We start from the raw sequence: 72,089 nt of genomic DNA on the forward strand, positions 1-72,089 counted from the left end.
AGGTGAATTTAGAAGTTCAACGCATATTCTGCCCAAGTCCTCCTCTCTGCATGGATATTGGGAGGCCAATGTTCAGCAACAGTAAACTATCAAATTAGTGAAACACTCTCCTCCTCTTCGTGGTTTTCTTTTTTTGAACAGCATAGTCTTTCAAGCAAATGCATTGGCAAATGGAAAATCCCAGTGAAGACCCTGTGCAGAGCATGATGGAGGAGAGTGGGCATGTGTGAAATTTGTATGAAATCTCCAAGCAAATGCAAACACCAATGTAAATCTCTGTGCATGGTGGAGGAGAACGAGCGTTAAAACCAAAGCAAAGGGCATCGAATTCCAAGCAAATGCAAAGAAATCGCCATTAAAACCCAGGGAGAGAGCTTCAAAGCACAGTCCCAGGCAAAACGTTTTATCCCACATTCACTGTGGAGGGTAACTTTGTGGTATTTAAATGCAAAACCTTACAGTAGTATAATGTCTAAGCCATAAAGGCTTTTGACACATGGTGCCCGATGGCGCCCAAGGCAGGCCCACGCGTGGGCATGCTTCCCAAGGCGATGGAGGAGTTGACTGGATGAAGACCAAGTGGACCCCACGTAGGCACGCTTCCTGAGGCAAAAAAGGCGAAATTTTGCAGAGGAAGGCCAGGTTAACGAGCGAGCAGGTTCGAGAGAGATCGACGGTTCGCGCTATTTCGCGAAGGGAAGATGCACGTAGTTTAAACCCCGCGAAATAGCGAAAGTGAACGAGAGGCGTCCACGTGTCGTGATAGGTGGTATTCCAGCAGGCGGTTCCCGGTGAGGTGGCACACAGGTGTCAGTCCAGTGGCGATGACATGGCGGCCAAGTGGCAGTGACGAAGCAAATGATGTGGCAGTGATGAGGTGTCATCCCAGGTGGCATCCGGTCAACCCCATCGACCAATCAGATCCCGCCACGTGGCAAGGCGTCAGAGCACAAATGGAGGCAAAAAATCAAATTTAAAATGATTAAATGATATAGGTTAAACTATAGAGAAATTCGAAAAATTTAAATGATGGGTCCATGTTGAGGATTAATTCGCCCAGGGCTCAATTTTTTGCCAAAGTATAAAGTGTTATATGTTTTCGGAAAGCTCTCAGAGTGAGGAATCTGATTATGAGGTTAATTTTGACAAATGTGGGATATTTTAGAAGTAGTTTCCACGGGAAAAAAATTCAGTTAGAGAGGAGACACTTGGCAATTCAGTTGCAGATTTGATTTTCTTCTCTCCTCCTTTTTATTCCGAATTCTTCTTAGTTGTAGGGGTTCCAGAAATTTGGAGAATGGCTCCATTTTTTCATGGCTTCCAATTCTGAGTATTCTTCCAGATTGTATAGAGAAGGGTTATCCTTTCAGTAATGGAGTTCGATTATTTGCTATAGGTGTTCTTAGCTACAGGTTCTTGTGTATGTAAGGCATGCACAAATTCACACAGAAGTTGTCTCTGGATTTGTATTTTCATTATATTCATATCAGATCCTCAAGGAGGATGAGATTTGCTATCTCAAGGAGGTAATTGTGATTGTTTGTAGGGATTCTTCAAGGAAGAATTTAAATTCTGTAATAAATCATGAATAATGGAATATAGTGTCTGGATTTGATATTTTCTATGAGTGAGCTGAGTAATGCATTTATGAAAGGCATTAAATGCATGAATATTTAATAATGAAGATGGATTTGCAGTATAAGGTTTCATTTATAGTTTGATGTGTGACTATGTTGCCCTTGGATAAGGCACTGCTCTTGCAAGTTTGGGGATGTTTCTCAGATATACATTTTAAAAGACAAATCTATTTCCCTTTATGTTTAGGGGTGTGTTCTTCTCATTCCAAGCTCTGTTTTCATTTATGATTTATATAGATCTAGCCAATCTGTAGTGTGTTCCTAATTTGGTGAGCTTGTGGAATGGTTTGTCTGCTTATTGTTGATGCAGTCTTATGTTTGTGATTGTTGTATTTAATGCATCAAAAGGGTGTCCCCTCCTAGGTCTAGCAGAACCTAAAGTGCAGGAGGATCATTAGGATCCTATGTTATGTTGTCCAAGCCCTGAGGTGTTTCATTGATTGAGATTGGCTATCTCATAGATAGATTTGCAGGTGTCTTGGGTTATCACTTTTGGTGAACAACACAGTGTTAGGAAGATTAGTACCGGGGATTAAATCGGTAAGAGTGTCTACAACTGCCTGAATGATGTCCTGTTCCTTTTTCCAGTGAATGATCTCAAGGTTCTCTTGAGCAACCTTGATGCTCTGCATAAGCTCTGACTCACTTGTAGATTGGAGATCGATAGGACTAGAGAGATCAACCGGTGAGGGTTGACTTCCGGTTGCCTTCGGAGTCTCCATCTGAGAGATTTTTGCCGCTTCTCATTCCTTGGCTTCTTCAGCTTTCTTCTTCTCCGCTTCTCTTCTCTTCTCTTCTCTTCTTCCTTGTCTTCCTCTACCTTTTTCTTCTCCTATGCTCTCCTCTTCTGTTCTTCCTTTTCTTCTTCTTCCCTCTTCTTCTTCTCTTCTTTTTCCTTTTTCTTCTTCTCGTCCTCTTCCTTTTTCTTCTTCTCTTCCTCTTCCTTTTTCCTCTTTTCTTCTTCTTCCTTCTTCTTCTTTTCTTCCTTGTCCTCTTCTTATTTCTTCTTCCTTTCTTCTTCTTGCTTCTTCTTCTCTTCATCTTTTCTTTTCTCTTCTTCCTCTTTTCTCTTCTCTTCCTCTTTTTTCTATTTCTCATCTTCATCCCTCTTTTTCTTCTCTTCCTGTTCTTTTGCCACTTGCTGTGTGTCTGCAGCTTGTTCACCACCCTGATCATCCTGTTTCCCCTGTTCAGTACCCTCAGAAGGTATGTACTGAGTAACATCTTCTATATCCAGGGAATCGACATCTATGGTGTCGATTGGTTCCTCCACTAGGTTGCCTTCCTCATCAAAAACCTCATCCGATTTGGAAATAACCGGTTCCTTTTCCGCTTGGAGGTTGGCCATTCGATCTTTGTGAAAATTGATAGCATGGGCCATGTGTTGATGTGTATCCTTTTCTACATCATCAACTCTCCCTTCCAACAACTAGAGTCTTCTTCTCCTTGTGAAGAAGAGACCTTTATTTTGATCCAATACATCAAATAATTCTGAATTTGAGAGTTCAGGGAAGTACTGTGCAAAAACTTTCTCCCTAATCTCTTGTTACTTTTCAATGGCAATGTGCCATTTGTTATCCAATGCTTTAAATAATGAGTCCGGTGTCTGAGATTTAATCTCTGATGGTGACCGGTCATTTTTACATAAATAAAGAATGATTTCCTGCAGTACTTCATCTTTTTCTTCACTATTGAATTCATCATAATAATCTATTAAATCATGAAGTAACTTTCTCCTAATATTCTTTACTGTTCTTTGACAATGTGTCAAAGGTTTGTAAGAGGAGATTTCTATATTTACCGGTGTGGATGTTGCCGATTCATTCTTCTTCACCTTCTTGGTCTGTCTAGCCTTCTTTGGCTGTTCATCAGACTCGGTTTCTTCGGAGTCCGGTTCATTTGGCTTAGTATTCCTCTTTCTTTCGACGACTTTTGCCGGTGTTACCTCCGGTTTCTTCTTTGCCAGTGACCGCTTGGTCACTCTTGGAGTCTCAGTGGTAGCTGGTGCTGATGCTGCAGGCACTGCCTTAGCTTTCTTAGCTACCGGTTCTTTTCCCTTCTTCACCGATGGTTCTTCAACCGGTGCGATCCTCTCCAAGTTGGGTCTGGTTCGCTTAGCCTTTGGATCAAGAGGCGAGGCAATAAGGGTTGAAGCATACCCTTCCAGCATGTCAAACATGACCTCATAGCCCATAGGCTCCACTTCCTCCATTCTAGGCTCAACAGCCTCCATTAGACATTTGTCCACCTGAATAGTGAAACAGATGTCATCTTCATATTTCTTCACTATGTCTCCTGAGATTCGTACCCTCTGACTCATCTTTCTTTTGAGCTCATCAAAGTATTTGTTCAGTACCTCAGGGTAGTCGGTTCCAATGGCTTGCACACTTTCCTTTATCTGCTTGGTTACCGGTTGGTCAGGGGACCACTGGACATCTCCTACACCCAGAAAGTAGCCTTGAAAATAGAAAAACAACCCTACCAGTAGTTGTCCAAACTTAAATTTCAGTGAATTGTCCTTTCTGATTGCCTTAAGGTTTGACAGGAGTTGCCTCTGCATGCCGGTGCATAAGTCAAATGATTTATCCTCTATAATCATCCGGTAAGCAACATTTACCGCTGCAGCAGATACAAAATTAATCATGCTGGCTGAGAATGTTCTGTAGCCTATCACCATATAGGCATATTTTACTAGTTCATCCTTGATAGAATTAACTGTCATACCTCGTGAATCACTTGTCGAACCGGTGAGCTTGGTCATTTCTATTTTTCTTACCGTTCTCAGGGCTGGCACTTCCCCTATGTTGCAGAAACTGGTGACTGCATGAATTGCCTCAAGCGTGATATCATGCGTTCTCTCCAGGTACATCTTGTCACCATGGACTCTGCTCAAGATGATCCTGATGTGATTCTCTATGAAGTCTTCAAGGAAATATACAGCGTTGTGGAGTTTCTTCCTCTCTAAGATACTAAACTCCGGTTTTATCCTCTTGTCCTTTCCGCAAAATAGACCTAATTGAGTATGAATGGCTAAGGACCCTAGGTCTTCTATCTTGCAATCAATATAATCTAAAATTCCCTCTTCGACTATGACTCCAACTGGAACTTGTGACAAAGCATTATACTTGGACTTCCTCTGAATGAAACTTTCTGACTTAATGGATGTGCTTGAACTGGTATGAGATGCCAAAGCCATTGAAGAGTTATTTCAAGAACACGAAAAATACCTTTCTAACATGAAATTAGGGCTTCCTGATTCTGCTTCACTTTGTTCTCCATCGGATGCCAAATCACCGCTTTGTGTTCTCCACTACCACTTGCAAACTAGATTTGAATCTCTTTCAAGGTTATCCAATTTCTTGAAGTCAAAGCTCGAATCGCCTTCTTCTTTGCTTTGCACTTGAAAAATTTTCTTCGCTCGAAAACAGATAGTGAGAAATGATTTGAAAATTGCATTTATACATGTCTCTCACCTACCGTCATTAATGCTCCTCTATTAGGGCGTAAACCCTAATTTGCCTTTTTACCATTTTCGATCTTCTGCCAAGCGATAGGTATCGCATACCGGTTAAGGTATTTTACTGGTATCAACCAGGGGTTCGAAAGCATTTCGCCGTTTTCTCCCGCTAAGCCTTTGAGGCTTAGTTTGCCGGTTCCAATATTTCCACACTAGGTGCAGAAACCGGTTCCTCTTCCAATAATATTGGTTTCTTCCTCCATGTTTTCTTCATGTCTCCTTGAACTTTTTCAACATCTATTTCTCCTTCCTGAGTGACCGGTATATCATCAGATATACTTTTTCTGCTTCAGTAGAATCTTGCAATGTGACCCGATTTGTTGCAGTGATAGCAAACAAGTCCAGGTGCTCTCCAAGGTCCATTGTACATGTTTCCATTCTTCCTTCTGCATGTTGCAGCAGTGTGACCATGACCATGACAGATCATACAACTTTCTCTCCATCTGGTTGCTGCTTGATGACCACTGCTTCTTGACTGATGATTGAAGACATTAAACTGGTTGTGGTTCCGGTTCATACAAGATTCAGGACCAGTTCCTTGGGTCCTCTGAGGATATCTTCTAGTGTTATCCATTACAGACCTGCATTCAAATGCTCTATGCCCAAACTTGTTGCATGCATAACAATGACCATTGAACTTATTGGATCTAGGTACATGTTGATAAAATAAGGAAAATTATTGTAGGCTTTGCTCCTACATACATTGGCAGTGTGTCCTTCTTTAAGATAGTTAAAGCAAATAGGTTTGAATTTTTGCTTACCTTTTCCTTTGAGTGCCGGTTGCTTCTTTGATGCTTCAGCATTTGTTCCTGAGGATTCTCCTTCCTCATGTCCAGAAAAACCAAGACCATTGGTATTCTTTGCCGGTCTAGATGACTCAAGCTTTTGCTCTAGCCTGACTGTGCTTTTGCCAAACTTAGCAAGTATTTCCTTTGACTCAAAGAGTTCTTTGGAAATAGCAACGTTTGTCTCCATAAGAATTGCATTTTTAGAGATGGCAATGTTCAGTTCTCCTTGCATGTCTTCTTTTTCCATTCTACTCTCATGAAGGCGAGTAGTTAGTGCACTAATCTCATGTTTCAACTTGGAGATCTCATGATCACTGTCTTTTACCAGATCTTCAGCTTTTCTCCAGTTCTCAAGCTCTTGACTAAACCGAATAGTCAGTCCTTCCAACTCCTTTCTTAGATTGGAGTTTGAATCATTCAACTTATTCACTTCAGCAATCATAGCTTCCATGTTAGCTTCATCTTCAGAACTACTTTCAGATAGTTCCATCAGCCTCTTTGCATGTTCTCTTCTTTTTGCTTGAGATGCCTTGTATTTGACCATAAGATCATCATAGGCTTGCTCAGACTTAGTGAGCCATTTAGTAAGTTCCCTCAAGGTGTATTCCCCCATATCTCTTTCCAAGTGGTTAAACTTATAGAAAGGTTGGCTCTGATACCAATTGATGAATACTAAGAGGGGGGGTGAATTAGTATGCCAAAAATCTTTGCACCAAAACACTTACACAGTCTAAAGATAAACTGGTAAAGCAGTCTGACAGTCAAACCGGTTACCACACATGTAAACCAAAATGTGAATAAAGCATTCACCCACAAAAGCAATACAACCATAACACAAGATATTTGACGTGGAAACCCAACTGGGAAAAACCACGGTGAGATGGAACTCACAAGTCACTATCTGTAGAATACAAACTAGACTGGTTAAGGTCTGACTGGTTAAGGTCTTACAATGTTCTTCACCAGAACAGATCCTGTAAAGAATCTCAATCTCTGTTAGGAGATAAGTCTGATTAAAGACTACCTTGTTAGAGGATTTTAGATTCACATGTGTGAACCACCTTGTTAGAGGATTTTACAAAGGCTTTGAGGCCTACCTGGTTAGGGGCTACTGACTTGTTAAAGATGTGAGTAATCAACAAGTGTTTGATCTATCTAATAGCACAAACTGCTTGGTTAGATCCAATATTGCTCACAGCTAATGCATTCCAGCATTACTTCAGTCTTGTCTATCTCTCTCTCAGTTACAACTCGATCTTCTCAGATAAGATCGTTCTCAACTTTCACCTTAAACCCTACCTCAATATTAATCCTTTTCGCAACAACCTAAAACCCTAGACATGATGTCCCTTTTAAAGGAATCTGATTTCATGCCGGTCCAATAGGATTTCTTTATAATTTCCTAGGTTCAATGAACCTAGACATACTTAGTAACATGACACAGGAATCACCATTAATGTGTCGACACCGTCAAACAATCGGTGGATTGGTAACTCATCACAGAGTATTACCAGTTCATACAAAATACTGGTTGCCGGTTTGACAAAAATGAAGATTGGTAAGAATGTGTTGTGCCGCTTTGCTCCCTTGTACCATTTGTGATCTGCGAACTGCTTGGGGTCGACATGCCGCTTCAGACCGAGAAACACATTCTGCAAAATCACCACTAGTCTAGAGACTAGTATACAACATACCGGTTGGAACAAATACCGGTTGAACATAAACTCATACATATAAAGGGGTTCTCAATACAAGTGTGTGTCCATCAATGACAATCACAACATAAACCACAAAAATGCCAACATCTTGATGAGTATGAAAAAATCAATGACAACACAAAATCATATTTAAAACATATTCCCCTTTGTCATTGATGGAAACTTTGATTCTACTCACATCGTCTTGAAATCTGCATTTTCAACTCCTTCCTCAACCTCTGTTCAATTTTAAGTCCTCATTGACAAGACTACAACACCTTAGGTGCCTTGGTACTCGTGTTTGGGACCCAAAATAGGACCCCTCATTTCTTGCCTCATGTGTACGAAAAAAATTAGCTTCATGTCAGTCGGCTCAAAAAATTCAAACATTTGAAGGGGTCTACCTACAATTCAAGTGATCTCTTAATTATAAAATCAATTTAATTCCAAGTGAGCAAGCAATCAAGCATTCATCAAGCATTGAAGGAGAATTCAAGTTAAAGCACAACATTCATGACATGTTTGACGAAATGTCAATAATCTAGTGAAGTTTGATTTTGATACATTATTGTGACAGTCCATTTAATTTTACATTAGCTACCTATAACATGTATTTATGACTGCCAATGAGGCATTTTTTTGATTTAGATATGAAATAAGAGGAATTTGAGGTTGCATCATCATACGCCCATTTTCTGAGGACTCTTGTAAATTGTTTGACATAATGTTAGCAAGCTAAACATTCTGATTTTGAGTCTAATTTGGTGTTAGATCATTATAATTTGATTGTATATGCATTCTTGGCTATCATTCTTTCACTTGTAGTCAATTGTAGTTGTACATTTATGAGAAATATGTGATGGTTCACCTCTATACCAAATTGAAAACTTTTGAGACAACAGTCCGCATAACACGCAACAGTAGCAAACAACATAACACACAGATTTGAAACGAATATTCCTTGTTTTTCAATCATCATTGGACAAGGGATATTACACAATCATACTAAATAGATTTTAAACCCCATAATTTGTATAGAGAACAACAAATTTGGACTCAAGAGCTTCTAGAGTAATTTTTGAGGTTAAATGAATCTATGAACAATAGTTTAAACATGAATAGTATTTATTTACACTATGAATATTATTTGATGTTGTGATTAATTTCTTAGGCATGGACAATGTTTTAGGTGTGAATATTGTTTTCAAGTATGAATAGGTTTTTTTGGTAATGAAGAAATTTGATAGGGGCTATGAATAATGGTTTAAGCCTTGTGTAGTTTTTTCAAGTTTTTTTGCTTGCCTAAAGGAATAGTTTCATGAAAATAGACATTAGTTGGGAATACGATATCCAAATTTAAAAAAATAAATAAACATTGGTGTGTGCGGGAAAAGCGGGTCAATAGAACTTAAAATGTGAAAAATGAAGCCTACGGAGCCTTTCTCACACATCCACAAGATTTCTTGGTGCAAGCTATTAAGTCACGAAGGATGACTCAGCTTCCCAAGGTTGGTTCCATGGTTCTATATCTCACAAGGTCCCTCAAACCAATGTCTTTGAGGGAAAAAATGTGTGCAGAAAAAGCGGGTCAATAGAACTTAAAATGTGAAAAATGAAGCCTAAGGAGCCTTGCTCACACATCCACAGGACTTCTTGGTGCAAGATATGGAGTCACAAAGGGTGACTCAGCTTCCCAAGGTTGGTTCCATGGTTCTCTATTTCACAAGGTCCCTCAAACCAATGTCTTTGCTCTCAGATCGCTGAGCAAAGTGGTTTAGGGATGACAAATGCAAGAACGAGGGATGCTTTGATTGATTTTATTATGAAATGCATCCTGAGCTATGCATGATCTTACAAATGCAATAAACTAGATTATAAGATGATAAGATTAGTAGCAAGACTATCCTAGCATGATATATTAGTCTATGATTAAGCTAAATGATAAGGAAAATACTCTTAAACATGCATATTTAGATTAATTCCTATTTACAAGAGAGACTAAATGATGAGCATAAATGAGATATTAAAGCTTAGATGGATTTGAGTATAAGTATGATGCTAAAGACTTGGATCTCTAAAATGGAGGATGGAGAGCTCTATTTATAGCAAAAATAGGGCAATGGATGGCCAGGATTGAAAGAGTTAATCAAGGGTTGAGTTTGAAAGTTGCTCAATCCATGTTTGCAATTTGCACCAATGAAATGGTGACAATTGTCAACTTAAGGTTGGGTTGAGAAGAGAGGTAGGAAGCATTAAATTCTTGAGAAGACCTCATGGTTACTTTAGGGGGTAAGGGTTAAGGTTAGGTTAAGGTTAGATTAAGGTTATCCAATGGATAAAGATTTTACCCAAAGGATAAACTCTTGTGCAAAGGATTAAGTACCAACCATGGTCAAAGCAATAAATGCTTGATGAGACCCTTGGGTTACATGGAGGTTGAGTTTAGAGAAAGTCTTTAATCATGCTGGAGGGTTGAGTTAACCATTAATGGTTTGGAAGAGAAAGTTGTTGGAGACTTGAAGCCTTTAATGGTTATCAAAGACTTTGAGGGTTTGAGAAGTGACTTCCCCTTGCTTAGGGATGTGACAATATTTAGGAGATGGGTTAGGCTAATTTAGAAGTGATTAGAAGAATCTAGAATAGGGTTAGGAATAGGGTTTAGGAGGCAAGTGGGAGATGTAGGAAAATGCAAGTGGATGGAGAGATAATAGGATTAATTAAAATAAATTGTTTTATTTTAATTTGGTTGCAAGTGGAGGTTTTTAAATAAATTAGATTTATTTAATTGGGATTCCCTATTTAATTAAATGTAAATTTAATTAAAAGGTTTAGAAGAATAGATTTAATTAAATAAAATGATTTATTCAATTAAATGACGTAAAAGGGGTTAATTGAATTTAATTAAATAAATTGAGTAATTTACTTAATTAAATAGAGGAATGTGGATAATTTAAAAAAAATGGATTTAATTAAAATAGAGAAATGAACATAAAATATTCATTTAGGAATATAGCCATTTTTATACGTCTACATTTTGCCCCTCTTTGAAGTGACGTGTGTGCACATGTTAATTCAAAGAAAATGATGCGTCGCTAAAATTTGATTATGATCAGTGTTGTTTTTAGATTTTCATGTCATGCCCCAGATTTGATATGTGATGCCCTAGATTTGATGAACGATGTTTGATAATGCCCCCTCAGGAGATGAATCAAAATTTGGAAAATTTGATTTGATTTGATAATTGTGTTTGCATTATAAAATTTTGGCTATGTGGAATGCTAAAATTGATTCATCTCCCGATATTGATGTGTGCGAGGGTATGAGGAAGACCACGAGTGAATTACATGCTCAATCCCCTAACCCTAATTTATTTTACCCTATAAAAGGAGAAAAGTGCATTGTTTTTGTCTCATTTGTGCTTGTTGACCTTGGAGAGAGAGACTTTTGGAGAGAAGACAAAATGCCTATTCAATGTTCTATGCATCGATTTGAGCGCGTTTGGAGGTATCGGAGGCCTACTACATATGGACCACCGGTAAGTCAACCTGTTTGACCCCTTTTTGATTTTTGATTTTGTCATTTTTGGTCATGTTTGGAATTTTGGCATGCGGTTTTTTCATTTTAGTGCATAGGGGTCGTCGGTTAGCACATACGAAAAATTTCATAGCGCATAGGGTTTTAGATTTTGGGTAGCGTCCAAAAACTTAGGGTAGTGCATAGATTTTCTAGGTTAGCGCATAGCCATAGGTTAGCACATTAGGGACACAGGGTAGTGCAGAGGGTTAAATGGCTAGCGCATCGGGTAAACCTAGCGCATTGGGTGCACAAGGGGTCGCATGGGTAGGGGTAAGTAGCGCGTAGGTCTGACCTAGTGCATAGGGTTAGATAGGTAGCGCAGACACGGGCTAGGTTAGCGCATGGGATAGGTTTAGCGCTTAGGGTAGTTTAGACGACGCATGGGAAGAAACAGATAGTGCGTAGAGTCAATCTAGCGCGTGGAGAAAATAGGTTAGCGCATGAGTAAGATTTCAGCGCATAGCCAAATTTAGTTAGCACATGTGGTAGGTTTTGTGAGATAGGATGATTTGTGAATGAGGAAAATTTATAGAATAAGGTTAGTTTTGCTAGGATAGGTGTAAATTGTTCATTTTTTTGCCTGCTGTCATGGTTTTGATAGGTTGTCCAATATGAGTGCTGATATAACTTGGTTTGATTTGCGATTTTTCAAGTTATTTATAGATATTAATGTGGAATTGATATGAACTTGACTTGATTTGCATTGTTTCAAGTTGATATATGTGGAGCTTGAATTGTGTTACAAGCTGATATGATTGTGGAACTTGATTTGTTTGACAAGTTGATATGGGTTGGAAACTTGAGTTGTGTTACAAGTTGATGTGATGTGGAAACTTGTGTTGTGTTACAAGTTTGATATGATTTTTGAAAACGTTAGTTGTGTTACAAGTTGATATGGATGAATATGATGTAGAACTTGATTTAGATTTTCAAAATTTTCAAGTTTTTGATGTGATTTTGATTTTGATATCTATGTTTTGATGAGGAAACTGATATTGGACTTGTTTTCTTTTTCGACAGGAGTGATTGGGAGTGGTTCAGTCATGTGAGCGGTTCCCTAAACCATGGGCATTGATACCATGGTTGTCATAGGCTGATCTAGACATTATTGATAGATGCGGCCTGTCTTCCCTACTAGATATGCCTTGGTTTACTGTGAACCGGGGTTTACTTACATCGCTGGCAGACAGATGGCATAGTGACACGAATACCTTCCACTTTGCCGCAGGTGAGATGATGGTGACCCTAGAGGATTGTTACCAGATCTTGCATATACCTGTAGTAGGTGCAATATTACCTTATGAGCAGTCAAAGGAGGGTGGGACAGAGGCACTTTGTCGGATATTTCATGATGACACAGTTTGCGGATATGAGATCCCTTGGTAGGAGTTTTTGGATCTGGACTATGCATCTCTTCCATCAGTACTGGCAGGCTTTATGGGTGGTTTCCTATGTCCCGACCGTAGGTCAGAGGGACTATCTGTAGGATGGGGATTGGTGCTGGAGGAGATGGTGACATAGGGTCGCAGGTTCGCATGGGGATCGGCTATGATATCCCACTTGTACAGGGACTTGCATGAGGTAGTATACCTGGGTTACGTTAGTTTGTCAGGTGGCGTGACACTTCTATAGGTATGGTGTTGGGAGCACATTCCCGTAGCTAGGCCACTGGTGGATAGAGATAGGCCTGTTGGGTGTGCATACGCATATGGATACAGGGAGTTAGTTGTCCAACGGAAGCTGGGCAAACTTGAGGATTGGAGGGGGGTATTAGATGACATTGATACGATCGTCTGGCGGTCGTATATAGGTTGCGAGGTTTGTGTTGAGGATGGGCTGGAGATGCCATATGTCTTCGTGACTCGATATTTGATAGGGCAGACCCCATTTGTGATTGAGAGATTTTTGGTTACTAGAGTTTTGTGGCAGTATGGTCGGCAGCAGGGGATACCACAGGGGACCTGTTTGTATGCGCGCCGAAGGCAGGATATACTGGATTGGGGTCCGACTATTGATAGTGCGGTGACTGTAGAGGATTTTGTGCAGTTAGCAGGCCAGCTATGGGACTACGCCCCTGAGATACTAGATGCTGGTATGACAGATGAGTTTGCCCGATTGTTCAGAGCTTGTGCCGTGGCGAGGATATCAGATCCAGCGGAGATGCGGCCTGCTTTCGATGATGATGAGGATGAGGGAGGTGGAGATGGGGATGAGGGAGATGATGGAGGAGGTGGAGGAGGACGACGAGGGAGAGGAGATCATGGGAGGAGAGGAGACAGAGGTAGAGATGGTGGTGATAGAGGGGTGTGGGTGGAGAGAGCAGTTCGACAAGCTATGATGGATAGAGGGAGAGGAGGTTTGGCGATTGGAGTAGGGGCTGAGGGGAGAGTAGGAGAGGTGATAGAAGTGGTGGGAGGGACTGACGAGTTGAGACGACCAACTCAAAGGAGGAGGACTGATGTGCTACCTCCACCAGCGTCGAGGACAAGGGGAAGGACATGGAGTGCATCTTCCCAGGTACCCCTTCAGGTCTGAGTTCTGACTCATCAAGAGGATGCTCAGATTAGGACCCTACTGGTGATAGTGTTGTAGCTATAAGCACAATTATTGGCGCAGCAGTGTCATATTACACAGCTGACCACAGAGCGGAATACTGTTTTGGAGCAGTTAGGTCAAGCTGAGGAGCTGGCAGGGAGTTTGCAGAGAGTGGCAGCAGGTGGTTCGATGAGAGACACCTTGAGAGAGCTAGCTTTGAGAGCCAAAGAGGTGGAGTACTACCGGTGCCATTATGAGGATGCGGTGCCTAGGGAGCGCCGAGTGCAGAGTTTCACGCAATTGAGATCAAGTCGATCTCGAGAGACTGGTTCGTGGTCAGAGAGCAGAGGCATGACGTGGCCTCATAGATAGGATCCACTTGGAGATCTAGGGGCTGGGACATCTGCGGTGAGACCATCACCCTCAGGAGATAGTCACTCTTGAGAGATGCTATCTCCATTGTATTTTTGATCATTGTTTTTGTTATGGTGGGCACAAACATGACATATTTTGTACATTTTGATAATTTTTGTGATATATATATGACACCATTTTCTTTGATCCTTATGTGATGTATTATGGATAATGCTTTCTATATGATGTTAATGCTTCTATTGATGATGATGTAATGCTTAGATATATTGATTCAGATGTGATGAACATGATTTATGATGCTTGATTTATGAGATGTATCTTGAAAATGAGATGTATGATATGATAATGATGTGCAACTAATTGAAAAATGATATGCAACTAGTTGTAAAATGATATGCAACTAATTGTAAAATGATATGCAACTAATTGTTTTTAAGCATCCTCATTCTGTATTTGTCATCCCGATATAGCCACATGTTATTTGCTTTTGATATATATATCATCATTGAGCTTTGATTGATCTTGGGATATGTTGGAAATTTATACAAGCATAATGGTATAATTGAACCATGATGACCTGAGAAAAATTTACATGATGTTTGATTTTGCAAGATAGCACAAGTGTCAAGGTATAATTGAACCAAGACGACCTGAGTGCGGATTGCGTATAAATAGATAAGATTAAACCATTTGTATGTGCAAAGTGGAATCATGTCTTCAGTGATATTCGTGGAATCACGTCTCGAGACAAGTCTTCGTATAGTACAAGTGATCGCCTCATAGACAGAAGACTAAAAAGATATTGGAGTTTCCTGATGTTTCTCTATCTCGAAGCATTGTGGAGAAAATGTAGAGAATCCAATAGTTCAAAAAGTTTAAATGCAAGAATAGTCAAAACTTTATGCAATATGAAAACATTTGTTACTTCAGAAAAATCATCCATCATATTTATTTTGTGATTCTTTGTTTGATCGATCAATGTTTTTGCTTTGTGATTTGCATGAGCCTTTGGTTGTGGGATATGATGTTCTGAGTTTTGCAAGTATTTGTGATGTTTTGAACATGCTGCAAGTTTTAGATGGTTATTTCCCCTAGCTAAGTGTACCTCTTGATGCGGGTATGTACAGTGATTACCAAGCCATGGTGAGATGTGGTGAAAGGTTTGATGGATAAATCAGGATAGTGACTACGCTAAGTATGTCCTGAATGGATATTTGTGATAAAATATCAGGCGATGGCCGATAGTGCTTTACTGCGGAGATAAGGATATGGATATAGATAGAGGACCTGTTCTTTGACAATAGCGCCTGTTACCAGGTTTTCACCAGTTGCTTTTATTGTACCTTTTTATTTGCTTTTTCTTGATTTTTTTTGACTTTTTTTTGGCTTTTTCCGTGTATTAGACTACTCAAGGGTAGTATTTATTCAGATGGATGCTGTTCGTTGGTTTGTCGAGTACATCTCCTTCTAAAGTTGTTAGCTGATAAGCACCTGATCCATAGACTGATATGATGACATAGGGATCTAACCAGTTAGGTTCAAATTTCCCTTTCTTTTCTTGATCTTGCTGATTTCTAGGATTTTCCTTGAGTACTAGGTCACCAACTTAAAAAATCTGGGGAATGACTTTGTGGTTGTAGCTTCTACACATGCGTTACTGATATGCTTTGAGATGAGTATAAGCACGCTAGCATCTTTCATCTAATAGGTCAAGTTCTTGCAGTCGGTTAACTCGATACTCTTCATCTGGGATTAAGCCTTTTAGAGAGACTCTGAGAGATGGAATTTCTACCTCCAGGGGTAAAATAGCTTCTGATCCATATACTAATGAGTATGGTGTAGCTCCTGTAGGTGTGTGAATGCTAGTTCTGTATGCCCAAAGTGCTGGATTGAGTTGCACATGCCAATCTTTGCCTGCATTATTCACTATTTTCTTTAGGATTTTCAATATTGTCTTATTGGATGTTTCTGCCTAACCATTCCCCTGTGGGTAGTATGGTGTAGAGAAATGATGTTGGATTTTGAATTTTTCACATAGTTCTCAGATATCTTGGTTTTTGAAAGCTCATCCATTATCAGTGATGATGGAACTGGGAATACCATATCTGTAGATTAGATAATTAAGGACAAAAGAGGCAATCTGTTTCCCAGTCACTGTGGTCATGGGGACTGCTTCTATCCATTTGGTAAAGTATTCCATTGCAGTTATAATGAACTTGTGCCCATTTGAAGATGAAGGATGAATTTTGCCGACCAAGTCCAGTCCCCACTGATAAAAGGGCCATGATGTTGTGAATGGCTGCAGTTCCTGTGCTGGTGCATGTATAAGATTGCCATGGATCTGGCATTTAGGACACTTTTTTGCAAAGTGATAAGAATCTTTTTCCATTGTAGGCCAGTAGTACCCCATCCTTAGAAGATTTTTAGAAAGAGTAGTACCACTAGAATGTGTACCAAAGATACCTTCGTGAAGCTCGTGTAAAGCAAAGTCAGATTCATTATGATCAAGGCAACGGAGAAGAGTACAATCTAGACCTCGACGGTACAAAGTATCGGCAGTAAGGGTATAATGGGCGGCTTGTTATATAAAATTACACTTTTGGTTTTGGGACAAGTCAATGGGTAGGATATTGTTCTTAAGATACTCATATATCGTTCCATATAAGGGGGAGTCTGAACCAGTTAAGATGTAGATAACTTGGGATTCCGAGTGGTCATAGGCTGGGGAGAACAGTTGCTCTACCACAAACTCGTAACGACTCTATTGTTCTAGAATTTGTAGTAATGAAGCGATAGTAGCCATTGCATCGGCTGCTTTGTTGTTCAATCTTGGTATTTGCTCGAAGGTGATGTGTACAAAATATTGCTTGAAGTCATCCACCAATCGCTTATAGGGTAGCGGCTTGTCATCCTTTTTCTGATAGTCGTTGTTGATTTGATTGACGACTAATTGTGAGTATTCGTAGACCTTTAACTCTGTGATTTTCCATTCTATGGTCATTTTGATGCCTATAACCAATGCCTCATATTCAGCCACATTATTTGTGCATGGGAACATAAGTCTATATGATCTTGGTATAGTGTGTCCTTTAGGAGTGATGAATAGAATGCCAACACCTGAACCATGTTGTGTGTAGGATCCGTCAAAGTATAGGGTCCATTGTTTGGTAGAGATAGCAAGAACGTCCCTGTCTAGAAATTCAATCTCCATGGTTTGTTTTCCCGGTAGTTGTGCTTCTGCCAGTTGATCTGCAATTACTTGTCACTTGATAGCTCTTCGCTTTGTATAGTGGATATCAAATTCACTGAGAATCATGACCCATTTAGCCAATCAGCCTGTAAGAGCTGCTTTGCTGAGTAAATATTTGAGAGGATCAATTTTTGTAACTAGCTTAATTGTGTGAGCTAGCATGTAGTGTCAGAATTTTTGAGAGGCAAAGACCACAGCTAAACAGGCTTTCTCAATAAAGGTGTAATTGAGATCATATCCGTTCAATGTCCTGCTAATGTAGTATATTGCTCGTTCCTTGCCTTGTTGATCTTTTTGTGCTAATAGTGCCCCTAGTGATATATCTATTGTTGAAATGTAGAGAATAAGTGGCTTTCTTGCTATCGGTGGTACTAGAACTGGTGGGTTCATCAGATACTATTTGATTTGATAAAAAGATTCTGCACATTTGGCTTCCCATCTGAATGGTACATTTTTATGTAACAAATGACTGAATGATAGGCTTTTATCTGCTAACTGAGCGATGAATCACTTGATTGATTGGAGCCGTCCTTGTAGAGATCTGAGTTGGCTGATGTTCTTTGGCGGTGGCATCTCCATGATAGCTTGTACCTTTGCTGGATCCACTTCAATTCCTTTTTCTGAGACTATGTATCCTAGTAACTTGCCTGATGTAACCCCGAAGATACACTTCTTAGGGTTGAGCCTGACTTGGAATTTCTCCAATCGATCAAAAATCTTTTCTAAGATGCTTAGATGTTCCACTCTGGTGAAGGATTTAGCTAGTAAATCATCCACACAGTCTTCCATGAAGGTATGCATCTTATCATGAAAGATTGTTGTCATTGCTCGTTGATAAGTTGCCCCTACATTCTTTAAGCCAAAAGGCATGACATTCCAATAGTATGTTCCCCAAGGACAGGTGAATGCTATTCTATCTTGATCCTCCGGGGCTATCTTGATTTGATTATAGCCTGAAAAACCGTTCATTAGTGATAACATTGCATGGCCTGCTGTGAGGTCTACAATTATGTCGATACTGGGCAAAGGAAAGTCATCCTTCGGGTAGGCGTTGTTGACATCTCTAAAATCTTTGCATATTTTGATACTGCCATCTGGTTTTGAAACTGGTACAATGTTAGAAATCCATTTTGCATAGTCGATGGGTCAGATGAATCCGACATCTAATAGTTTCTTTAGTTCAGCCTTGACCATGAGTGCCACATGTGGATTCATCTTTCATAGTTTTTGCTTAACCGGTTTAGCTCCTGGAGTCATAGACAAGTGATGCATGATTAATTGTGGATCAATCCCAGGCATATCTACGTATGCCCAAGCAAAGTTGATTTGCTTTTCTTTAAAAAATTTGATAAATTCTGATCTTTCTGCTTCTGTCAGAGTTTCTACAAGGTGTATATTTTTAGCTACTTCCATAGTAACAATGTTGATTGATTGAGTGGGCTATATCAATATGGGTGATCACTCATGAAAATGTTTAGGAAGAGTGTCAATTCGCCCATCTTTAGGTGCCTTAAAAAGGTTTTCACCCTCATATGTGTCCTTTATTTTTACTTTTTTGTGATCTAGAGCTGCCATTGACTGGTTTTCAGCATCAGACCCTTTATTTGGTTTATTTTTGCAACTGAGAGACTTGGCACTCCCTTGGTTGCATACATCATTACTTTGTTTACCTGTAGAGCCTGTTTCCAGGTTAACAGTACATAGGTAGTGAATAATAGATTCATCATTTGGGAAAATTGGTATATCATGTATTTCAGGTTCGTCCCAGTCAATGAGGTCAGGAAAGACAAGTGGTAAGGAATTGTTTGGTGGATCATGTTTTGCTGCAGTAAGTGTTAGGATAGAGGTTTCATTGTGATTAGTTTGGGTGTTAAAGAAGTCCAGGATTCCGTCGAGGTCTTCGATGGTATCATCCTCTGTATAGACTTGTTCATAATGTTTCTGCTCACTTTCCTTAGCGTCATAGATATTCTGTGGTCCAAATTCAAGTAGTCTAATTTCTGTGCTATGTTCTTCTTGAGAAAGGGATATAGAACTAGTATCTTTAGTAACATTTTCAGTAGCATTGGAGCGGCTACCCCATTCATATTCATTGGAATTAGTCTTAGAGTTATCATCCCAGATCTTTTCAGTTCTATAAACAGGTATGTTGAATGGCAAAAATAGATATTTGATAATTGATACTATTCTGCTGGCTTTTTTTGATTCTGTGTCAGATCCTGCTTCTATTCTTTGCATTTGTTCGTAGACTGTTTCTTCCTAGGGAGGAATGATGTTGCCCTGAGGTGATTTTGCTTTGTTGGATATTTTTCCATGAATATGAGCTACTGCTATGGATGTTGCCTTCTTGTGAATGATGGGCTTCTCCTGATGTTGCTTCTTTTCTTGATGTTCACGTTCCTTACAGATAGTCTCTACTGACTCAAATAGTGCTTCTTGCCAGGATTCTTCTTTGTACTTCTTCTTTTCTTTTCACTGAGGTTTTTGATATTTGCGTGGTATTTTCTTTGGTAGTAGAGTGAATTTAAAGCCCATTCCTTTTTTGTCTTTACTAAATTATGAAGGAGGATCCAATGGTTCTGTGACACCTTCCCGACGCTTACCAATAGGTCCTTTGCCATTGTATCCCATTTGCTACATGATTAAGTAACCTTTTGCATATAGGTGTGTGGGTATAGCTATTTCCACAGTAGCTGCTCTATCTTCTTCTTCTTCTTCTTCTTCATCTTTGTATAACCAGCTAAGGATATCCTTTTCCTCGGATTCATGTGCTAGAGTGCCAAGTTGGATGAATGTGCCATCGAACTTGGTGATGAGTTGAGTTGCGTGATGTGTTGATGCTGTAGGTAATCCATGAGATCTAGGTGATGTGGGTAAGCTGGTCAAACACGTGGGTTCCAAAGAGTATTCTCCCATGCCTTGTTCTTTGATTTTCAATTTCTGTTTGAAATCTCCAGGTAGTGATTTAGACTTTTCTTGTTGAAGATATGATGTTGAGGGATTTTGTTTCTCTCTATTATGCGGAACCAAACTATCCTGGGCTGCCCCCATTGCATTACAATGTTGAAATGGATTGTGATCAGCAGATAGAAACCTCCTACCCATTATAGGGGAATTTGACACACTGGTGATATGTAGAAGGCACTGCTTGCATCTCATGTATCCAGGGTAGACCTAATAAGATATTGTAGGTGAGGTCTATGTCTAAGACTTGTCACATAGTATCTCTTTGTATTGGTCCGACTTGAATCGATAACACCACTGTTCCTTTAGAGGATATTTCTTCATCATCATATGCCTTTATAGTTATCTTCTTGTGTGGATCAATAGACTCCTCTGAGAAGCCTAATGCACGGGTAAGTTTTAAGGTACATATATTAAGCCCAACTCCTCCATCTATCAATACTTGTTTTACTCGGTGTTTATAGATGATTACTTCTATATGGAGAGGAGTGTTATGTGGATGACTTAGTGAGATATTATCATGCTTCGAAAAAGTGAGATTATGAGGCCCTGTCATATGAGCGACCATGGCTTGGAATTTGTTAGTATCTAGATCTTGAGGTACATTTGTTTCTAATAAGGCTTGCTCCAATATGTCTTTGTATTTTGGTGAAAGTTTTAGCAATTCCAGTATAGATATTTGAGAAGGAGTTTTGCACAGTTGGCTGACTAGATCATATTGAACTTTTGGGTATAGCGTTTGTTGTTGACGTATGTCCTTTCAAGACATATTTTTGAGTTCTGGTTGTTACGTTGACAGATTCATGATCACGTTGATCTCAGATTGTGATGACATTGACTTGATTGTCTGCAGCTGATATATGATTGATAGTGTTATTGTAGATGTGATTGATACGAGCTCCATGTGTATCGTTCGAGGTGGAAGCTCCATCCTTGTTGTAGTTTGGAAGAGGATTCTTAAAGGCTCCATGGTCACCATTTGTCTTGAGACCATCGATTGTTAAATCACCTCTATCAATCATGTCCTGAACAATGTTTTTCAGTCTCATACAATCATTTGTTTGATGACCTTTGTTTCGATGAAAATCACAAAAGTGTGAGTCATTCCACCAAGGTGGTTTGATTTGTGGTTCATAGTTGCTGATTGCTGGTAACAAGATAATTTTGTTTGCCAGGAGTTCTCTGAATGTTGACTCCAGTGATTGTCACAGAGGTGTGTAGACACATTTTTGGAAATTGTTGGTGCTACCTCATGAATTGTTATTGGGTCCTCGATTCGCGTGATTGTTTTGAGCATTGTTGGTGTTGTTTGTGTTGGGTTGACCTTGATTGGTATTCGGTGCATATGTGTTAGTGTCTACATTAGCACCATTGGGTTTCTTTGTAGCTTGAGGATTTCTCGATAAGGCAAGCACAAGTTGTTTAGATTTTGGATCATGTGGTTCATTGCCTCCTTCATTTCCATTGTTCTTATTTCGAGTCCAGAATCTAGATTTGTCTAAGTTGTTGTTGTTTTGGTTATTGTAGTTTGATGAACTTGTTCCTTCTTTGAAGAATTTGAGCATTCCTTTCTTGACACATGCTTCTTCTACTTGAATGCAGTTTTCAATCAATTTAGCAAAAGATGCTATGCATTGGAGTTTGAGCCTGTAACTCATCTCACCATTCAAGTTGTCAATGAAAATTTCCATTTTCTCCTTTTCAGGAATATCTTGAGGATATCATGAAACCATACGTTGCTAACGTTGAAGGAATACCATGAATGTTTCATTGTTTTTCCATTTGGTGTTACAGACGTCTAGTATGGTAATAGCATGTTGAATGTTATAAGAATATTGCGTTATGAATTTGTTGACTAGTTCATCAAATGATCTGACAGGAGGTGTGATTTTGGATAACCATTCCATTGTTTCTCCTCCTAAACTTCATGGGAATAACCTCATCAGATAGGTGATATCATGAGAAAATTCAAGACTCATGGTGCATAATTCTTGAACATGATCATGAGGATCGCTTTTCCCATCGTATTTGTCAAATTTTGGAACGTTTGAGTTTGGAGGAAAAGGGACCATGTGCAATCTTCTGTCAAAAGGATAAGGACAAATTTCATTTAGTGAATACTATACTATTGTCCCTTGTTGCATGTCTTGCATTTGTCTTTGTAACATTTGCATTTGTTGAGTAAGGGCAACCAAAGGCGCATTATTTTGCTGAGGGAAGACTTCTTCCCTTGCATTAATCTTGGGTTGAAATGGTGTGTTCAACGGTATATTTTGCTTGGGGATGCATTGCTTAGGGATGTTTTGCCCTAGTGTATGTTGTTCTGGTATGTTTTGTTCAGGAATATCTTGTTCAGGGTCGCATGCTTCCCCTTCTCATTGTCGTTCTTGATAGTCATAATGTTGAGATCTTGTTCTAAACATGTCTGTGTCAAAGTCTTTAGGAAGTTTAACCCTTTTTCTCATAAGCATGAGTAGGTATTTTTCCTTGTCATTTTCCATGAGTCTTTCTACAAGTTTTTGAAATGAAGCACTCTCTTGGCATTCTTGAAGAAGTTCTTCAGAAATTTCGGCGTCCTCTAGACTTGGATGCTCGAAAGGATTTGATAATCTCCGATTCATGCTAGATTTTAATTGTATTTTTCTTTGTTTGTTTTGTTGAGAGCGAGTAAAAATAGGCATCTAGTAGAATCTTTTTGTGATAAAGGGGATACAATCCTCTTCGATGTGTTGCTTAGGGGTTGGTGATTCAAATCGGGGTATGTTGTAAGTGATGCACTCGTCGGGAAAGAATGTAGGATTGATCTTTCCTCCACGGTTTATGATTTGACTGAATGCAGATTTTTGACAATATGCCCTAGTCTTCAAAGGCTCCTTGTCGAATTCGTTGGATTTGTTCTGGATATAAAGTTTGACGTGATGAAGAAATGTTTGATGAGGTTTGAAGAGTTGACGATTGATGTATAAAAAAATATTTCTTTTGACAAATTTGGAAAAACTTGGTTGTTGTTTCTTCAACGTGGTGTTACAATAAATATTCTTTCTTCTCAGAATATGAGGATTAGTCATGCATAAGTGATTAATGGTTTCCTTTGAGTTGTTTTGGATTCAGGTTATCTTGTTTTGAAGACTCAAGTTTTACTTTATCAAAGTGAAGGTTTAGATGCCCCCTCAAGACAAAGCGTGCCAAATGATATGGATAAAGTTTCCCGATATGGAAACTTGATTTGACAACTTGAGGCTTTGAACAAGTGTGTTTTGGATAAAATCCATGAGATAATAAAGGACCTATTCGTCACTCGTGATGATGTATCCCGATTTTGATAGGATAGATATGTTTATCGTGCAACCAGTTTTGGATTCTAGACAAATTTTGTTTGAATAGAAATTTGCCTTAGAAATAGCTTTTAATGTTCTGTTTCTGATACTCTGTTTTGACGAAAATGAAGCTGATGAAAGGAGGTTTTCAAAAATGTTTTAAATTTTTTTCAAATTTATCACTATTTTGCCCCCTATTTTTCCGGTTTTGATCATGCGCTAAAACAGAGACGGGATGCGCTACAGAAAGTTTTCAATGCACTAAGGAAAAGACCACATGCGCTAGGCTGCCCCCAGCTACGTGCTAACTGGTAAAGACTATTTAATTTTGTTTTCTATTTTGCTCAAAAAGTCATGCGCTAGTATGGGTCTGCTAAGTGCTAATTGATCAACTCCATGCGCTAGTTTTCGACTCCTACGTGCTAAGCTGATGCTTCCACATGCTAGACTGTTCTTAAAATGCGATAAGTTAGCACTGTGGATTTTGGATTCTTGGTAAAGTGTTACTGTTAAGACTTGACGTGCTAAAGTTCAGTTTCAATGTGCTAAAGGATAGCTCACATGCGCTAAGAGGTTGTTCTTACATGCTAGAATGCCCTGATGTATTGATTTCGTTGTTTTCTGTGGTTTTCGGATCTTTGTTTTGAATTTTTCAATTTTGATAGATGATTTTCCGAAGTAACAAATGAAAGAATGACACCAAAGAGACAAACATTTTGCTTAATCTAACAATAAGTGCGTGTTCTGCGAGGATATGTTAAAATCCCCAATGTTTTAATAGGTTTGGATACAAAAAATACACTTCAAGAAGACTCTTTATTCAAAGGTCATAAGTAATATCATAGCCCACTAGTCTCGATACTTCGTCAGCTTAAACAACCGTGTCACCCTCTAGAGGGCGCCCATTTTTTTGCCTTTTGCCAGAAATTAACTCAAAGTGAATTGCTTCACAATTGAGTAGTTATCTTGGGAGATATATGGTGAGCGATCTTGGGGGCAGATTCTTCCCCACCCTTGCACTATGATATTACAAATGTCTGGTTACTGACTCGGCTCAAGGTTTCTATTTCTAAGGTTCGTAATCAGGCTTCCTGTTCGGCCGTCAGTGATAAAATCCCTCAGGAGGCTTCCCAACCTTTAAAACAAAGGCTTTACGTATCTCAAGGATACTAGGGGAAGGCTAATTGCTGCGCACAACCATTGAAAAGGACTTTTGTCACTTTCCACTTTTGATTATAATGGGTTGGAACACTTGGCATCAAAGTCATTTCCCACTTAGGTCGCTCCCTTCACACTGGCCACGAATGGCTTTAAGAGTTTTTCAACCCCTCGGGAATGTAGGCCTGCTAAAGGATTTAAATGCTTTAAATGACTGAAAGCGTAAGAGTAGTCTGGCTTTTTGATCACCCAATTAAGGGGAGAGCACATACCTTCTACTTTTGAGACAAGGCAATCAAGTTGTTCTTTTTACCCTTTCAATTCAATGATTTTCTAAAATATATATGGAGATGTTGCTCCACAAAACATGGTGTTCTTTTTATTTCTTCAAAGCAGTGATTATCTAATCTTGAAAAGAACCCGGTCAACAAAGCAAAATTTCGATTGGGTCAACAAAAGAAAATCGAAAAAAAGGGGAAGAACTTCCCTCTTTGATTGTAAACAAAGCTTTTTAAGTGTGATTCTTTACTTTGCCCAAATTCAAAGATGGATCCTTTTATGCACCAAAGGATGGTGAGGCTCTTTTTAAAGCTATTTTTGCAAAAAAGAAAGGTTGTTTTGTTCTTTTTAAAGCCCCAATTAAGTATTTTCCTCCTAGAAAAGCAAGAAAAGTTTTTTGATTTGTGGTTCTTTTTAGGTACCCAAATGAAATATGAGTTCAGTTTTAATAAAATTAAAAGAAGTTCAAATTTTAAACTAACTTAACTAAGTTAGTAAAAGCTCTAACTATTGTAATGGTCCTAAAACTGAGCTCCTATATGCAATAAAATCGTTAGAACCCTACAAAATAGCAAGCAAAAAGGTTAGATAACTCGTGGATTTCAACAAGTCTAATTTTACCCTCGGTTACAGATCTTAGTTTTTATCTCTGTTTGTGATGCACTACAAAACAAACTGTATGTGCTACAATATAACAGTGATGTGCTACAAGATGAAAGTGATGCGCTATGCTGTTTCCAAGATGTGCTAGGATGGTTTCCAGATGCGCTACTCTATTTTTCTCCTGCGTCGAGACCTACAAAAAAATGTTAGTGGGGTAATGCGCTATAGTAAAGACTACACACGTTATCAAATACACCCCATGTGCTAAACAGAAAGCGGGATGCGCTAGACTGTTAACCAGATGCGCTAGGGAATGTTTCCCACACTTTGATTCTTGTTTCCCACGGACCTGCAAAAATGGTTAAATTCAAAAACCGATTTGATATATGGGGTCAGGCCCCACGGTGGGCGCCAGAAATGTGTGTGGGAAAAGCGGGTCAATAGAACTTAAAATGTAAAAAATGAAGCCTAAAGAGCCTTGCTCACACATCCACATGACTTCTTGGTGCAAACTATGGAGTCACGAAGGATGACTCAGCTTCCGAAGGTTGGTTCCATGGCTCTCTGTCTCACAAGGTCCCTCAAACCAATGTCATTTCTCTCAGACCACTAAGCAAAGTGTTTTAGGGATGACAAATGCAAGAACGAGGGATGCTTTGATTGATTTTATTATGAAATGCATCCTAAGCTATGCATGATCTTACAAATGCAATAAACTAGATTATAAGATGATAAGATTAGTAGCAAGACTATCCTAGCATGATATATTAGTCTATGATTAAGCTAAATGATAAGGAAAATACTCTTAAACATGCATATTTAGATTAATTCCTATTTAAAAGAGAGACTAAATGATGAGCATAAATGAGATATTAAAGCTTAAATGGATTTGAGTATAAGTATGATGCTAAAGACTTGGATCTCTAAAATGGAGGATGGAGAGCTCCATTTATAACAAAAATAGGGCAATGGATGGCCAGGATTGAAAGAGTTAATCAAGGGTTGAGTTTGAAAGTTGCTCAATCCATGTTTGCAATTTGCACCAATGAAATGGTGACAATTGTCAACAAAAGGTTGGGTTGAGAAGAGAGGTAGGAAGCATTAAATGCTTGAGAAGACCTCATGGTTACTTTAGGGGGTAAGGGTTAAGGTTAAGTTAAGGTTAGGTTAGGGTTATCCAATGGATAAAGGTTTTACCCAAAGGATAAACTCTTGTGCAAAGGATTAAGGACTAACCGTGGTCAAAGCAATAAATGCTTGATGAGACCCTTGGGTTACATGGAGGTTGAGTTTATAGAAAGTCTTTAATCATGCTGGAGGGTTGAGTTAACCATTAATGGTTTGGAAGAGAAAGTTGTTGGAGACTTGAAGCCTTTAATGGTTATCAAAGACTTTGATGGTTTGAGAAGTGACTTCCCCTTGCTTAGGGATGTGACAATATTTAGGAGATGGGTTAGGCTAATTTAGAAGTGATTAGAAGAATCTAGAATAGGGTTAGGAATAGGGTTTAAGAGGCAAGTGGGAGATGTAGGAAAATGCAAGTGGATGGAGAGATAATAGGATTAATTAAAATAAATTGTTTTATTTTAATTTGGTTGCAAGTGGAGGTTTTTAAATAAATTAGATTTATTTAATTGGGATTCCCTATTTAATTAAATGTAAATTTAATTAAAAGGTTTAGAAGAATAGATTTAATTAAATAAAATGATTTATTCAATTAAATGACCTAAAAGGGGTTAATTGAATTTCATTAAATAAATTGAGTAATTTACTTAATTAAATAGAGGAATGTGGATAATTTAATTAAATTGGATTTAATTAAAATAGAGAAATGAACATGAAATATTCATTTAGGAATATAGTCATTTGTATACGTCTACATTTGGAATGTTGATTCTATGATATAAAACATCTTTAAAACATGTACCCTGGCAATTGCAGCTACAACATGTGACAAAATTCCTCTATTATTTATCCTATGATAGATGTTCATACATTGTTCCAAAACTTCCAATTTCTGTGAGGTAGTCTGTCAAACAGTCAGCGTGCCATTTCAAAGCTCCCATTTTCACACAGGTCGGGGGATGTTGACAGAGCTTTACACCTGTGCCCAGGCCAATAGAGAATCAGAAACATCACTATCTGCAGGTGCAAAATAGATGGGTGACCGATACTAATGAATGAAAGAAGGGGAATGAAGCCTATTGGTCTTTAGCCCCTGGGAGCATGTCCTATTCCATGAGCCGACATTGCTCCCATTTTTGCAAAGGCTGGGGGATGTTGACAAAGCTTTACGCCTACCCTATTCCATGAGTCAACATTGCTCCCATTTTCATAAACCCTATTCCATGAGCCAATAATGCTTGGAGCTGGCATTAATCGGTCAAAATGGTTCACGTGCCTCATCCAAAACCTGGAGTATGCTTACTCTGAGCGGGAGTACGCTGTTGGGGTGGTAACGTGAGAATGGGAAGAGGTCGCAAAAGTGATTTGAAATATCTTGGTCTTTTTAATTTTAAGTAATTCCCGCAGTCATCAAAATTTCGACGAACGCGGGCACTTTTTGTAAAAAAGCACAAATTTCATTACCAATTCCTTCTCTGTTGAAAACAGATATTGAATGATCGCTAGAATTCCGATGAATGTGGGCAAGTTTTCAAAAAAAAAAAAAACAATTTTGTTCACAATATACCTTCTCCGTCAGAAACCTCCGTTAAAATTTTAGGCCAAATATATTAGTGTTATCCTCTTTCAACAAGATTTTAGTGTTCTCAAGATAGATATGGTGTTTGGTTGACCAAGAGTGCTTAGCCAAAGTAGACTTAAGAACACGCTCTTGCTTTATGTCAGCTTCATGTTCTTTGATTCAAATACATATCATTTCCACCACTTTGGCTTAAGAGGGAAAGAAAAAAGGGTTGAATCTTCAAAGTTTTCCATGAAAAGGTTGGCTATGATAGGTGAAAGGGGTGAGCCCATCGCCACCTCATCAACCTGTTCATAGATGACACCTTGGAAGGAAAAAAAAGTCGATCTTAAGCATAATTTCACCAAGGGACATTTTCATGGAGTCAAGTGTCTACAAGGTGACTTGTTCTTGTGGCACACCATATATAGGTTAAATGAGGTTCTCCTTCAATTCTAGAATCAAAGAATATGGAGCTAACATAAAGCACAAACATGTTCTTAAGTCTGCTTTGGCTGAGCACTCTTGGTTAACCAAACACCATATCTGTCTTGAGAACACTTAAATCTTGTTCAAAGAGGATAATTTCTTCAAGAGAAAACTAAAGGAAGCCATAGGAATAAGCAACCACCACTCTAACCTTAATCGTGATGAAGGGTGGAGTTTAAGTCTATCTTGGCAATCTTTTCTCTCTAGCATCAGGAACTTCAGTCAACCTCATTCTTGACCTTGCCTTGGTTACGCCTCCCTCTGCCCTACCCCTACACCCAAACCTCCTCCTCATCTCTGTGTCTACTTGGTTTCATGTAACCATTCCCCTATTCTTTCCCCTCTCTTTCTCTCCCTCGGTTTTTCGTTTTCTTCCCCTTGTGTTTTTTTCTCTCCTTTTTGTTTCCTTTTTAGGGTTCTTGGGCGGGTCTTTATTTTACTTATTTATTTGTTTGTGTGTGTGTGTATGTGTATGTATGTGTGTGTATATGTATATATGTATATATATATACATATACATATATAGATGTATATACACACATATATACACTTATATATAGGTATATATATGTATATATATAGACACACACACACACACACACACACACACACACACACACACACACACACACACACACACACACACACACACACACACACACACACACACACACACACACACACACACACACACATACATACAATTATATTTTTGTGTTTTTGTATTTATGTTTTTGTCTTGGTTTATACTTATATTTATTAGTTTGGTTATTCTTTTATGCTTATTTTTTACTTATTTGCTTGGGTTGTTTCCTTTTTATTTTTATTTCTATTCTTATTTAATTATTTTTGTTATCATTATTTTTTATTTTTATTTTATTTAAATTTTAAATTTTAAATTTTTAATATATATATGAGATTTATATGTTTATTTTGTGGCTCGATTTTTCTTTATTTTTATTTTTATTGTTTTTTTTTCTTTTTTCTTTAGTTTTATTTATTTATTTATTTTTATTTGTATCTTTCTTCTTTATTTTTATTTTGTTTTTATTTTTTTCTCTTATTTTTCTTGGTTTCAATTATTTGCCTTCTTGTTGGCTTACTTTCTTTCCTCTTGATTACTCTCCCTTTGTTTTGGTGTTTATTTATTTTATTTCTGTTTAATTTATCTCATACCACCTAACTCTTGTACTTTCCCTGTTCTCCTCCCACCTTCCTTCCTCTTTTAAGTATGTTTTGGTTTGCAACATATACTATTTTTCTCCTTATGCTCTCTATCTCATCCTGATGATGGATCACATAGTGTGATCTGAAACGTTGATGAAAAAACATGCACACAATAAAATCTAGAAGCAACACATACAATCTCTTCTTGTAACAGCGGTAGGATTTGCTCTTAGTAGAATATCCCATAAGGATTCCTTCATCATATCTTGCATAAAATTTTCCTATATCCTCATCTCTTTTGATATAAAATTTTCTTCCAAAGAATCTGAAGTATCTAACTATAGGAGCATGACCAGACTATAGCTCATAAGGGGTCTTACCAGAATCAACTTTTATATGCATGGTGCAGGAGCACCTAATTTGCCCTCAAGCCTCTATGGGGCTCAATATGAAATTTGTGTTTTAAAATGTAAAAGGTTTAAATAAGGTCTTTTGAGACTATTTGTGATGTAATAAGGTCATTATGACCATTATATGTTAGATCAAGTCATTGTTGGGTCAAATTGTCAAAGTTACTCAAAAGTTGTCAATATGTGGACAATGTGTCTCAATGGGTCAAATTTGGTGCCTAAGGTGATTTAAGGGTGTTTTTAAAAACTATTTGGACATATTTGGATGAGTCTTGGGTCATGGAAGGGTTTATGAGTGAAATTTGTCAATTTTGCAAAAGTTGTTACAATGTTGTCATGTGTCAATGACACACAAAAAGAGTATTTGTGTTCCTAATGATCAAAGGGGGTTATGATTCAGTTTTTGTTGGTTATTTTATTTTTTTGGGTCTATATAAGGTTGATAGAGATTGTAAAACAAATAAGTGCAACAAAACTTTGAAATTCTGCAATTTTCCTGAATTTTTTAAGTGTAACAGTCTGTTCTAGGAGTAGATAACTATCTCCAGATTCCATGCTCTTCAAAAAAGGAATTAAACTCACCAGAGGTGAATTATCCACCTCTGTCAGACCTCGAGCATTTCAGCTTCAATTCCGTCTCTGTCTCCACTCTAGCTTTAAATATTTTAAACTTCTCTAGTGCTTTAGATTTCTCCCTTAGAAAGGTGACCCGCATCATCCTGGAATAGTTGTCAATTAACAACATAAAGTATCTATCTCCCTATAGGATTCTCACTCTAGATGGTCCACATTAATTGGTATGCACAAGATCTAAGAATCCATTAGATGCATACATTTTTCTCTTGAATAAAATTCTTGTTTGCTTTCCCAATTGACATTATTTGCATACTAGATTAGTAGGATTCACTATCTTAGGCATATCTCTAACAAATTGAGTAGAACTAATCTTTATCATGTAGTCAAAGTTAACGTGAGACATTCTCCTATGCCACAACCAACTCTCATCAATCTGTGCAATCAAACAACTTTTCTCACTAGCATTCAGATGAAATATTTTACCTTTAGTTTTAGTACCTGATGCAATCTCTATACCAAAGCTATTCAAGATCCTACATTTCCCATTCTTGAATTGAAAATAATATCCCTTATCAACCATCTATCCAACACTCAAAATATTATGCTTCAAACCTTAAACATACAAAACATCATTAGTATTATCCTTGCCATCAAGAGAAATGAAACTTCTACCATGAATTACACAAGCTTTATTATCTCGAAATCTTACCAAAACATCATACTTATCCATATTTACAAATTTACCTTTATTTCCTATCATATGATGTGAATAACCATTGTCAATCACCCATTCATATTTCTCATCGATCTTATCAGCCAAAGATTTGTCTTGAACAATACAACTTGTAGAATCAGTAGATACCTGATCATCTTCCTTGATAGCAATGAATACAGATTCATCTTCATAATTCCCTTTCTTAGACTCTTCATCAGTTACACCTTCATCAACAACATATTTACACTTCTTCTGATATCTATACTTCTAGTTAGGCTTGTAAGGCTTATCAATTTTTGACACTTTTTTCGCTCTTTCAAGACATCTAGAAGCAAAATGACCAATCTTATTACAAGAAAAAAATTTCAAAGGTAACTTCCCTTCATACTTACCAGCTCCCTTAGGCAATCTTCTAGCAATAAGTGCTTCAAGTTATTCTATCTCTTTCTTTGGTTATTCCATCTCTCTCATTTCTCTTTCATATCTGGACACCCTAGTTGAACTTTCTCTCGGATAATACTTCTGCTTCTCGGATATAGTAGCTTTAAATGCCATTTCAGTCTTGCCATGTGATTCACCAAGTTCACTCAATTCAAAAGAAACAATCTTACCAACCAACATATCTCTTGTCACAGTTGTTATAGTCTGGATCTCATCAATATTAGCAAATTTATGTTTATAATTAGGAGGCAAAGATCACAATACTTTAGCCACAATCTCATCTTCCTCAAGGATTCCATTGACACATCTAATGTTCATAACAAGATCATTTACTTTAGCCATAAAGGATGTAATATTCTCATCTTCTCCCATTCTCAACAACTCATATTTCCCTTTCAATCTCTACAATTTAGCAGCCTTCACATGTTTATCTCCTTCATATATGGTTTCAAGCTTCTCCCAAATCTCATGTGCAGTCTGCAATCCCATCACATTAGTCATCTCTGCATTAGTCAAGGCACTCAACAAGGCTTCCTTACCTATAATATTATGTTCAATATCTTTGATTGCATCAGTAGTAACACGACCATTTGGAGGAACAATGTATGAATTCTTTGTGATCTTCCAATTGTCTTCTCCAATACAATTTAGGTGAATTTCCATCTGGTGCTTCCATATAGAGTAAGTAGTTCCATCAAACCTCAAACTCTCCTTGAAAACAACAACTGCCATCCCAGATCTCCTCAAGCGATCAAGCTTCTTCCAAAGGATCTAGCTTTGATACCAATTGTTAGCAGTAGGGTAACAACAATGTAAGAAAACTGAGAGGGGGGGGTGAATTAGTTTCTACCACTCATGACAAATTAATCTTAATTACAGATCTGATTATGAATTGATGGGAATAGGAATGGGATAGACTAGCCTAGTCTATGCTCCTTGATCCTCTTCTTGGATCACCAGGTGTTCCAACCACACCCTAGGGTCTCTAGGACTTCCCTTACCTATGGAATCCTCTGACCTTGCCCAATCCACCCATCAACAACCTATGATACTTCTCCTAAGGTCACACCTACTCACAAGCATCAAGAACCCTCACATAGGCTAATAAGGGTTTAGCTCCTCCTACACCTTCTTAGGTCCTAGCAAGGATAGGATAGGTCTTTGACATGGTTTTCCATCCATTCATGTGCCCCCAAGAGGTTTTAACCTTCTACTTTGTTATCGATCTCACTATTTTGCTTCTTTCCTACCAAATAGGGCTACAAGGAATGTGCCCAATTAGGCCCCCATTCCGGAATTTTAGGGATTCCTCTTGCAAATGATGCACAAAATTGTGAAACTCCGCAAAGGGACTGCTAATCATTTGGCAAGGGCTCAAATATTTTCTTGGTTTTGGGCCTCCGAGTGTCTGTACACTGCCCTAGGTGAATTTTGGGGTTTTTGAGGGTTTTTATGAGGGTTTTAAGGCCTGCCAAGGTCACAGTGATGGTTTGCTATCTTTACCACCTTAACTAGATTGGTGGAAGCTCCTCCTTCTCACCAATGGTGCTCCACACACCCCTCTACAATTCCTCCAAAGGATGCCTCCTTCCTTGTTCTACCTTGCTCTCATGGACCTCTGCAACCTCAACCCTTCCTAGCCGAGCATAGTCCAGTCTCGCCTAGGAGTGGATCTTTGAAAAGCCTTCCTACATCTTCAGGGGCCCTACTTTCTCTAGGATACTGTACAAGGTCTTCACTCCTATTCTCCATGGTTTCATGGTGTTTCCACAATGGGGATAGGAATTTGTCAATCCATTACACAAAACAGTCCAAAACTGGACAGTGACAGAGTAACTTCACAAAAAATTACAAAACACACAAAAACCTCAACAAGAACCTAACCTAAGTGCTCAAAATGAAAGTATAAACATAGTGCAAGACTCTCAACACCGTTCAATTTTCAAAACAATCCATTATCAACCTGTCAATGTTCCATTTGTGCCAACTGGCAACCAAAAACACAGTCACAGTCAAGGTCTTTTCTCTTGAGCCGTACAATCTAACATCCAACCCCTCATTTTAGGGTTTGCAATAGTTTATAGTGTCTCTGCCTCAGTTGGTGTGCCATGGTTAGGGTTCCCAATGCCAAACTAAGGTTATGACCTATTTGGTGGAAAAGTTGTCATGCAACTTTTTACAACTTTTGAGCAACTTCTACAATGTTGCTTTTCTTGACTTTTGGGCCTACCTTGGGCTATCCTATCCACACAACCATGCCAAAAGGACCCCAAACACATCAAAGGCACACATACCCTCTACTCCACAAGAAAACTCAACCTAGACTTATGAACCTAGGACCTAAACTAGGACCTAAACAAGACCAATGAGCTCTTGGCTCTTATTACATTTACATGGCTTTTTAAAGAAGAAAAATTCCAACAAAAGACACAAGGAGGAAGACCTTAGAGGGGTTCTCCTACACCATGAACAACAATAGAAAAGATAATCACCACATCAAAAACACACATAACATAGGGATTTTGACATGGAAAACTTGGTTAAGGAAAAAACCATGGTTGAAACCTGCCCACAATAAGATGATACTCTATAGTTTTATGTGTAAATATTGCAATGGGGAATGTACATGCATTCAAGCACACTCCCTAGAGCTCACTTCTCAAAATAATAAAGGGCTACAAACATGGGAAGGCTCACTACTCAAAATAACAAAGGGCAACAACCCTGGGAAGGCTCACTACCTTACAAAGATCAGACAACAATCTGGATCACATGAACTGAAAGAATACTATCTCCAAATGCCTAATTATAGTTTCGGTTAAGCACACTATCTGCACAACAATTGGGTGAACTCACAATATTGGTTCCCACTTTTTGACCAACTTTGACACTTAGATGAACATTTTGAAAAAAACCTTCACTTTTCGACACCTATAACTTTTAAACCGTTTAAAATTTGAAGATAATGTAAACTATTATTTTGTAACATCTTGTTTGTAGATTCTAAATATATTTTTTAAATTTTTTTTTAAAATAAAAGTTTATTTATTTTTCGATCTCCCTCAAAAAGTAGTTTTTTACAGCAAACAACATTTTTTAAGAGTGATGTGCATCCCGAAACATTATAACCTTTTTTTTACAAATGATAAAAACTTAATTCTTTTGAATTTTGGTTTGTAACATCAATACGCAGGGCATGCAGTTGGTTTGGTAGTAATATGTTGAATATTTTTCATTTTACTAAGTTTTGAAGTCTGACTAATTATAATTTAGATATAGGTGTACACTTGAACACATAAATCATTCTATATATATCAAAATTCAATTTTATTTTTTTCTTAGAAATAAGACATCAATACCTAGAACATAGATATTTTTTAGAATTTTTTGGAATTAGTTTACTATTTTTACCAATGCATTGAACAAAGAAGTTCATGTTCAGTGAAAAACCTACATTCATAAGAAATAAAATAAAAATATATTAATGCAATTAAATATATTATAAATTATACTATTTGGAAAGATTATAACAAGGAATAAATACTTTAAAAAACAAAACTTCTAAATGAATTCATTTGACCCCCCAAAACCTAATGTAAAATTGGTTTTTTATCAGCATTTGATAGATGCAAAGGAGACTCTATTGCAAGTATGATTTAGAAGTAGAGAGGTTCTATACAAGAAATTTTGATCTAAGAGTCTTTGATCTAAGTCTCTTAAATTTATTACTTCAAATGGGACCTCTTAAAGCTTAAATCATTATATTTTCTAAAAAATGCATGATTTCTGCAAAAATCAGGATGTACCAAAAAGTGGGAACCAACATTGTGAGTTCACCCAATTCCACTCTGCTCTTTCACACTACTGCATGGTAAATTTACTTGTTTGCACATACAATAACCTCTCAAATCATTAAACACAACCAAAGAGACACAACTAGCATGATTACATCACCTATTTATACAATTCATCAACCTTAACCTTAAGGTCATCTCAACGCATAAGACCTAATTACAAAATCACACCACATGATACATAATCCATAACCGGACCAATACAATGTCATTTTTGACATATCATGCAGCCAAATCAAATGCTTGAATACACAACACCATCAAATAAATTACCAAGATCATCCGCAACACGCTACATCACCAAATATGTCGCATAACACAAAAAATACCACCGGGCCAATAAGATCTTCATTAACGTGCACCACGATCAACACGGACCACCAAAATGCATAGCACACGATCAAAGAACACCAATAAAACATCATGAATTCCATCACAATCACCACAACAACTCAGATCATAAGATTCATTATTAACACCATCATTGGAGCTCAAGAACACCAATTGACAAAATGAAAGATACGCTTACGAAGTTCTAAATCATAAACCATCTGATAAAAGGACACACATGAACATCCCAAATACTCTCCAAAATTTGCAACTCAAGATATAATTATTCTGGAGAAACATGAATCAAATACCACCATTCTGCAATACATAATGTCTGAGAAACCAATCACCATACCAGATCACATAACTCAACCAAATCACCTCACAACATCATGAAAATCATATTGAATCAACTAGAGATAATAATCTCAAAACCCACTAAAATGCATCATCACATCTACAGTAGATCACCAAAAAGAATTCTCTACAACAACCAATTCTTTGCAACATAGGAATATGTTGACATCAATGACAACAACATATCCCAACAACTCTAATATCCCAAAATCCCCCCCTTTGACATTCATGGAAACATATGAATGTGAAAAACAATCAATACAAAGAAAGAAAACAACATCCAACAATGTCCCTCAAAATCATAAGGATCAACTTCCCCTTAGATAGATAACTCTAAAAATATTCTGGGTTTTTCACATGCTCTTCTCCCCCTTTGATAGCAATCCCAAAGAAAAATTATAAACCATGCATCTCTCCCTCTAAGGAGGATAACCACTCCCCATTAGGATAAAATCACAAATCTGATCACCTGAACCACATACTGACTACTCCCTCGAAGCGGCAACACCAACTCATCATTCCGTATAATAGAAGGAGCATGGGGGATTCACTTTATGAACCTGGATTATAGCACATGCATTCATGCCATACTAAAGGATCCCCCTAAAAAAAAAAAATATTGCCCTAAACTCATTTTTTGTCACCCCTTCCCAATACACAACCCAAATTATAAACTCCCCTATTTTCACCAAATATTGTGTTGTTTCATATCTCAAATTAAAAACCCCCCTTTTTCACTAGATAGGCAATATATTGTTGTCAATTATTGGAATATTTAACCCCCCAAAATGAATGCACATGATATAATATTGCCTAGCTAGTGAAGTCTTCGTGAGAATGAGACAATGAAGCCCACCAAATCGATGTAGTCCCAAAGCATCTAGTTTCCACCAGGAGGGGTAATTACCCCTAACTTCTCTCTCAGATATACAAATGCCTCTACAGGAAAAAGGCTTAGTGATGATATCTGTAATTTGTTCCTTAGTAGATACATACTCCAGTAAGACTTCCTTATCATTGACTTTCTTTCTCAAAAAATGAAACATGATTGATATATGCTTGGTCTTAAAATCTAACACTAGATTCTCAGACACATTGATAACGCTAGAATTGTCACAATAGATAACAATAGGCTCATGATAAACAAATCTAATATCCTTCAACATCTGCTTCATCCAAAGTACCTGAGTATAGTTGGTAGCAACAACAATGTATTCAACTTCTGCAGTAGATAAAGAAATAGAATCTTGCTTCTTACCTATCCAAGCAACTAGCTTCTTTCCCCAAAAGAATGTTCCACCAGTAGCACTCCTCTAGTCATCAACATCACCTACCCAATTAGCATCAATAAAAGAGTTCAAAGTGAAATCATCTCTCTTCAGATACCGCAGACCATAATCTACTATTCCCTTCAAGAATCTGAATATCCTCTTCACAATAGTAACATGAATTTCCTTAGGATCAACTTGAAATCTACAAACAAGACATACAACTTTCATGATATCAGGCCTAGTCCAAGTCAAATAAAGAAGTCCACCACTCATAGATCTATACAAGGTTTGGTTAGCCTTCAGAGATTCATCATCTTTTGACAAATTGCATCCAGTCACCGTAGGAGTTCCAACTTTTTTAGAGTCATCTAGCCCAAACTTCTTCAACAATTCCTTCACATACTTAGATTGAGATATGAAAATGCCTTTATCAATCTGTGAAATTTGTAATCCCAAAAAGAACTTCATCAACAAACCTCTTACTCAAATCATCATCACCTCCAAAAATGATACAAGGTAAGATCCATCCAACCATGTATGGAAAAGAACTCCAAAAACCCCAATGAATGGTAAACACTACCACATGACCATGTGAAACCTGGAGGTCCACCCCTTGTGCTAGAGATAGACAAAAGACCCCAAACGAAAAGTAAGAAGGCTACTGATAAAAGAACTAAACATAATCCTTAATCAAGATACATAAGATACCACTGCACAAGATAAGGGAGTAAGGATAATAACCAAATAAACATCCAATGCACATCTAAAAATACTTTCAAGAAAAAATAACAAAAAAAAACTTCAAAAGAACTCCCAAAGGCTTCCACATAAAAATTGACACAATAGGATACTAGGATACATAAGGAGAGAGTGTCATTGCATAGCCTCTCATGAGTTACCCTAGCAGTCTGACCCTCTCCTAACTCCAAATCCCTGTCCCCATGGAGAACTCATGCGGTACTATACAATCCTTTCAGGAAGATAAAGTATTGCACAACATGTCAATTCCAACATCTCTTAAGACGGACATGCCTTCCCAATCTCATTATTTGTCCATATGAGCACATGAGGCCATTAGTGGGGTAAAAAAAATTATTGTATTAGTGCATAAAACCCAACCCAAATTTTTATTATTAAAGTTATCACTTAATCTACTTTATTATGGGTTACCTTAGAAACCACTTAGGGCCCTGACCCCCATAAAGAGCCACTCCCCCTTAATGCACCTAGATAACCTATTCTGTATGGCTCAAAATAAGCATCACGAAACATGTGATATACAATTAGGAACATCTTGAATACATACACATCAATAGATTACAATTTGTAAATAGGACTTCCAAACATGGACCAATCACAAGGTCAAGTCCTAAAACTGAATCATAACCTCAAAAAAATTATTCCTTCTCGCAAGCCAAATTAGGAAAGGGCATATGAACACCAACCCAATCAAATTAAGTCCAATTAGATGCAAAAATATGAAATTAGTAGGAAACACAATCATCCTAAGCCCTTGGGACTGATTAGGAGTCAAAATTGTAAATTGAGACAAACCTAGAAAAGTTGTGTAATTGATCACTAAGGCTACACAATTGGGCTTCTAAGTGCATATAGTTGAATCCCAAAGCTCTAAAATTGAGTCCAATTTGTTGGGTAGTTGAGTCCAATTTTTTGTGCAATTGAGTCCAATTTTCTATGCAATTGAGTCCAATTTTCTATGCAATTGAGTCCAATTTTCTATGCAATTGAGTCCAATTTTCTATGCAATAGAAATAAGGACTCGAATCAAAATTATGACAAATACCCATTTGAAAAAGACTTGATAACATCCAAAAAGCATAAAAAAATCCAAACACAAGGATTCATATAGGGATTTCAATTATGCACAAAGAAAAATAGAACAATTGAAACACTAAATCCCCCACCCAATTTAAGCCAAACACGATCTTTTCATAACACAATTAAAATATGATTTCAAATAGTAAATAGAATAAAATACATATTCCCAAATACCCCTAATAATACATTATAATTGTAGCATCATGAATTATCACCAAGCCATTTTACAGCTCATGTTTGTGCCCCTGCTTCAACATGTCCTATCCTCGTCACCTTTCTAGGTCTCTTTTGTGCCTATTCTCCAACTTTGAGGTCATGAACACCCATTGGTGGGTCCCATGGTGAGCTACCGCTCCCCCCTAAGCCTTATCTTGGTATTGTATGTAGAAGGACCATAGCACCCAGTACCATGGTTCGTCTCAATAGGTCCCAAATTTGAATTGGTGTAGGTGTTGTATTTTCCCGACAAGAATTGATCCTTGTGACTCTACATGACCACTGGAGGTCAGCCTAATCAATAATTTACGTAAAACCACCTATATAAAGAAATTTGATCAACCTAATTTTATCTATCCATTCTAGCCAATCCAAGCAATCAATTCCTAACATTCTTGTATTTGTGAAGCATTCATTATCAAGCATTTGTAGGGATCTTCAAGGTTGCATATTCATTATTCAACCATTTGTTGGCAATTGACACTCAATTGGTTGATTTCACTATGTTGTCATTGATGGCAACATGGTATTGTGTTCTGGCTTCATGTTTTGGTTCTATGGTGTACCGACAGGCACTTCACAGGTACTTCACTAGCACCAACACCGGTAGGTCAAAAGGATTTCTTTGGTTACTGACAATGCAGGCCGACATGGTTTGGTAAAGGTTATCGGTATTGGAGGCCAACATATCTTGGATCTAGCATCGACAATTGATTTTAATGTTTATGCATTTATGTTATCTGGCCGACATGTAATTTGATATTGTATATATCTTTGTAAGTCGACATAAGGCATGCAAATTTGTATAGGGTATACAAGTCAGTTTGATAGATAATTTTGATATATAGAAAAGAGATAGGATTATGGATATGCGAATGTAATATGATGCAAACTACATCAGAGAGATCATGTATGTGAGAAAATTCATGTAAGGGTTATTTCAGTAAAGGGTTTAGGGTTTCAGACTGGAACAAACAAAGCTTAAACCGAAACTATATTCTGACATAAAAGATGCTATCTTAGCAGTTCACACTTCTTTGGATTGTAGTCTAGAATTTTATGTAGTCAGTGAGGCTCCTTTTGTGATTGAGCAATGTGCTCTAGGCTGTAAGCCTTCCTGCAAGTGCAAGACCCTCATATTTTGTAATATCTCTTCATACATGGCCAGTGGATTGATATTGTGGGTCACAAAACCCACCATGGTTTTTCCTCTTTGATGTTTTCCACGTACTTATTATTCCAGACACTGATTCATCCCCCCCTCTCAATGTTATTGGTTTCCAACACCATTGTGGAGAAAAATTGCATCATTCCTATGCAAGCATGTGTGTGTGATTAGGGTTTTGTCATGTTCATTCCATTTCATACAACATATGTGTATTTATTTAAGTATTGTAGCATCCTAAATTGTACTCACCTATGATTTTGTGCTCACTTAGGACTCACTTTGGTGTTCATTCTCCAAGGCATGATTGAAGCTCTAATTCTTCTCACACCATGCATTAAACTTAATATTTTCACTATCTACACTTTCCTCCCCAAGATACTAGGACCTTGATGTCTAGGAATAGAGTGCTAGATGTCATGGCCGTCAAGGACCAGGTCACCAAGTGCAATGGTCCTCTCAAATAGGGCCCATTTTGGGGCCTCATAATGGTCACTTAGTTTGAGCAAGAACCTAGATCCCGTGTCGGCCTGTGTTGTAAATTTAATTTGTTTTTTTGACCAACAAGTATAAAAGGAGGTCTACCCCTCTCATTTCAAATCTAAGAAATCAATGAATGAATTCAAGATTGTCTTACACTAGTGAATTCAAGTGAGCAAACAATCAGTCTTCTTTCAAACATTGGAGTAGAAGTAAAGTCAAGATTGAAGCATGAAACCCTAATTACTTGTGAAGACAAACATAACTTCATTAAAAGGTATATCATTATTGTTTTAGATATTTTTAGCCTTTTCCTCAAAAGGAAAACATTTCTATTACTATACTTAATGTATATTTTGATTCTATTTCATGGTTAATTCCAAAATTGTGTTTTGACCTAATGCAAACCCCTATTCCCAAAAATTATCCTCTTTTCACTGTGTGCAAAAACATGTACAAAGTTGTGTTTCAGAGGAATGACATGATTCATAGAGATCAACCGGTTCCATTTTGGATGACAAAAGGTTTGGAGGACCAAGGCAACCACCACCACCATAGTCCTAACAGTTTAGGCCAACTTTCTGGGAATAGATCCAAATCTTCATCTACTACTCAGTTCCAAGTTTGTGGCTCCATTTGATGAATGTAGCTCATTATTTATGCTTAATTGCTTCAATAACCACACATTTACCCTAATTTCATCATCTTTAATTAATTCAATTCAATTCAATTCATAGGTAAAGAGAAACTCCATCTAGGAAACTAGGAATCTAATCAGAATCTAGATCTATCAAGGCTAGATCTATCAAATTCCTTCTTTCCCTAATGCAATGGTCCTATAAGAAAAAATTAGCAGTTTTACTACATTCTATTGTGAAACCCTAATTTTTCACCATCACATTTTGGTGAACTCGACATCTTACACCTTGATTTATGATTTATGTTCTTAGATCTAATTATTTAAATGCATTTTCAAATTGAAATTTACATTTACAAGTTTTATTTCCAATTGAATTACATAAATGTAGAGGTTAAGTTCATGCAAACCCTAATTTATAATTCTAAAATTGAAATTGTGGGTTGCTTAATTTGGATTCATTATTTTAGATTTTATTTTTCATGCATTTTAAAATACAAATCTGCACTCACAGATCTAATTTTCAATTGAATTACATAAACTAAGAGGACAATTTCAAAAAAATGTTAATTTATAATTCTAAAATTTACTTGTGGTTGCATAATTTTTTAAATCTATTTTTAGATCTAATCTTTAGGACATGCAATGCTATGATTTAGAGGAATTTATCTTTCAAATTCATAAATTACATTGCTTAATGCATTGGTTAATCAATCAGTTTTACAAAATTTTACATTGTTTAATCACAATCTTCAATTTGTGCATTCAAATATCCCTCCTTTGCATGAGTTTTTTTACCACTAGCCCTACCTACAATATTCCCATGAAAAGAATTTGTAGAATTAAGGATTCCCAAGGTTTAAATACTAAGGCTATGGAGCCTAATTTGGATATCTTATTTATTGAGAATGCTGGTGGTTCCTCTAACCCAACAAGTGATGCCATTTATTTCCATTCTTTTCATATTTCTCATGATGAGGATGAATCACTAACTAGGGTTACCATTGACCAATTGGAGAAGATTGACAATGAATTTAAAAATCTTCAACAATGGATCAGTCAACAATACATGGAAAGTGAGGCTATTGGAATCCACGAACACTGAGAGTGGGGGGCTGAATCAGTGTTCTACCAGTGAAGTCAATTTTAACCTTATTAACAAAGTAATTTAGTAACTGGTAACCATAAAAGAATATAATAGTAAGTAGAAATGATGCCACCACAATAACATACACCATAACACAAAGATTTATACATGGAAAACCTCAAAGAGGAAGAACCACAGTGGGATTGGTGACCCACAATATCTATCCACTGGCCAAATGAATAAATATTACAATAGGGGCCTGCACATGCAAGAAGGCCAACAACCTAGAGTGCACTGCTCATCACAAAAGGAACCTCACTGACTACAAACACCAAATACTAGTTTACAAATAAAATTTTAAACTCAGAGAATGCATCTGCTATGCTAGATGAGTTCCGGTTCAAGCACTGTCTATACCGATTTTCACTGTGTCTTCCTTTATCGGTAATTTACTTCGCATCCCAAACCTATAAGCCAATAACCAAGACCAACTATAGAATATTATATTTGCATTCAGTCGATCAATATTGCTCGCACAATATCACACTACTATATATTCCTTCTCTCTTTATGTATATCTAAAATAACCTAACCGGACTAACTTAAATACCCTTCTCAAACATAAACATGAATGACTTATGTCGGATTACAATGATATTACAATTTATTTACATGTAGGCCTAGAAAAAAAAAATACATTAAACATTTTGATTGATGTCGTTGATTGTTGCCGTGTAGACTTGCCAGATCAATCTCCTATGTTGGCCTCATATACCTGTTCCTAGTTTGCCAGTTTCCCTTGTCTGTTAGATGACTTGAATGCCGATTGCCAAATAATGAGTACCGGTGAGTACCAGTTAAGTGTCCAACCCAAAATGATGTGTGTTGCCATCAATAACAACACAACTAAATTGAATGAGTGTCAATTGCCAATAGACACAATCCTATTGATTGAAGGATTAAAAATAATGGTTCAAAGTGATAAAATTGATGTTGATTTGTTGTGTGGCCTTTCTTATATTGTTGACACTAATATCATGCCTGTTAAAAGTTGTACCAAAGTCCCTAGTTACACTCAAACCACTAGTCAAGTCAATCATTCCATTCCTATGCCTAGATCCTTTCCTAGTGTGCCTACATTCACATATTCTATCATGATTACTTCCACATGAAATGCTAATCCTACATATGTTATGATGAAATAGCTTTGATACCAATTGATGAAATTGGATAGACAACTGAAAGGGGGGAGGGGTGAATCAGTTGTCACCAAAAAACTACACAACCTGAACTTGTTATCATATTTGATAATTAGACATGAAAGAATAACACATCATAAACACACATAACACTAAGATTTTTGATGTGGAAACCCTGTTAGGGGAAAAATCACAGTGGGAGTGAACCCAAAAAAGATATACTCTATTATAAGTATTACAATGGGGAGTGAACATGCATTCAAGCACACTTCCTAGAACTCACTGATCAAAATAAAAAAGGATACAACCCAGGGAAGGCTCACTACCTTACAAACAATCATGGATTACTTCTGAAAATCATGAACTGAGAAATAACATCTTTAATGCCTAGTTATAGTTCTGGTTAAGCACATAGAAACTTCCATTTTCTTCTTCACACTTCTTCTCTAATTCTAAAAGATCAATGTACATATCACTCACATACTCACACTCATCCACTCTTCATTCCTCACACAAGATTATTATATTTATTTATACTTGACACCGGCCTTGGAAAGATCAACAAGGTCGGCTCAGCACACATAAAACAATTACAATGATATAGTTGTTGATCATATACAAATTATCAAATACAGACCAAAGAAATGTTAGCCAAGACATAGTATGGACCTAAATCATCAACTCGAACATGCTACACCTCCAAAAATTACGCCTCAAACATTCACAACATGCTACAAATATCCAGTCGGCCAAGAACATGAAGAACACCAATATACCAATGAAAATCATTAATTACAAGCTAAAAAATCAATGCAGACCACCAACACAAAAGGAACATGGTCCAAAAACATCCACAAGCATCATGAGTTACTATAGAAACATCCATACCAACACAAATTAATAGAATCACCAACATCTTCATACCGAACCTTAGGAACACTGACTATAATGACTATCAACCTTGAAAAATCATTTGTGGACCTCTAAACCACGAAGCACTTGAATTGAGGATACACACCAATGTCCCAAACCTACTTCCAAATCCACAAAACAAGATATTACAATGCTGAGAAAAATATTAAACACTGTCATCATTGAACAACAAAAAAACCAACCACAACACAGATACCTATAACTCAATAAGATCTTCATGCATACCTCTGAAAATTGAACTGAATCAACTACAAACAACCATCTAGAAACTTTTAATCCACAAACTCTAATCTTCAACATATTGAACAAACTAACTCATTGAACTTCACTGCATCACTGCCATAGATAGAGAAATATATTGACATTAATGACAACACATTTCTTAAATATTTCTTAAGCACATATTTGTAGCATTCTTCCAACAATATCCCCCTTTGGCATTTATGGAAACATATGATGTGAAAAATAATCAATGACAAAGAAAGAGAATCAATAGCTCACATGAATTTCTCCCCCTAAACTCTTCACAATTTTTCACATGACTCTCTGCCCCTTTGATATCAATGCTAAAGGCACATATTTGCAATCAAACCACAAAACTTACTACAAAACTAAATTTGAACATTAGACTCACAAAACTGACTACTCCCCCTGGGTAGCAACCACCAACCATCAATCTGGATCACAAGATATGACTATGAAATGAACCAGACTGATGCAAATCAATGCATCTTAACTCTAACCAGGAGGGGCAATCACCCCTAACATGCTTCTGAGAAACTCAAAAGTATCCTTAGGCAAAGGCTTCATTATAATATATACAATATATTCCTTAGTAGACGCATACTCCAATCTAACTTCCTTCTCATTAACCTTTTCTCTCAAAAAGTGAAACTTTATGGATATATGTTTAGTCTTTGAATGCAACGCCAGATTCTTAGAAATGCTAATTGCACTTGAATTGTCATAGTAGGTAGTAGTAGGCTCATCATACACTACTCTAATATCTTTTAACATTTTCTTCATCCATATCACCTGAGTACAATTGTTTGCAGCAACAATATACTCTCCCTTTGTAGTAGATAGAGAAATGGAATTTTGTTTTTGTTTAGCCATGAAACCAATCTTTGTCCCAAGAAAAATGAACCACCACTAGTACTCTTCCGGTCATCAACATCTCCTACCTAATCAACATCAATAAAAGAACTCAAAGTAAAATCATCATCTTTAGGATACCATAGACCAAAATCAACTGTTCCTTTCAAGTATCTGAAAATTCTTTTGACAACTACAACATGAGATTCCTTAGGATCAAATTGAAATCTAGAAACAAGACAAATGACATTCATGATATCAGGTCTGGTTTGAGTCAAATAGAGAAATCCACCAATCATAGATCTATATCTAGTATGATTTGTCTTAGGATAATCATCTTTATTCAACTTATATTTTGTCACCATAGGAGTACCAACTGGCTTTGAATCTTCCAAACCAAACTTTTTCAACAACTCTTTCACATACTCGGATTGAGATACAAAAATACCTTTATCTAACTGAGTAATTTACAAACTCAAAATGAATTTCATCTCTCCAATTATAGACATCTCATACTTATTCTGCATCTCATTAGATTTTTTTTACATAGGCTCTCATTTCCACCAAAAATAATATCACCAATAAAAAATTCAACAATCATAATGTTATCATTATCAATCTTGAAGTATAGATTACTATCAATAGTACCTTTGTTGAATCCTATCTTCAACAAATACTTATCCAATCTAGCATACCATGCTCTTGGGGCTTTCTTGAGTCCATACAATGCTTTCTTCAATCGACAAACCATATCACCTTGATGAGTCAATTGAAATCCATCTGGTTACTCAATGTACACCTCTTCTTTCAATTCACCATTTAGGAATACTGACTTGACATCCATCTGATAGACTTTGAAATTCTTGTTAGCAACATAAGTAAGAAACAATCTTATAGCTTCAATTCTTGTCATAGGGGTAAAAGTTTCTTCAAAATGAATTCTTTCCATTTTTGAATATCCTTTACAAAAAAGTCTTGCTTTGTTTCTAACAACTTCACCTTCCTCATTCAATTTGTTCCAAATGACCTATTTTATTCTAGATACATTTTTGTCCTTAGGTTTGGGAACAAGATCCCATGTATTATTCTTTTTAATCTGCATCAATTGTTCTTCCATTGCTTTTACCCAATGCTCATCTTTACATGCTTCATTCACATCCTTAGGTTCAATCTTTGAAATCAAACGATACTCAACTTGGTCTTCAACAACTCTTCTTCTTATTTAAACACCTTTATTTCTATCTCCTATGATTTGATTTTCAGAATGATTCAACCTTACATACCTAGGAGTAATAGGATTTTCTTGAGATTCAACTTCTTGTGTTCTTTCTTCAATAACTACACTTGTTCCTTCTTCCGAAATAATCAACACTTGGTTCTGAGTTTGAGCTTGCTTCCCTTTATCTGAGCTGTCATTTGATCATCTGAATCATACTCGAAGGATCTAGGTTGTCTTTCATTTCTTTCATCAACCTTGACATTTGCACTCTTAACTATCTTTCTCAATCTCTTATTATAGCACCGGTAGGCCCTTTTTTTGGTAGAAAACCAAGAAATATTCCTTCGTCACATCTAGCATCAATTTTCCCTAGATCTTCATCCCTCTTGATATAGCATTTACTTCCAATTTTTTTGAAATATTTAATAGTAGGAGCACGACCAAACCATAGTTCACAAGGAGTCTTATCGGCATCACCTCTGATATGCACCCAGTTAAGAGTGTTAACAACAATATTCATAGCTTCTCTCCAATAGACATGCAAAACATTTCCCTCCAACATCATGGTTCTAGCAACTTCTTCAATTGTTATGTTCTTCCTCTCCACAACTCCATTCTACTGAGGAGTTCTAGGAGCAGACAAATGTCTCTTTACCCCATGCTTTTCACAAAATGCATTAAACTAACTAGAAGTTAATTCACTACCTCTGTTAGATCTCAGACACTTCAACTTCAAACCTATCTATGTATCAACCATGGCTTTGAAAATATTGAACTTATCTAGAGCTTTAGACTTCTCCCTCAAGAAAGTAACCTACAGCATCCTAGAATAATCATCAATCAACAATATGAAATATCTATCTCACTGCAAGCTTCTGACTCTAGAAGGACTGCATAAATCAGTATGCACAAGATCCAACAATCCATTTGAACAATGCTTCTTACTCTTGAAAGTAATTCTGGTTTGTTTTCTTAATTGACATTCCTTGCACATAAGGTTAGTAGGTTTCATCAACTTAAGAAGATCTCTCACATCCCGAGTAGAACTTATCTTGATAATGTTATAAAAATTCACATGACAAATCCTTCTATGCCACAACAAAATCTCATTAATATGAGCAATCAAACATCTTTTACCAGCAACATTTACGTCAAAGATATTACCTTTTGTCTTTGTACCTGATGCAATCTCAATTCCAAAACTACCCAAGATTCTACACTTGCCATTCTTGAATTGAAGATCACATCCCTTGTCAAACATCTATCCAACACTCAAAAGATTATACTTTAGACCTTATACATAAAAGACATCATCAATATTATTCTTACCATCAAGAGAAATGGATCCTCTACCATGGATTATACTAGCTTTATCATCACCAAACCTTACAATGCCACCTGTATGCAGGAAAAGTGGGTTGATAGAACTTAAAATGTGAAAAATGAAGCCTAAGGAGTCTTGCTCATACACTCACAGGACTTCTTGGTGCAAGCTATGTAGTCATAAAGTATGGCTCAGCTTCCCAAGGTTGGTTCTATGGTTCTCTATCTCACAAGGTCCCTCAAACCAATGTCTTTGCTCTCAGATCACTAAGCAAAGTGGTTTAGGGATGACAAATGTAAGAACGAGGGATGCTTTGGTTGATTTTAAGATGAAATGCATCCTAAGCTATGCATGATCCTATAAATGCAATAAACTAGTTTATAAGATGACAATATTAGCAACAAGACTATCCTAGCATGCGATATTAGTCTATGATTAAGCTAAATGATAAGGAAAATAGTCTAAACATGCATATTTAGATTAATTCCTATTGAAAAGAGAGGCTAAATGATGAGCACAAAATGATATATTAAAGCTTGGATGGATTTTAGTATAAGTGTAATGCTAAAGACTTGGATCATGAAAATGGAGGAATGAGAGCTCTATTTATAGCAAAAATAGGGAAATGGATGGCTAGGATTGAAAGATTTAATCAAGGGTTGCGTTTGAAAGTTGGGAATCCATGTTTACAATTGGCACCAATGAAATGGTGACAAATGTTAACATAAGACTGGTTGAGAGAAGGGGTTGGAGACATTAAATGCCTGAGAAGACCTCATGGTTACCTTAGGGGGTAAGGGTTAAGGTTAGGCTAGGGTTATCCAATGGATAAAGGTTTTATCCAAAGGATAAACTCTTGTGCAAAAGATTAAGGATAACCATGGTCAAAGCAATAAATGCTTGATGAGACCCTTGGGTTACATGGAGGTTGAGTTTAGGGAAATTCTTTAATCATGCTAGAGGGTTGAGTTAACCATTAATGGTTTGGGAGACTTTCAAAGTTAAGTGGTTGAAGCCTTTAAGAGTTTTCAAAGACTTTGAGGGTTTGAGAAGTGACTTCCCCTTGCTTAGGGATGTGACAAAGTTTAGGAGATGGGTTAGGCTAATTGGAAGCGATTAGAAGAGTATAGAAGGGGGGTTAGGAATAGGGTTTAGGAAGCAAGTGGGAGATGTAGGATTTTGCAAGTGGATGGAGGGATAATAGGATTTAATTGAATAAAATGAATTTAATTCAATTTGGTTGTAATTTGGGGAAATCAAATAAATTAGATATATTCAATTTAGGATAAACTATTTAATTAAATTTGAATTTAATTAAAAGTGGATAGAAGGGATTTAATTGAATAAAATTAAATGTCAAAAGAGGCCTAGTGAATTTAATTTAAATAAATTGAGTAATTTACTTAATTTAAATAGAGGAATATGGGTGATTTAATTAAATTGGATTTAATTAAATAGAGAAATGAACATAAAATATTCATTTAGGAATATGGTTATTTTTATACGTCTACATTTTGCCCCTCTTTGAAGTGACATGTGTGCACATGTTAATTCAAAGAAAATGATGTGTCGTCGTGATTTATGATCAAATAAAATTTTTATGTTGTTTTGAGATATGTCATGCCCCAGTTTTGATAATCGATGTTGATAATGCCCCCTCGGGAGATGAATCAAAATTTGGAAAATTTGATTTGATTTGATAATTGTGTTTGCTTTGCAAAATTTTGGCTATGTGGAATGCTTAAATTGATTCATCTCCTAATAATTGATGTGTGTGAGGGTATGAGGAAGACCACGAGTGAATTACATGCTCAATCCCCTAACCCTAAATTTATTTTACCCTACAAAAGGGGAAAAGTGCATGGTTTTGTCTCATTTGTGCTTCTTGACTTTAGAGAGAGAGACTTTTGTAGAGAAGACAAAATGCGTATTCCATATTCTAAGCATCGATTCGAGCACGTTCGGAGGTATCGGAGGCCTGCCGCGTATGGACCACCGGCAAGTCAACCTTTTTGACCCTTTCTTGATTTTTTATTTTGTCATTTTTGGTACTTTTTTGGAATTTCTCATGCGGGTTTCACGTTTTAGTGCATCTAGCTCGTCGGTCAGTGCATACGAAAAATTCCATAGCGCATAAGGTTTTAGATTCTAGGTTGCATCCGAAAACTTAGGGTAGCACATAGGTTTGCTAGGTTAGCACTTAGGTTTGTTAGGTTAGCGCATAGCTGTAGATTAGCGCATCAGGGGCACAGGGTAACGTTTAGGGTTAAAAGGGTAGCGCATCGGGTAAACCTAGGGCATAAGGTGTACAGGGGGTTGCATGGGTAGGGGTAAGTAGCACGTAGGTTTGACCTAGCGCATAGGGTTAGATAGGTAGTGTAGACGCGGGATAGGTTAGCGCATGGGGTGGGTTTAGCGCGTAGGGTAGATTAGTTGGCGCATGGAGAAAAAAGGGTAGCGTGTAGAGTTAGTCTAGCGCATAGGGTAGATAGGATAGCACATGGGAAAATTAGGTTAGCATGTGGGTAAGATTTCAGCGCATAGACAAGTCTGTTTAGCGCATCGGGAAAAAATTTGTGAGATAGGATGATTCGTGAATGAGGAAAATTTATAGGATAAGGTCAGTCTTGCTAGGATAGGTGTAAATTGTTCGTTTCTGTGTCTGCTGTCATGGTGTTGCTAGTTTGTCCAATATGATTTCTGAGATAACTTGGTTTGATTTGCGATTTTTCAAGTTATGTATAGATATTGATGTGGAATTGATATAAACTTGATTTGATTTGCATTGTTTCATGTTAATATATGTGGAGCTTGATTTGTGTTACAAGCTGATGTGATTGTGGAATTTGAGCTATTTTACAAGTTGATATGGGTTGGAAACTTGAGTTGTTTTACAAGTTGTTGTGATGTGGGGACTTGAGTTGTGTTACAAGTTTGATATGGTTTTTGAAAACTTGAGTTGTATTACAAGTTGATATGGTTTTTGATGTGATTTTGATTTTGATATCTATATTTTGATGAGGAAACTGATATTGGACTTGTTTTTCTTTTTGATAGGAGCGATTGGGAGTGATTTAGTCACGTGAGTGATTCCTGAGACCACGGGCATTGATACCACGGTTGTCACAGGATGATCTAGATTTCATTGATAGATGCGGTCTATCTTCCCTACGAGATATGCCTCGGTTTACTATGAACTGAGCTTTACTTACAACGCTGGCAGAGAGATGGCATAGTGACATGAACACCTTCCACTTTGCCACAAGGGAGATGACAGTGACCCTAGAGGATTGTTACCAGATCCTATGCATTCCTATAGTAGGGGCACTACTACCTTATGAGCAGTCAGAGGAGGGCGGGACAGAGGCACTTCGTCGGATTTTTCATGATGATACAGTGTGCGGATATGAGATTTTGTGGTAGGAGTTTCTGGATTTGGACTATGCACCTCTTCCATCGGTACTGGCAGGTTTTGTAGGTGGTTTTATATGTCTCAACCGTAGGTCGAAGGGACTATCTGTGGGATGGGGACTGGTGTTGGAGGAGATGGTGACACAGGGTCACAGGTTCACATGGGGATCGGCTATGTTAGCCCATTTGTACAGGGACTTGCATGAGGTAGTATACCTGGGTTATGTCAGTTTGTTAGCTGGCGTTACACTTCTATAGGTATGGTGCTGGGAGCACATTCCTGCAGCCAGACCACTGGTGGATAGAGATAAGCATGTTGGCCGTGCCTATGCATATGGATATAGGGGGTTAGTTGTCCAGCGAAAGCTGGGCAAGTTGGAGCATTGGAGGAGGGTATTGGATGATATTGATACGGTCGTATGGAGACCATACACAAGTTGTGAGGTTTGGGCTAAGGATGGGTTGGAGATACCATATGTCTTCATGACCTGATTTTTGATAGGGCAGACCCCTTTTGTGATTGAGAGGTTTTTGGTTATGAGAGTTTTGCAACAGTTTGGTCAGCAGCAGGGGATACCACAGGGGACCTGTTTGTATGCGCGCTGGAGGCAGGACATACCAGATTGGGGTCCGACTATTGACAGTGCGGCAGCAATAGAGGAGTTTGTGTAGTTAGTAGGCTAGATATGGGACTATGCCCCAGAGATTTTGGATGCTAGGATGACAGATGAGTTTGCCAGATTGTTCGCAGCTCGTGCCGTGGCGAGGATATCAGATCCAATGGAGATGTGGCCCGCTTTTGATGATGATGAGGATGAGGGAGGGGGAGATGGGGATGAGGGGGATGGTGGAGGTGGTGGAGGAGGATGGCGAGGGAGAGGAGATCGAGGGAGGATAGGAGATAGAGGTAGAGATGGGGGTGAGAGAGGGGTGTGGGTGGAGAGAGCAGTTCGACAAGCTGTGATGGATAGAGGTAGAGGAGGTTTGGATATTGGAGCAGGGGGTGAGGGGATGGTAGGAGAGGTGATAGCAGCAGTGGGAGGGACTGATGAGGTGAGACAGCTAGCCCAGAGGAGGAGGACTGATGTGCTACCTCCACTAGCACCGAGGACAAGTAGAGGGATAGGGGGTACCCCTTCACAGGTACCCCTACGGCTCCAGATTCTGACTCATGTGGAGGACACCCAGATTAGGAGCCTACAAGTGATAGTGCAGTAGCTGCAGGTACAGTTATTAGCACAACAACATCAGATTATATAGCTGACCACCGAGCGTGACACTGAGATAGAGCGGCGGGGTCGAGCAGAGGAGCTTGCAGCGAGCGTGCATAGAGCAGCAATAGGTGGTCTAATGAGAGACACCTTGAGAGAGCTGGCTTGGAGAGACCAGGAGGTGGAGTACTACCATTGACATTATGAGGCTGTGGTGCCTAGGGAGCACCGATTGCAGAGTTTTACACAGTCAAGATCAAGTCGATCTCGAGAGACTAGATTGCGGTCAAAGAGTAGAGGCGTGATGGGCCATCGAGACATGATCCTCCTAGACATCCAGGGGCTGGGACATCTGCGGCGAGACCATTTCCTTCAAGAGATAGTCATACTTGAGAGAAATTGTCTCCATTGTATTTTTGATCATTGTATTTGGCCGAGACATGACATATTTTGTATATTAATCATTTGAGATATATATGACACCATTTTTCTTTGATCATGCGATGTGTTATGGATTATGCTTTCTACATGCTTTTGCTTTATTCTATGATGATGAAATGTTTTAGATAGATGTATGTGATGAACATGATTCATGATGTAAATGCATGATGTTTATGAGATGTGAGATGTATGATTTGATATGCTGTGAGATGTATTTTGAAAATGAGATGTTTGATTTGATATGCAACTAATTGTAAAATGATATGCAACTAATTGTAAATGATATGCAACTAATTTAAAAATGAGATGCAACTAATTGTTTTTGAGCATCCTCATTCTGCATTTTGTCATCCCTGTATAACCACATGTTTATTTGCTTTCGATATATGTATCATCATTGAGCATGGATTGATCTTTGGATATGTTGAAAATTTATACAAGCATAATGGTATAATTGAACCATGATGACCTGAGAAAAATTTACATGATGTTTGATTTTGCAAGATAGCACAAGCGTTAAGGTATAATTGAACCAGGATGACCAGAGTGCGGATTGTATATAAACAAACAAGATTAAACCATTTGTATGCGTAAAGTGGAATCATGTCTTCAGTGAATCACGTCCCGAGACAAATATCTACATAGTACAAATGATCACCTCACAAATAGAAGACTAAGAAAATATTGGAGTTCCTCGATGTTCTCTAGCTTGGAAGCATTGTTGAGACAATTTAGAGAATCCAATAATTCAAAAAGTTTAATGCAAAAATAGGCAAGACTTTATGCAAAATGCAACATTTGGTACTTCAAAAAATCATCCATCGTATTTCTCTTGTGAATCTTTTATCGATCGATGTTTTGATTTGGGTTTGTGTAAGTTTTTGTTTGTTGGACATGATGCTCTCAGTTTTACAAATAGTCTTGACAGTTTGAACATGTTTGTAAGTTTTGACGATTGTTGCCCCTAGCTAAGTGTGCCTCTTGATGTGTATATGTACAGTGATTACCAAGTAATGGTAAGATGTGACAAAGGAATATGTGGATAAATCAGGATAGTGACTATGCTAAATATGTCCTGAATGGATATGATGATAAAAATGTCGGGCAACGACCGATAGTGTTTTAAGGATATGGATAAAATGGTATGGATATAGATAGAGGAGTTGTTCTCTCACTATAGTGCCCGTTGCCAGGTTTTCACCAATTGCTTTTATTGTACCTTTTTATTTGCTTTTTCTTTATTTTTTGATTTTAAATTTTTTTTTTTTCCGTGCATTAGACTTCCTTAAGTATAGTATTTCTTCAGATGGATACTGTTAGTTGGTTCGTTGAGAACATCTCCTTCTAAAGTGGTTAGCTGATAAGCACCTGATCCATAGACTGATATGATGACATAGGGACCTAACCAATTAGGTTCAAATTTCCCTTTCTTTTCTCAATCTTGCTGATTTCTTGGATTTTCCTTGAGGACTAGGTCACCAACTTTGAAATTTTGAGGAATGACCTTGTGATTGTAGCTTCTGCACATGCGTTGCTGATATGCTTTGAGATGAGTGTAAGCATGCTGACATCTTTCATCTAATAGTTCCAGTTCTTGTAGTCGGTTGACTCAATACTCTTCATCTGGAATTAAGCCTTTTAGAGAGAATTTGAGAGATGGAATTTCTACCTCCAGTGGTAAAATAGCTTCTGATCCATAGACCAATGAGAAAGGTGTTTCTCCTATAGGTGTGCGGATGCTAGTTCTGTATGCCCAAAGTGCTAGATTGAGTTGTACGTGCCAATCTTTGCCTGCATCATTCACTATTTTCTTTAGGATTTTCAATATTGTCTTGTTGGATGCTTCTACTTGACCATTCCCCTATGGGTAGTATGGTGTAGAGAAACGATGTTGTATTTTGAATTGTTCACATAGCTCTCGGACATCTTGGTTTTTGAAAGGTCGTCCATTATCAGTGATGATGGAACTTGGGATGCCATATTTGCAGATTAGATAGTTAAGGATAAAAGAGGCAACTTGTTTTCCAGTCACTGTGGTCATGGGGACCGCTTCTATCCACTTGGTAAAGTATTCTGTTGCAGTTATAATGAACTTGTGTCCATGTGAAGATGAAGGATGAATTTTGCTGACCAAGTCGAGTCCCCACTGACAAAAGGGCCAGGATGTTGTAAATGGCTACAGTTCCTGTGTTGGTTGCATGTATCAGATTGCCATGGATCTAGAATTTAGGACACTTCTTGGCGAAGTGGTAAGAATATTTTTCCATTGTTGGCCAGTAATACCCCATTCGTAAAATATTTTTAGCAAGAGTTGTACTGCTTGAATGTGTGCCACAGATACCTTCATGAAGCTCATGTAAAGCGGAGTCAGATTCATTACGATCAAGGCAACAAAGAAGAGTACCATCTAGACCTCGATGGTACAAAGTATCAGTAGTAAGGATATAATGGGCGGCTTGTCGGATAAAATTATGTTTTTGGTTGCGGGATTGGTGAATGGGTAGGATATTGTTCTTTAGATAATCATATATTGGTCCATACAAGGAGAGTCTGAACCAGTCATTGCATAGATAACATGGGATTCAGAGTGGTCATAGGCGGGGGAGAATAGTTGCTCTACCAGAAACGCGTAATGACTCTGTTGCTCTGGAATTTGTAGTAATGAAGCGATAGTAGCCATTGCATCAGCTGCTTTGTTGTTCAACCTTGGTATCTGCTCGAAGGTGATGTGTACAAAATACTATTTGAAGTCATCCACCATTCATTTGTAGGGTAGTAGCTTGTCATCTTTTGTTTGATAGTCATTGTTGATTTGATTGACGACTAGTTGTGAATCTCCATAGACCTTTAACTCTGTGATTTTCCATTCTACGACCATTTTGATGCCTATAACCAATGCCTCATATTCAACCACATTATTTGTGCATGGAAACATAAGCCTATATGATCTTGGTATAGTGTGACCTTTAGGAGTGATGAATAGAATGCCAGCACCTGAACCATGTTGTATGTAGGATCTGTCAAAGTATAGGGTCCATTGCTTGGTAGAAATAGCAAGAACATCTCTGTCCGAAAATTCAATCTCCATAGTTTGTTTTCCTGGTAGCGGTGCTTCAGCTAGTTGATCTGCAATTGCTTTCCCTTTGATATCTCTTCGTTCGGTGTAGTGGATATCAAATTCATTGAGAATCATGACCCATTTAGCCAATCGGCTTGTAAGAGCTACCTTGTTGAGTAGATATTTGAGAGGATCAATTTTTGCTACTAGCTTAATTGTGTGTGCTAGCATATAATGTCGGAACTTTTGGGAAGCGAAGACTACTGTTAGACAAGCCTTCTCAATGAATGTATAGTTGAGTTCATATCCATTCAATGTCCTGCTGATGTAGTATATGGCTCGATCCTTTCCTTGTTGATCTTCTTGTGCTAATAGTGCCCCCAGTGATACATCTGTTGCTGAAATGTAGAGAATAAGTGGCTTCCCTACTATTGGTGGTACTAGAACTGGTGGGTTCATCAGATATTGCTTGATTTGATAGAAGGATTCAGCACACTTGGCTTCCCATCTGAATGACACATTCTTATGTAGCAAATGATTGAATGGTAGGCTTTTGTCTACGAGTTGAGTGATGAATTGCCTGATTGATTGAAGTCATCCTTGTAGAGATCTGAGTTGGTTGATGTTCTTTGGTGGTGGCATCTCCATAATGGCTTGTACCTTTGCTGGATATACTTCAATACCTTTAGCTGAGACTATGTAACCTAGTAACTGCCTGACATAACCCCGAAGACACACTTCTTGGGGTTGAGTCTGACTTGGAATTTTTCCAATCGATCAAAGATCTTTTCTAAGATGCTTAGATGTTCTGCTTTGGTGAAGGATTTAGCTAGTAAATCATCCACATAGTCTTCCATGAAGGTATGCATCATGTCATGAAAGATTGTTGTCATTGCTCGTTGATAAGTAGCTCCTGCATTCTTTAAGCCAAAAGGCATAACATTCCAACAGTATGTTCCCCAAGGACAGGTAAACGCTATTCTATCTTGATCTTCAGGGGCTATTTTTATTTGATTATAGCCCGAAAAATCGTCCATTAGTGAGAGAATTGCATGGCCCGCTGTGAGGTCTACAACTATGTCGATCCTGGGCAAAGGAAAGTCATCCTTTGGATAGGCTTTGTTGACATCTCTGAAATCAGTGCAGATTCTGATACTACTGTCTAGTTTTGATACTGGTACTATGTTGGAAATCCATTCTGCATAGTCGATGGGTTGAATGAATCTGACATCTAATAGTTTCTTTAGTTCATCCTTGACCATGAGTGCCACCTATGGATTCATCTTTCATAGTTTTTTCTTGACTGGCTTAACTCCTGGAGAGATGGACAAGTGATGCATGATTAAGTGTGGATCAATTCCGGGCATATCTGCGTATGACCAAGCAAAGTTAATTTGCTTTTCTTTAAAAAAAATGATAAATGCTGATCTTTCCTCCTCTGTCAGAGATTCTGCCAAGTGTATGTTTTTGGCTGCTTCTGTAGTACCAATGTTGATTGATTGAGTGGGCTCAATCAATATGGGTGGTCGCTCATGAAAATGTTCAGGAAGAATGTCAAGTCTCCCATCTTTAGGTGCCTTATAAAGGTTTTCACCCTCAGATGCATCTTTTATTTTTACTTTTTTGTGATCTAGAGCTGCCATTGACTGGTTTTCAGCATTGGATCTTTTATTTGGTTCATTTTTGCGACTGAGAGACTTGGCACTCCCTTGGTTGTAGACATTTTTATCATGTTCACTGGTAGAGCCTGTTTTCGGGTTAACGGTACATAGGTAATGGATAATAGATTCATCATCTAGGAAAATTGGTATATCATGTATTTCGCGTTCATCCCAGTCAATGAGGTCAGGAAAGATAAGTGGTAAGGAATCATTTGGTGGATCAAGTTCTGCTACTGTAAGTGTCAAGACAGAGGTTTCATCGTGATTGGTTCGGGTGCTAAAGAAGTTCAAGATTCCATCGAGGTTTTTGATGGTATCATCCTCCGTATAGACTTGTTCATAATGTTTCTGCTCACTTTCCTTAGCGTCATAGATATTCTATGGTCCAATTTCAGGTAGTCTAATTTATGCGTTATGCTCTTCTTGAGAAAGGGATATTTAACTAGTATTGTTAGCGGTATCTCCAGTAGCATTTGAGCAGCTAACCCATTCATATTCATTGGAATCAGTCTCAGAGTTATTATCCCAGATCTTTTTAGTGCTGTAAATAGGTATGTCGTATGGTAAAAATAGATCTTTAATAATTGATACTAGTTTGATAGTTTTCGCTGATTCTGTGTTGGATCCTACTTCTACCTTTTGTATTTGCTCATATATTGTTCCTCCTTGGGGAGAAATAATGATATTAGGAGGTAGTTCTTCTTTTTTAGATATTGGTGCTTGAATATGATCTACTACCATAGATATGGCCTTCTTGTGATTGAGGTGTTTCTCCTGATGTTGCTTCTATTCTTTATGTTCATGGTCCTTGCGGATTGTTTCGACTGACTCAAATAGTGCTTCCTACTAGGATTCTTTTTTGTACTTCTTCTTTGCTTTCCATTGAGGTTTTGGAGCTATGCGTTGTATCTTTCTTAGTAGGAAAGTGAGTTTACAGCCCAATCCTATTTTGTCTCTATTTAGCTGTGAAGGAAGGTCTATTGGTTCAGTCACTCCTTCTTTGCATTTTCTAATAGGTCCTTTACCATTGTATCCCATTTGTTGCATGATTAAGTAGCCCTTTCCATATAGGTGTGTTGGTAGAACTATGTCCATAGCAGCTGCTCTGTTATCTTCTTCCTCATCTTTGTATAACCAGCTAAGGATGTCCTTTTCCTCTGATTCATGTGCTAGAGTGCCGAGTTGGATGAATGTACCATCAAATTTGGTGATGGGCTAAGTTACCTGATGTGTTGATAAAATCCATGAGATCTGGGTGATGTTGGTAAGTTTGCCAAACACATGGGTTCCAAAGAGTATTCCCCCATGCCTTGTTCTCTGATTTGCATTTTCTGCTTGAAATCTCCAGGTAATGATTCATACTTTGCCTTCTGTAGATCTGAAGTTGAGGATTTCTGTTTTTCCCTATTATGGGGAACGAAACTGTCCTAGGGTGCCCCCATTGCATTGCAATGTTGAAATGGATTGTGATCAGCTGATATAGAAATTTCTTGTCCATTGTAAGGAAATTTTACACACTGGTGATATGTAGAAGGCACTACTTGCATTTCATGTATCCAGGGTTGACCTAATAAAATATTGTACGTGAGGTCTATGTCTAAGACCTGACACATAGTATCCTTTTGTACTGGTCCAATTTGAATGGGTAACATCATAGTTCCTTTAGATGACCTTTCTTCATCATCATATGCTTTTATGGTAATCTTTTTACGTGGATCAATAGACTCAGAGAAGCCTAATGCATGGATAAGTTTTAAGGTACATATATTAAGTCCAACTCCTCCATCTATCAAGACTCGTTTTAGTCGGTGTTTATAGACTATTACTTCAATATGGAGAGGAGTGTTATGTGGATGACTTGAGGAAGTATTATCATGCTCTGAGAAGGTGAGATTATGAGGCCCTGTCATATGAGCGACCATGGCTTGGAATTTGTCAGCATCCAGATCTTGAGGTACATTGGTTTCCAACAACGCTCATTCCAATATGTCTTTACATTTTGGTGAAAGTTTTAGCAACTCCAAAATAGATATTTGAGAAGGAGTTTTATATAGTTGGCTAACTAGATCATATTGAACCTTGGGTAATGTGTTTGCTATTGACATATGTCCTTTCAAGACATATTTTTGAGCTCTGGTGGTTACATTGATGGATTTGTGTTCATGCTGGTCCCAGATAGTGATAAAATTTACTTGATTGTTTGTAGCTGATATGTGATTGATAGTGTTATTGTAGATGTGGTTAATACGAGCTCCACGTGTATCGTTCGAGGTTGAAGCTCCATCTTTGTTGTAGTTTGGAAGAGGATTTTTAAAGGCTCCATGGTCACCATTTGTCTTGAGACCATGCACCGATAAATCACCTCTATCAATCATGTCTTGAACAATGTTTTTCAATCTCATGCAATCATTCATTTGATGACCTTTGTTGCGATGAAAATCACAAAAGTGTGAGTCATTCCACCAAGGTGGTTTGATTTGTGGTTCATAATTTCTAATTATGGGCAAAGAGATAATCTTGTTCACCAGGAGTTCTCTGAATGCTGACTCTAGTGATTGTCCCAGTGGTGTGAAGACACGTTTTTAGAAATTGTTGGTGCCATCTCATGAATTGTTATTAGGTCCTCGATTTGTGTTAGTGTTTTGAGAATTGTTGGTGTTATTGGTGTTGTTGGTATTGGGTTGACCTTGATTGGTATTCGGTGCATATGTGTTAGCGTCCGGGTTAGCACCTTTGGGGTTCTTGGTAGTTTGAGGATTTCCTGATAAGGCAAGTACGAGTTGTTTAGATTTTGGATCATGTGATTCATTGCCGCCTTCATTTCCATTGTTTTTGTTTCAAGTGTAGAATCTAGATTTGTCTAAGTTGTTGTTATTTTGGTTATTGTAGTTTGATGAACTTGTTCCTTCTTTGAAGAATTTGAGCGTTCCTTTCTTGACACATGCTTCTTCTACTTGAATATCATTTTCAATCAGTTTAGCGAAATACAGTATGCATTGGAGTTTGAGCCTGTAACTCATCTCACCATTCAAGTTGTTGATGAAAATTTCCATTTTCTCCTTTACAGGAATATCTTGAGGATATCATGAAACCATACGACACCAATGTTGAAGGAATACCATGAATGTTTCATTGTTTTTCTGTTTGGTGTTATAGATGTCTAGCATGGTGATAGCATGTTGAATATTATAGGAATATTGTGTTATGAATTTGTTGACCAATTCATCAAATGATCTGACAGGAGGTGTGATCTTGGATAACCATTCCATTGTTTGTCCTCCCAAGCTTCTTGGGAACAACCTCATCATATAGGTGTCATCATGAGAAAATTCAAGACTCATGGTACAGAATTCTCTGACATGATCATGGGGATCACTTTTTCCATCGTACTTGTCAAATTTAGGAACATCTGAGTTTGGAGGAAAAGGGATCATGTGCAATCTTCTGTCAAAGGGATAAGGACAAATTTTGTTTAATGAGTACCGTACTATTGTCCCTTGTTGCATGTCTTGCATTTATCTTTGTAACATTTGCATTTGTTGAGTAAGGGTAACCAAAGGTGCATTGTTTTGCCAAGGGAAGAGTTCTTCCCTTGCATTAATCCTAGGTTGAAATGGTGTATGGAACACTATGTTTTGCTCAGGGATGTGTTGCTCAGGGATGTTTTGCCCTAGTGTATGTTGTTCCAGTATGTTTTGTTTAGGAATATCTTGTTCAAGGTCGCATGCTTCCCCTTCTCATTGTCATTCTTGATATTCGTAATGTTGAGATCTCTTTCTAAACATGTCTGTGTCAAAGTCTTCAGGGAGTTTAACCCCTTTGGTTATGAGCATGAGCAAGTATTTTTCCTTGTCATTTTCCATGAGCCTTTCCACAATTTTTTGGAGTGAAGCACTTTCTTGGCATTCCTGAAGAAGTTCTTTAGAAATTTCAATATCCTCTAGGAGCGGACCTTCAAAAGGATTTGATAACCTTCGACTCATACTAGATTCTGCTTGTGCCTCACTTTGTTTGTTTTGTTGAGAGCGAGTAATAGGCATTTTTAGTAGAAGCTTTCTGTGACAAAGGGGACAAAATCCTCTTTGATATGTTGTTCGGGGGTTGGTGGTGGTAATCTCAGGATGTTATAAGTGATGCACTCATCTGGAAAGAATGCTAGATTGATCTTTCCTCCACGGTTTATGATTTGACTAAATGCAGATTTTTGACAATATGCCCTAGTCTTCAAAGGCTCTTTGTCAAATTCGTTGGATTTGTTCTGAATATAAAGTTTGACGTGATGAAGGAATATTCGATGAGATTTGAAGAGTTGAAGATTGATGTATAAAAATTTATTTCTTTTGACAAATTTGAAAAAACTTGGTTGTTGTTTCTTCAACGTGGTGTTACGATAAATATTCTTTCTTCCCATAATATGGGGATTAGTCATGCATAAGTGATTCAATGGTTTCCTTTGAATTTTTTTGGATTTATTTGATCTTGTTTTGAAAACTCAAGGTTTACTTTATCAAAGTGAAGGTTTAGATGCCCCCTCACGACAAAGTGTGTCAAATGATATGGATAAAGTCTCCCGATATGGAAACTTGATTTGACAACCTGAGATTTTGAACAAGTCTTTTTGAGATATAATCCATGAGATAATAAAGGACCTATTCGTCACTTCCGATGATGTTTCCCAATTTTGATAGGATAGATATGTTTATTGTGCGATCAGTTTTGGATTCTGGACAACTTTTGTTTTGACATGAAATTTGCTCAAGGAATAGTTTTTAAAGCTCCGTTTTTGATACTCTTGTTTGACGAAAATGAAGCTGATAAAAGGATACTCTCAAAAAATCTTTCTAAATTTTCTAAATTTTCCACTGTTTTGCCCCCTATTTTTTTGGGCTTGATCACGTGCTAAAACAGAGACCGAATGCGCTACAATAATTTCTTGATGCGCTAGGGAAAAGACCCCACGCGCTAGGCTGCCCTGGTCTACACGCTAATTGGTTGAGACTGTTAAAATTTGTTTTCTATTTTTTCTTAAAAGATCATGCGCTAGTATGGGCCTTCCACGCGCTAACTGATAAACCTGATGCACTAGAGATTGACTCCCATGTGCTAAGCTGATGCTTTGATGCGCTAGATTGTTTTTCGAACGCGCTAATTATTTCTGAGTGTTTCTAAATTTTGATGAAGTGCTACTGTGAATACTTTACGTGCTAAAGATAGGCTTTGATGCACTAAAGGATGGTTCCGAAGTGCTAAGAAGTTGTTCTTACGCGCTAAACTACCCTATTTTGACTGTTTTATGTGATTTTGGTGTTTTGCCTTAGGTTTTCAATGTTGATGGATGATTTTCTGAAGTAGCAAATGTAAACACAACACAAAATACATAACCATTTTTGCCTAATCTAAACAGTAAGTGTATATTCTACGAGGATGTGTTCAAATCCCCAATGTTTTAACATTTTTGGTTACAATGAATACACTTCAAAAAGACTTTATTCAAGGGTCATAAGTAATACCATAGCCCACTAGTCTCGATACTCCGTCAGCTCAAACAACCATGTCACCCCCTAGAGGGTGCCCATTTTTTTGCCTTTTGCCAAAAATTAACTCAAAGTGAATTGCTTCACAATTGAGTAGTTATCTTGGGAGATATATGGTGAGCGATCTTGGGGGCGGATTCTTCCCCACCCTTGCACTATGATATTACAAATTTCTGGTTACTGAACGGCTCAAGGTTTCTATTTCTAAGGTTCGTAATCAAGCTTCATATTTGGTTGTCAGTGATAAACCCCCTTAGGAGGCTTCCCAACCTTTACAACAAAGGCTTGACGTATCTCAAGGATACTGGGGGAAGGCTAATCGCTGCATGCAACCATTGAAAAAGACTTTCATCACTTTCCACTTTTGATTATAGTGGGTTGGAACACTTGGCGTCAAAGTCATTTCCCACTTAGGTCGTTCCCCTCACACCAGCCATAAATGGCTTTAAGAGTTATTTTCAACCCCTCAGGAAGGTAGGCCTGCTAAAGGATGTAAATGTTTTAAATGACTGAAAGCATAAGAGTAGTCTGACTTTTTGATCACCCAGTTAAGGGGAGAGCATATACCTTCTACTTTCAAGACAAGGCAATCAAGTTGTTCTTTTTATCCTCTCAATTCAGTGATTTTCTAAGATCTATATGGAGATGTTGCTCCACAAAAACATGGTGTTTATTTTATTTCCTCAAATTAGTGATTATCTAATCTAGGAAAAGAACCTGGTCAACAAAGCAAAATTTTGATCTGGTCAACAAAAGAAAATCGACAAAAGGGGAATAACTTCCCTCTTTGATTGTAACTGACTTTTGTGACTTGGTGTGATTCTTTACTTTGCCCAAATTTAAAGATGGATCTTTTTATGCACCAAAGGATGTTGAAATTCTTTTTAAGCCCTTTGCAAAAATGAAAATTTGTATTGTTCTTTTTAGAGCCCAAATTGAGAAATTTTCTCCTAGAAAAGCAAGAAAATTTTTGATTGTTGTTCGTTTTACTTGCCAAAAATAAAAGTGAGTTCAATTTTATTTAAACAAGAAAAGAAAGAAATTTGAATTTTGCCTAACTTAGAAAAGTTAGTAAAAATTTAAACTACTTTAATTCTAGCCTAAATAGATTCAAAACCTACAATCAAATGTTAGTAACCTTCATAAAACTAGTCAATTAGTTAGCAGAAAGGTGAATTTCGTGGACTTCTACAAGTCTAAATTTTAATTTCTGTTACAAATTAGCTCTTTGTTTTCTATTTGTGATGCACCACAGAATAGACTGTACGTGCTACAAGATGACTATGATGCGCTACTCTGTTTCCTTAATGCGCTGCTCTGTATTTCTGATGCACTACTCTATTTTTCTCCCGCGCCGAGACCTACAGGAAAATGTTAGTGAGGATGATGTGCTAAGCCAAGGATTTCACGCGCTAGATGATGAACCCCACGTGCTAAATAGAAAGCGGGATGCACTAGACTGTTAACTAGATGCACTAGGGAATGTTCCCACACACTGATTCTTGTTTCCTGCGGACCTGTAAAAGTGGTTAAATTCAAAAACTGATTTGATATATGGGGTCAGGCCCCACGGTGGGCACTAGAAATGTATGCAAGAAAAGCAGGGTGATAGAACTTAAAATGTGAAAAATGAAGCCTAAGGAGCCTTGCTCACACACCCACAAAACTTCTTGGTGCAAGCTATGGAGTCATGAAATATGGCTTAGCTTCCCAAGGTTGGTTCTATGGTTCTCTACCTCACAAGGTCCCTCAAACCAATGTCTTTTCTCTCAGATCATTGAGAAAAGTGGTTTAGGGATGACAAATGCAAGAACGAGGGATGCTTTGGTTGATTTTAAGATGAAATGCATCCTAAGCTATGCATGATCCTATAAATGCAATAAACTAGTTTATAAGATGACAATATTAGTAACAAGACCATCCTAGCATGCTATATTAGTCTATGATTAAGCTAATGATAAGGAAAATACTCTAAACATGCATATTTAGATTAATTCCTATTGAAAAGAGAGGCTAAATGATGAGCACAAAATGATATATTAAAGCTTGGATGGATTTTAGTATAAGTGTGATGCTAAAGACTTGGATCATGAAAATGGAGGAATGAGAGCTCTATTTATAGCAAAAATAGGGCAATGGATGGCCAGGATTGAAAGATTTAATCAAGGGTTGAGTTTGAAAGTTGGGAATCCATGTTTGCAATTGGCACCAATGAAATGGTGACAAATGTTAACATAAGACTGGTTGAGAGAAAGGGTTGGAGACATTAAATACTTGAGAAGACCTCATGGTTACCTTAGGGGGTAAGGGTTAAGGTTATGTTAGGGTTATCCAATGGATAAAGGTTTTATCCAAAGGATAAACTCTTGTGCAAAAGATTAAGGATAACCATGGTCAAAGCAATAAATGCTTGATGAGACCCTTGGGTTACATGGAGGTTGAGTTTAGGGAAATTCTTTAATCATGCTAGAGGGTTGAGTTAACCATTAATGGTTTGGGAGACTTTCAAAGTTAAGTTGTTGAAGCTTTTAAGGGTTTTCAAAAAATTTGAGGGTTTGAGAAGTGACTTCCCCTTGCTTAGGGATGTGACAAAGTTTAGGAGATGGGTTAGGCTAATTGGAAGCGATTAGAAGAATCTAGAAGGGGGGTTAGGAATAGGGTTTAGGAAGCAAGTGGGAGATGTAGGATTTTGCAAGTGGATGGAGGGATAATAGGATTTAATTGAATAAAATGAATTTAATTCAATTTGGTTGTAATTTGGGGAAATCAAATAAATTAGATATATTCAATTTAGGATAAACTATTTAATTAAATTTGAATTTAATTAAAAGTGGATAGAAGGTATTTAATTGAATAAAATTAAATGTCAAAAGAGGCCTAGTGAATTTAATTTAAATAAATTGAGTAATTTACTTAATTTAAATAGAGGAATGTGGGTGATTTAATTAAATTGGATTTAATTAAATAGAGAAATGAACATAAAATATTCATTTAGGAATATGGTCATTTTAATACGTCTACACCACCTTCATATTTTTCCAAACTCACAAACTTACTCTTATCACCTATTATATGGTGAGAGCATCCACTGTCAAACACCGATTCATATTTCTCTTGAACTTGTGCATTGAAGGCACTTTCTATATTCATGCAACTAGTAGAGTTAGCAAGCTTTGGATCATCTTCTTTGATATCAACAAACACCCATTCATTATCACTTAAACCTCCCTTATCAGATTCATCATATGTCACACCTTCATCATCAACATAATAAGATCTATTTTGAAATCTAGGTTTGTTTGGTCTTGGCTTGGGAACTCTTTCTAGACACCTTGACACAAAATGACCTATCTTATTACAAGAAAAGCATTTAAGAGGCAATTTCACTTCATACGTACCGGCTCCTTGAGGTAATCTTTTGGAAATAAATGCTTCAAGCTCCTCATTCTCTCATTCTTCTTCTTCAATTTCGTTCATATCCTTCTCATATCTAGATATTCTCCTTGAAGAAATTTCTCCTAGATCATATCGTTGCTTACCCTTTTCAAAACACTAGCCTTGAATGTAGATTTTGTCTTAGGAAGAGAGTCACCAAACTCACTCAATTCAAAGGCTGAAATCTTACAAATCAACATGTCCCTAGTCACATAAGTCATAGTTGGGATCTCCTCAATAAAAGTAACTTTGTGTTGGTATGATGAATGTAAGGATCTGAGCACTTTAGCAACAATCTCTAATTCTTCCAACATTCTACCAACACATTTGATATTACACACAAGTTCATTCACTTTCTGCATGAAAGAAGTGATATTATCATCTTCCCTCATCTTCAACATCTCATATTTACCCTTAAGGCTCTAAAACTTGGCAATCTTCACATAACTGTTACCTTCATACAAAGTTTCCAACTTCTTCTAGATCTCGTGAGCAGTCTTTAGTTCCATAATATTTGTCATCTCAGAATCAATCAAAGCAATCAACAATGCTTCCTTAGCCCTAATATTGTATTCAACTTCCTTTATCTCATCCGGATTTGAAGGACCATTTTGAGGAATGGTATAATTGTCTTTGGTAATTTTCCAGTAAGATTCACCAATGCATCTCAAGTGACACTCCATGCGATTCTTCCAAAGAGAGTAGTTAGTGCCATAAAATCTTAGACTATCCTTCTTGTAGGTTGCCATCCAAGATCACCTCAAGTGGTCAAGCTTCTTCAGAGGAACCTTCTCTGATACTAATTGATGAAATAGCTTCGATACCAATTGATGAAATAGGATAGACAATTGAGAGAGGGGTTGAATTGGTTGTCACCAAAAGACTACACAACTTGAACTTGTTCTCAAATTTGATATTTAAACATGAAAGCATAACACATCATGAACACACATAACACCAAGATTTTTGACGTGGAAAACTTGTTAGGGGAAAAACAATGGTGGGAGTGAACTCACAAAAGATATAAGTCTTTTAGAAGTATTGTAGTGGGGAATGCACATGTATTCAGGCACACTGGCTAGAGCTCATTGCTCAAAGTAAAAAGGGTTACAACCCAAGGAAGGCTCACTAGCTTGCAAACAATCATAGATTACTTGCAGAAATCATGAACTAAGAAATAACATCCTTAATGCCTGGTTACAATTTCGGTTAAGCACATAATAACTTCCCTTTTCTTCTTCACACCTTTTCTCTACTTCCGAAAGATTAATACATTATTCACTCACATATTCACACCTATCCACTCTTCATGCCTCACACAAGATTATTACATTTATTTACACTTGACATCGGCCTTGGAAATATCAACAAGGTCGGCTCAACACAAATAAAATAATTTTACAATGATATAGTTGCTGATCATATACAAATTATAACATGTGGACCAAAGCAATGGTCGGCTAAGACATAACATGGACCTAAATCATCACCTTGAACATGCTACACCTCCAAAACTTATACCTCAAACATCCACAACACACTACAAGGATCCGGTTGGACAAGAACATGAATAACACCAATATACCAAAAAAAATCATCAATTACAAGCTCAACGATCAATGTGGACTACCAACACAAAAGGCACATGATCCAGAAACATCCATAAGCATCATGAATTACCATAGCAACATCCACACCAACACAAATTACTAGAATCACTAGCATCTTCATACCGAACCTGAAGAACACTAATTGTAATGATTGTCAACCTTGAAAAATCACTTGTAGACCTCTAAACCACGAACCACTTGAATTGAGGATACACACCAACGTCCTAAACATACTTCCAAATCCACATAATAAGATATTACAATGCAGAGGAAAATAATAAACACTATCATCACTAAACAATAGAAAAACCAACCACAACACATATACCCATAACTCAATCAAATCTTCATGCGAACCTCTAAAAATTGAAATGAATCAACTACAAACAACCATCTACAAAAAATTTAATCTGCAAACTTTGATCTTCAACATACTGAATATTTTAACTCATTGAACTTCATTGTACCACTGTCACAGATAGAGAAATATGTTGACATCAATGACAACACATATCTTAAATATCTCTTAAGCACATATTTGCAACATTCTTCCAACATGTTAGTCAAGGGGGCAACCTTGTTAATTAGTATTATTTTATACCTCCTTCCATGAGTCTTTTTTATGTGACCCCATCATCTACTATACATATATCATAGTGTTCCACCTCCTTACTCTCAACCTCAACCTACATATAATAATGTTACTCCTCCATCACAATCCAATATGCCTAATTTTAATCCATCCACAAAAGCAACCATTAATAACTTAGCCTAAATTGTCTCATCCCTACAACAACAATTGGATTCCATTACCCATACCAATTTTAATGTTCCCACATTTGATGTAGTGAGTCGATTATCTGATGACATTGTTTGTGTTGTATCTCCTAAACATGTGGCAGTCCCTCAATCTAACTTATACAATGAAAAAAGTGATCCCTTGACTCATGTAAAAACATTTCAAACTTTGTGTAGTGACTTTTCTCATGATCAAAGATATGGCTAACTTGTTTACTCAAACCTTTAGGGATAAAACCTTGCAATGGTATTATTCTTTTCCTCTTTATTCTATTACATCATTTCAACAATTAGCTAATGCTTTCATTCAAAAATTTCACAATAATATTGATCCTAAGATTACTTTGACTATTTTGATTCATTATAAGCAAGGTGTTAAACAAAAACTGATTGATTTCATCGATAGATATAAATATTTGTATTCTCAAATTTCTTATCCTATGCTTGATCATGATGTTCAATTTTTTTTATTGCTAATTTACAAAATGACATTAGGGATAAGCTTCTGTTTTTTGATTTTACTTCCTTTCTGTAGTTGTGTGCAATGCTTCACAATTATCAGCTTCAAGTGAGTCAATTTGAATCATCTCCTATTGGCAACAACAATGAAGGAAAACTGAGAAGGGGCGGTTAATAAGTTTTCACTAGATTAAACAATTTAAACACTATCTCAGATCTGATCAACTGTAGCAAGAATAAAGATAAACACAATAACACCAAGATTTTTGACATGGAAAACCCGGTCAAGGGAAAAACCATGGTGGAAACCTACCCACAATAAGATGATACTCTACATTAGTATGTGTAAATATTACAATGGGGAATGTACATGTATTCAATCACATTGCCTAGAGCTCACTTCTCAAAACACAATGATCCAAAAGGTTACAACCCTCAGGGAAGGTTCACTACCTTATAATAATATGCAGACTACAATCTGGTTAAGATGAATTGAAAATATACCATTTCCTAATGTCTGATGATAGTTCTGGTTAAGCACAATTGTCTACCCTACAGCACACTCTGCTCAATACACCACACTGAAAGATGAATTCTCTTATTCACATATACACCACTCTCTGATAATGCAGACACAACACCTATACATCACCCATCTCCCAATTACATGAATATAACACCTATGTATACAAATAATCAACCTTGACTACAAGGTTGGCCAAACCCTTAACATCTAATTACAAAATTACACCACACTATACATAAATCAACCACCAGACCAATACAATGTAATGAAAACATAACATGGACCCAAATCCATTCCTCAAACGAGCAAATCCACTAGAAATCTCGCCAAGATCAACCGCAACACGTTACACCAATGAAAATACTCCATAACACAAATAATATCACCAAACCCTTAAGATATTCAATAATACACACAAAGATCAATGCAAACCACCAAAAAAGTAGGACATGATTAGGAAACACAACCAAGCACATTAGAACCATTTGCAATAGCTGCACAAACACCCCTTAATCAAATCTTCATCGATCAACATGATAACTCAAGAATTCTCAATAGTAGCAACTCAGACAAGAAAGACAACTTGCAGAGCACCAAATCACGAACCATTTGAAATAAAGATACACATGACCATCCCAAAGACTCTCCCAAATCTGCAACAAAAGATATGATCATACTAGAGCACAACGGATCAAACACCAAAACACCACAACACTGAACACTGAAAACCAATCTTCATACCAGAATTCACAGCTCGAT

This window comes from Cryptomeria japonica, chromosome 3 (assembly GCF_030272615.1).
Source record: "Cryptomeria japonica chromosome 3, Sugi_1.0, whole genome shotgun sequence".
NCBI classification, from domain to species: domain Eukaryota; kingdom Viridiplantae; phylum Streptophyta; class Pinopsida; order Cupressales; family Cupressaceae; genus Cryptomeria; species Cryptomeria japonica.